Genomic DNA, 70,989 nt, shown 5'->3' with positions numbered 1-70,989 from the left:
GATCGATTTCATTTTTGTTGTTATTTTTTTTACGCAGCGTCGCGTTTTTTTTAAGGCAACATTTTTATTTTCCTTTCCTTTACGCGGCCCCATCCATCATTGTTAATTTTTCTCCAACTCGTTTCATTTGCCAATGCAACGGTCAAAACCAACAAATAAGGAATCAAAATCCAATTTGCTTATTGCAATTTTCTTTCCATTTAATTTGGTCTTTCACTATTTTAAATTCAAATTAATCCACCATATTTTGTATTCAGGATAAATTAATCTATTTTTTATAATGATTTAAAAGCTAATTTATTTCAGTATAATTATGTCAGAGACTAATATACATTTATTTTTTATCAAAACTAAAAATTGAGTTAAAAGAAAATTATGAGGGTCAAATTATATTTTAGTCTAAAATAAAAATTGACACTACAATGATAGTATATAATATATGAAAAAACGAAGAAAATGAAAAATTTCTTGTGCCGCTCTTGCTAGTGTTTTCACCCTAATAAAGTTGTTGGCTTATAGAGCTTTCCATTTGCTATTTTGGTGCTTTTATCCCCTTCAAGCAGTTGTTTGTTACTCTTTTTTATCTTGTGTGCTTCTCTCCCCTTCAAGCGTTTGTTGGTTACTCGTTTTTCTCTTATGTGCTTCTTTCTTTCTTCTTAACTTTACGAGTACACATCTATTCAAAACCTTAGCCTCCTTGCCTCACCATCGTCATTTGCGTTCTCCCTCTAGACGGGATCACTTCTCTCTATTCGATGGGGCTTAGTGCCTTGATATCCCTCAACGATGGTAATGAAAATTACTTCACCTCAACCGTTATCTAGATCCATATTCACTGCTCCCTTTCAATCTACAACTGTCAATCGTTGTGACTCCTTACCCACTTGCCACTTGTTTTTGCTACCTTGTCAAGACGGATTGTCCACAAGATCTAATGTTTATTCGGCCTCCGTCAAAACCACTAGATGTATTCGTACAAATGGTGAAGGATGCTCTTGCGTTGTTCATAAAAATGCTCATAATAACAATACAGGACAAAAAAAAAATTTTGTTTACTCTCCTGTAATTGGTTTCTGATTAAAGGTTTAAGTTGGACCTCTGTGAGGAGATTCAAAATTGAATCCTGTATGCAGCGATCGTAATTTCAAAACTTGCATCAGTAAATGTAGGAGCTCCTTCACTAGATCAAATCGATTGTCTACATTAGAGGGTTGCAATTTAAGAATGTAAAGAGCCTAGTGTTAAGTTTGTAAGGCTTTAGGCTATCCTTGTTTTGTTAGAGCTTAGCGTGAGATTCCTTATTGCATGCTCCTTCACTAGATCAAATCGATTGTCTACATTAGAGGGTTATAATCTAAGAATGTAAAGAACTCAGTGTTAAGTTTGTAAGGCTTTAGGCTATCCTTGTTTTGTTAGAGCTTAGCGTGAGATTCCTTATTGATCAGTCAATGTAGGAGCTCATTCACTAGATCAAATCGATTGTCTACATTAGAGGATTGCAATCTAAGAATGTAAAGAGCCTAGTGTTAAGTTTGTAAGGCTTTAGGCTTTCCTTATTTTGTTAGAGCTTGGCGTGAGATTCCTTATTGCATCAGTCAATGTAGGAGCTCCTTCACTAGATCAAATTGATTGTCTACGTTAGAGGGTTGTGTAACAGCCCGATTTTCGCTAGATTTATTTTTAATTGTTTTAATATGTGTTTATATGTGCTTGTGTGTGAATATTTATCATTGAGTGCATTTTCATGGGTTTTCGTGTTAGAAGGGTAATTTGGTCATTTAGTGAGTAAGGGTAATTTAGTAAATTCATGTGAGGATTATTTTTAGTGTTTTAGTGAGAACCATTATTTTACTAAGTTACTAGTGTGGTAATTAGTTGTGAGTCGGTAAGTGATGGTTGTTAGTATTTTACCATTAGGTGAGTAGAAACATTTTAGAATTGGGAATGAGTGAGTTAAGCCCACTAAGACATTAGAGTTAAGTCCATTGCAGAGGAGCCTATATACACTCTTGTCTTAGGAGAAAATAGGTCTTCTTTTCATTTCATTAGAATTTTGAGAGAGGTGGAGAGAGAAAGTTCAAGAGAAGAGGAAAAGGGTTAGAAGGGAGAAAAGCTTGAAGACCCAAGAGGTGATAGAGATTCTAGGAGCTAAATTGAAGCTTTGGCTAGGGTTATTGCTAATTGAGGTAAGGGGGTTAGATTTCAATCATAATTAATTAGTTGTAATTTTTCATTAATTGCATGCTTAAGTGCTTAATTGAATAAGTGATTATTTTGTTCATAGCTGTTGAAATTCGTCCTCTTGCTATGATGATATGTTAAAATACATGAAATTGGTGATAATTGAATTGTTGTTGGTGAAATTGCATGTTCATAGTATGAGAAAATGATATATTGTGAATTGGGCTCTAAATGTTGAATTGTGTTATGTTGTTGTTGATTTGTGATGAGAATCATGTTTAATTGATGTTGTTGTTGTTAAGAGATATTGAAGATTTTTGGCTTGTGTGTTCATAAATCATGAATTTGTGATGTGAAAGAAACTATTGTTGTTGGTTTTGTAAAAATGAGTTGATTTGGTGAATTATGTTTAAATGACATTTGTTTCCTTGTTTGATGTGTTCTTGGGAGCCCTTTTAAGTGTCTTGACCTGTAAACAAACTTTGGGCATTGGGAGATCAAAATTGGGAGTTTTGGGTGAAAAAGGATTGAAACTCGTAAGTTTTTCTGCAGAACTGATCACTGTTCGCTTAAGCGAACGCTAAGCGAAGCTGTAAGCGAGCAATCACAGTAGGTTCTGGAACTCGGTCGCTTAAGCGAACCGGTAAGTGAACAGTAAGCGAACTTTTCTGTAAGCTACTGGAACTTGTTCGCTTAAGCGAACAAGCCCAGTTTCAGCAATCTTTAATTTTCGTTCCAGGCTTTAGGGGACCAATCCGAGCTTTCTAAAATACTTCTTTCAACTTGTTTAATCTTTGTTTGTACTCCTAAACCTACTGGAACATGATTTACTCATTCAAATTTGAGATTTTCTATTTTGGTTGAAACTTGAACTTTTGATAAATTCGGATGTTGTCAGAAATGAACTTTTGTGAACTAAGATAAATTACAAGTTGGGTCTACAGTTCATATGGACTTAGGCAAAACTTGTAAAGTTGGTTTAATATCTTAATCATATCAAACTTGATTTTCGGGTGGGATTACGAAATTTGTGAACTTGGGGTTTTCTCATACGAACTCAGGCTAATCTTCGAACTAATGTTTGATAGTTCGTAAGTGGCTTAAGCTCATGACTACATGATTGATTAAAATTGATTTGTGAGTTTTCAAACTTGAATAAGTTACTTTGTTTTGAAACTATCAATGTTAGCCGTTTGCCACTTGATACAGACTTTGTCGAAAACGATTTCTTTAAAGCCAATTACCTTATAATCCATTGTGATTAGTTTTATATGATTGAATGAAGATATGTGAGTAGATGGTAGGTGTTGAATGTGAGGTTTATCACAAGATGTTGTATTTTCCTCTTTTACTTGGAGGGTGACAAAATGTGCAAAATGGTTGAACTATATAATATAGTTGAAGTTGATTAATGAATACTTGTTGTTGAATTGTGATATTTTGGTGATGACTCTTAATTGAATAACGACATATTGATTGTGTGGATGTAAATACTTGATAATGCAATTGTTGTTGAAGTTGATCAATGTAATTGGAGGTGTACTTTTACATTGTGTTCGTGTATGTTGAGTAGTTTGCATTATTGAGTCTTTGCTTATACGTCCATGCATCGTGGTCATATTGAGTCATATGAGAAATGTAAAAGGAGGTGTACTTTTACACAGTTGTTTGTAAGAGAAGGTGTACTCTTACATGAGATGTGCGGTTGACATCTTGTTGTTGTTGATTGGTACCACATGCATGTATGTGTCGGAATTAGGCGCATTGCATAATTAATATGAGTTGTAATTGTTGCATGTGAATGATGATTGTTGATGATAAGTGTGCTTGATGAGTACTTAATCGTGATAATTGGGACTATGATATGAATGTGTATATTGAATTAACTGTTTATGTTAAGTACTTAGAACTTGATTTAATTCATATATGTTCAAATTTATTTTATTGATTATGATTGACGTAAAGCTTATCCCTAGTGATTTATTTTTGTTGTGGAGATTTACCCAAATGTCGGGATTTGGAGAATTTTTATGTTGATATATTTTGATCTCATGGTGTAACACCCCGTTTTCCCAACATATAAATAATATAAAATAAATCAGAGTTCATCGCAAACAGGATGTCACATTTCGTTCTTCAAAATATCATTTAACACAAATAGAGTTAAATTCACTATTTATTTAAACAATTGCTTTCAATAATTAAAACAATGTCGCAACGGAAAATAATCAACGTTTAAACAATACTTGGCACTAAAGGCCTCAACGTCATTGACATAATTAATTTCATCTAAAAATGGTTCAACAATAAATTCATAAAAAGAATATGTAACAGTGGAAAATAAAATACAATTAATCCCCATGCCGTTACGTATCAGAGCGACTCCTAAGACGACACGAGGAATCAACTCACATTAACGGTTACTCCTGGTTATCTGCACGTTACCCACGTAGAGGCAACATTCAAACAGAAGGGGTGAGATTTCACATTCAATAATAATAATAAGCATATAATTCTATAAAAGAATTTAACAACGCAAAATAGCATCAATTCATCATTAACAATACTAATAAATAATAATTTATGGGAGAGAATTTAATAACTCGAAACAACGGCAATTCATCATCAGCAATGCTTCACATAATTCCAAATACCAATCATCAATTAATTTTGCTCAACAATGTATCAACAATGACAATTCAACGATGCAACAACAACGACAACTCAACGATGTAACAACAACTACTCAACAAAAGCAATATGCATGTGGTATCATCAGAGCATCAAGTCCTCTTCGCTTAAAATTAAAAGAGCATCAAGCCCTCTTCGCTTATAATAACAGAGCATCAAGCTCCCTTCGATTAAATAACAGAGCATCAAGCTCACTTCGCTTAAAATGATTATGCATTGACTCAATCCAATGCAACAACAACTTCGCATAATGATTTCATAATTTCACAATTCATCAAAAGGAATAACATCATATAGGCATCATATTAATCAACATATACATTCATATAATAATTCATCAATCATGAACAACACATATAACATCATATTCATCAACATATACATTCATATAATAATTCATCAATCATGAACAACATCATATAATATCATATACAACACCTAGCAATTATTCAAATATCTCCATATAATCATATCAAATTATCCACAAAAGATTTTCATGTCAAACCAAGGCTACTGGAAAGATAACACAATTATCAATAACTTTCATATTTACACTAAAGGCCAACTCAAAACAGAAACGTGTGAAATAGACGCAAGAACGCGAAACAGGGCAGACTGCCACCGAACAACTCGCGAGGCGAGCCAATCTACTCGCTATGGCGAGTTCAACATTCGGACTACTCGCTGTGACGACCTAAAACTGATAGCTCTCGGGAACTTGACATTTTTTCACCCAAAAATCTCATTTTTAACTTCCCTATGCCCAAATTTGATTCCAAAATTTGTCTAAACATTTCCAAACATGAAAAGGCACTCAAAACCATACAAAACATGACTCAAAACATTATTTTAGAAAATCATCAATTTTACTACTAATCAGCCGCGAGGCGAGTAAAACACTCGCCGTTGCGAGTTGACATCGAGGTCACTCGCGAGCGATGACAGACAATTCTACGGGAAGAAACCTGTTTTCAGCCAAAAACCCAATTTTGAACCACCCAAATTCAAAAGGAAACTCAACCTATGTTTATCCCATCTGAACCTCATTCCTTACGTTAATTCAATGGATTTACCTACTCTTTCAACAATCAATTTTTCAATTAACCCTAATTTCTATAACATCAAACTAACAAAACAACAACATGTTAAACCCCTTTTTAGAATCATACAACCCATTATTAGAGAAAGCTAGTCCCACCCTTATCTTAGATTGGTTAAACTCTGAATTCGACAAACTTTCCCTTCTTCTCACAAAGCTCTTCTCTTCTTTGACTTCTCACTTTCTCCCTAAACTGTTTTACGTGTTCTGACTCTCTATTCTGTTGTAACTCTAATTCTCTAATGGTCTCATCTATTTATAATCACTAACTGAGTTTATTTCTCACTTAATCTCTCCTAACATATTCTCCTTTATTTCAATTCTGCCCTTATGCCTCATTAATTTATTTTAATTATATTTCCTCACTAAAATGTTCAGTAATACTAATAACTACCAACACATAATATATCACAATTATTCAAATAAATTATATTAAAAGACACTAAACTCGATAAAATAAATAAATAATAAAATAGGGCGTTACGCATGGCATGTATACTTTTGAGGTGTATGGTTTATACCCGCTGCGACTGTTGAGAGTTTTTATATATGCCTGTTGTTTTGATTTTGAATCGATGACGTGGTGTCTATTTCTTGAATATTTATATTATTCGCGTTTTTTATCGCTTAATAGAAATAAGGCGTTACAGGTTGCAATCTAAGAATGTAAAGAGCCGAGTGTTAAGTTTGTAAGGCTTTAAGCTATCCTTGTTTTGTTAGAGTTTGGCGTGAGATTCCTTATTTTTTTGGTTTCATGTTGCCATGAAGTTTGTAATATCGAGTTTGGTTAATGTGATGTATCTCTCTCTATTTACCTAAAAAAAGCCTATCAAATACTATTCAAATTAAACATCAAACTTGAACACTCCTAAACGAGAATTTAATTTTAACACAATCTAAAATTGAAAATTTAGTTTTAATTTAAAATAAAATCTCAAGATTTACTAATTTTAATTAAATAAAGGATAAAAGCAAAATTAAGATTGAATTATTTTAAATTAAAATAAATATTGAATATTAGTTTTTGGTCAGAAAGTCTAGTGGCTAGAATTCAGCTTATAAGATGAATAAGTGGAGTGTCCGGGGTTCGAACCCTGACCCTTGCATATATAATAAAATATTGAAGTATTAGTTAAATAATAGTCTTATCACGAATTATGGCTTTTGGTTGGAGGTCATTCAAGGCTTTTTGATTGCCACACGTTCTATTTTCTTGTAATGTCCAACTCTACTCTGAAGACAAAAAACATATGTTGTTAATACGACTAAAATGATCTGTCCTTCGTGACGGCCAAAATATTACTGACATTGATTTTTGTCTACTCTGTTCACCATCGTGTATGTGTATGTTCATCGTACGTCTAAACTTCATGAAAGGAAAGAGCGACGATGAAAGAGATTGTTATGATGAATACTGCAAATTTGTTGGACCACATTTCCAAGGTGAAGACCGACTCAATTCAATTATGAAACAATCCGAAGAATTAATTGATGCAATGATCTAGTCGTGATGAGAATTGCTGAATGATATCACAAAACCTATTTGTTTTCTTAGTTTTGTTTTGAGTTGTGTGCAAATTGTTTTTTTTTTTTTTTTAGGATTTTGTCATTCTTTCTATGTGGTTTTATGTTATTTCAATGAATTTAAGTATTGGTATAAATTGTAGCATCATTATTACTACTTCTGTGATCTAAGAGGCGCTAAAACGAACATACATGCCTTGTTTAATTCATTATTGCATGTCATGAACATAAAAGTGAGAGAGAAGATGAGTGGTGCACAACCAGTCATCGTGAAAAGTAGCATCGTCAGCTGCAACCTGAGTGAGAATCAAGTAAGCATGAGATTGTCGCAGATATTAACAATTTTCTGTACGATTTTGATTCGAATGTGGTGATCACTACTGATAAATCAGTTATATGTATGCCCTTCCCTCTCCTCAGATATTTTTTTTGTTGTTGTTGTAGGTAGACGATGACAATAACCATTGAAAACTCAAAAATAAGTGGAAGAGTCGGGTTCAAACCCTAATCACGGATTTTGTCATCTTACTATTTAAATTAAATGTCTGATTGGATTTGCGGTAGTTTGGCTTTTCTCACTTCCCAAAACACATTTGGCTGTTATTTATTGAAGCTATATAGTAGAGCTTTTGGCCAAATGTGCGACAATATTTAACAAACCGTTTGACGAAACACGTGCTAAGACTTGTGGATTCGAATAAAACATTTCAAAATAGTTTATGTATGAATCACACACAATTCAAATATAATATTGTTTATGTTCCAAAATATACGTCATCTTAATAAAATATGTTTGTCTTAAATTATATGTCTTATACAATGTTTTTTTCTTTCTATTATACCCTTACTATTTATCACATAATATTTTTTTTACTTTCTATTTTTGTAAAATCGCTCATATTTTTTCATTCTTCATACAATATTAATTATATTTTTTAAATTTTGATCATTTAACTATAAGAATGAAGAGAGTATATATATTTAAAGAGTTTGAAGATTGATTAATTTTTGAGAGAAGGATTGCTTAAAATATCCAAAGTCTAAAAAAGTAAAGAAAAAAATCCGTTTGGTTTTGGTATTGTCGTATTTGGTTCATACATATCCCAAACAACCAACCAACCAACAGAAGCTGAGAAGAGTGTGTCTGTGTGGAGTTCGTGTTCCATTCCCGTGTTATGGTGTCAAACCCATCCCACTGAAACGCACCGTCGTTTTATTCCTTTCATCTTCTTTATTTCTCCGGTGTAGAAAAATGGGAACTTTAACAAATTGCACTTTACTCCCTCTAAACTCAGAGTTCCGGTTCAAACCGGTTCACTGTTCCTTCAGGAACAAAATCCACTACAACCACCGTTTCAATTCACATGCATCCAAATGGGGAAAGTTGAAGCACGTTCATTTCGATAGGTTTAAGTGTTTTTCAATCAATAACAAAGACGGTGTTGATGATGAAGGGGAAAATGGTAACAAGAATGATTCTAAATCCAATGTAACTACAGTGTTGCCTGATGAAGATAGAGGGTTTAATCCTGATAAATCAACAACACCTTCCACTTCTCAAAGGGTACATTTTTGCTTAATTCATTGAATTCTTGTGTTCTTTTCTTGCTTGGTGGCTTCAGTTGTATTAACTTGTTACTATTTACTCATGCTAATATTGACTCTTTGATATATGTCCCTTATTGGATAAACAACTTATTTGCAGCTTATTGCACAAGCACTTACCATGATAAGCGCTTATGTATAAGCTATTTCTATAATGAAGTATAAAATGATTGTTTTCATAAGCTATCTTAGAGAACTTATGAAAATAAGCATAAAACAATTTCTGATTTGTCATAAGCTGTTTTCGTAAGTTCTCCCAAACAGTCTTTGAAAGCTTATGACAGTAGATAAGATAAAAAAAAGCCAATCCAAACATGCCTATCCTATAGTTAGAAACTGTTACAGATTTGGTTAGTTATATGTGTTAGTTATTAGTCTACCTAGTGTTTAGTGGCTGAAGTGTACAGAAATTTAACAAACTGCTATTGTTCCGCAATACAAAATTTCTTAAACTGTTGTCGAATAGCGGCTATTGTAGTGTAGTGAGAGAAATTTGAATGAAGAAGGAGGAGAGAGGAATCCTCTTTGTTTGGTGATATTTGGCCTAAATATTAAAAAGATTCAATACTTGGCCACAAGTTTCTTGAAGAAGGAGGAGATTCAATACTCTTTTTAATACTTGTTCCCCCCTCCTCTCCATTGTTCCCAACCAAAAACTATGTAAGTGTTTTGATGACTTTAAACTAATACCACCACCCTTCTACTACGAAGAAGCTTAGCAGATATTTGTCGATGTTGTTGTCTATCGTTCTATTTTGGTTTTTATGGTAACTTCTTTTTTGGCAACTAAATTTTAATGGTGTACATATGCTTGAAACCCATGGATCAACAACTTCTAATGATCCTCATGTGTTAAAAACCCACAGATCAATGTTTCTGTTGCATTTTTAAGCGTGAGGATTTTCTGTTGTCATTAATGATGCTGTTTCTATCGTTTACTTTTTCAGTCATCTTTGTCCTCACTTGGATCTGTGTACAACAATTTTCAAGTTGATTCTTTCAAACTCATGGAACTCCTTGGACCTGAGAAGGTTGATCCTGCTGATGTAAAGAAAATTAAGGATAAGCTTTTTGGTTATTCAACCTTTTGGGTGACCAAAGAGGAGCCTTTTGGGGAACTGGGAGAAGGCATTCTTTTCATCGGAAATTTAAGGGGAAAGAGAGAAGACATTTTTTCCATACTCCAAAATCGGCTAGTTGAGGCCACTGGCGATAAATACAACCTTTTTATGGTGGAGGAACCTGATTCAGACAGTCCTGATCCACGGGGTGGGCCACGTGTTAGCTTTGGTTTGCTGCGTAAGGAGGTTTCCGAGCCAGAAGAAACAACACTTTGGCAATATGTCGTTGCATCTTTGTTGTTTCTTCTCACTATTGGTACCTCAGTGGAGGTAGGAATTGCATCTCAGGTATGTTGGCTATCAATACTATTTGAACATCAGGTCGTGATTGGTGAATGTTTGTGAAGAACACTCTTTCTGTAGTCTATCTAAATTTCATTGATTGCATCAATGCCTTACCGTTTTCTTCTGTCGAGTCTATATATTTTATTGTTGCCATGTTTTTGATTCATCAGATCAACAGACTCCCCCCAGAACTAGTGAAATTCTTGACAGATCCTAACTATACTGAAGCCCCAGATATGGAGATGCTATATCCATTTGTTGAGTCAGCGTTACCTCTAGCATATGGTGTCTTGGGGGTTCTTCTATTTCATGTAAGAATTCATGTTTACCGTTCTTTTTTGTGTACGTTTGTTTATATAGTTGCAACAAAATTCAAATTTATTTATTTTTCCTGTATTACAAAAAACTGGATTGAGTTTTCAAAACATAGTCCATGACTCCGGTGTTTAGATTTTATTGCATACTTTCTTATAGAAATGTGAGATCTGAGAGCTCTAAACATCCTACTTTTTACCCGGCTTAAAACAATTAAGTTTGTATTAGTGCAAATAAGTTGTGTACTATGTAGTGCTGTGATAACGACAATGATAGCTATTATCATAAGATATAAGAGAATGTATCTTCTATTGTTCCGAGTCTATATCCTCTTCTTTTTCTCTTTTACGCAACTTCTATAATTTCAAAAATACCATACTATCATACAATGTCTCATTAGGTTATATCAATCCGATATTCTTGTCACTTTGTTGATTGACTCACTATTGGCAATGTATGTCAGTAGTCAAAAGTTTCAGTTAGTTTGGATTCAAGCAATCCACTTTTATACATATGAAATTAGTGTTTACGCTAAAAGGCTGTACAAGTAGAAATACCTGCCATATGTGCTGGATTGCAGATTTACTTATTTATTTTATGCAAAATGAAAATTTCCTATCTTATTTGTGTAGTTTTCTCTACAGTTTTTTTACACAATTCCATGGTTCCATCAACTTCCCCTTTTGCTTCTTGAAATTTTGCCTACATTATATTTATACCTGATGGATATGGCTATGTGCAGGAGGTTGGACACTTTTTAGCTGCATTTCCCAAACAAGTAAAATTAAGCATTCCTTTCTTCATTCCCCACATCACTCTTGGCAGCTTTGGTGCTATTACTCAGGTGAGTTTATATAATTTCTCCAGCCAGTCACTTTTCCATTGAGTCTGAAACTACTATCTGAACGCTTGATCAATTACAATCATGTGCGTGTATTATTAATGTCCAAATTGAACCATCGGCAGTAACTTTTAACCGTCTGTTTTTTGCTATTATACATGACACGTGCTAAAACGTGTCAGTTAGACTGAAGTCTGTTTATGTATTTTGGTATGCATCTAAATGATGATCCATGGCTGTGTGTTGTTTAGTTTAAATCTATCCTTCCTGATAGAAGTACACAAGTAGACATATCACTTGCGGGTCCCTTTGCTGGTGCTGTGCTATCATTTTCGATGTTTGCTGTTGGCCTTCTTCTTTCATCAAATCCAGATGTAGCTGGAGATTTGGTGCAAGTTCCTAGCATGTTGTTTCAAGGTTCTTTGCTACTTGGTTTAATCAGTAGAGCAACTCTTGGTTATGCGTATGTCCCTTCCTTCCTTTCTAGAATATAACTTTACCTAAATATAGATCTAGTGCTTGCGACTTTATTTTATTAATTTAGGTAAAATACAATACTCTAGTGGATCATTATGTGTGGGAAAGTTTCTAAACCAAGCTGTTTCCAAGTGATATGATATGATTGCAGTTGCAGCACATCTTTTTGGGTGCATAAACTAGAATTAATCAGCATGCATACTTTATGTTTTGGCCGCAGTTAACTTTGACACACTGCTATTGTATGTGCAGAGCGGTTCATGCTGCAACAGTTCCAATTCACCCTCTTGTGATTGCAGGATGGTATATAACTTTTCCTTCTTAAACTTAATTTACTTCATAAATCAAATCAATCCCCAAATCTGTGGTTCTTAACACACTTGATTATTCATTATTCAATATTAGGCTCACAATTTTATTTTTATTGTTTTACAGGTGTGGGTTAACCATACAAGCTTTTAACATGCTTCCAGTGGGGTGCCTTGACGGTGGCAGGTCTGTGCAGGTAAATACATCGCTTACGGTAGATTTAATATTTACTTGTCATACAGAAGGCTTGATGTGATATTATCTCGATAAAGTATCAACTAATTTTGACTGTATGAAATGGGCAGATATATATACATATATATATATATATATAGCTTTTTATTGGAAGTGTGAATTTAATGAATTACTTCCTTAATTGTGAAATTCAAAGCACAGAGTAGTTACTGTTGAAAAGAGAGCATTTAGTATTTACTAATATAGAGTTGTCTGATTTGTCTGTATGATAAGTAGAAACAATTGATCGGTAGGTTTTTGTTTTTCCACATAAATATTCTCATTCATGAGTTGGTATATTTTGTTTTTCACAATTGAAATTTGCAATTTTTGTTTCAAATTATCCTAATTTTTGTTTCAAATTATCCTAATTTTTGTTTCATTACATGTTCTTGCAGGGTGCTTTTGGAAAAGGTGCAACAATGGTCTTTGGTTTGACCACTTATACATTGCTAGGGCTGGGAGTGGTAAGTCTAATATTTGCTTAGGTTAAACAATGATACATATTTTTTTTATTCAACTACATTGTTCATGTTAAAGTTTAACCATAACATGAATTGGTTAGAGCTGTGAGCCTGTGACTAATGGGGTTGAGGAGAGGGCTCATGCAACTATTACCAGTCTTTTGGTCATTTTTCAGTTATTTTATTGATTTAATACAAAAATTTGTTGCTTGTTTTAAATTTTCATCGAAAAGTAACTTAACTTTTTTAACCCCTTTTCTCTTTTCAACAGCTAGGTGGACCTCTTTCACTTGCTTGGGGATTTTTTGTTATATTTTCGCAGGTATGCAGATTCTTGTCTTGAATTTTCATGATACTTGTGCAGTTGTTTTTGCAATTATTTATGAATAATTGATGTTTTGTCAGAGATCACCGGAGAAACCATGCTTAAATGACGTGACAGAAGTTGGAACATGGAGACAGACATTTGTGGGGGTCGCTATTTTTCTTGCTGTCTTGACTCTTCTTCCTGTTTGGGATGAGCTTGCAGAGGAACTAGGCATAGGTCTTGTAACCACATTTTAGTTTTAATGGTTATTTGTAGTCTAAAGCCATATTTATAATGAGCAGTGGAATGGAATATATAGGAAAATCATTACCAAAGGAAAGGTTAATTCAATTTTATACGACCCTTGTGATAAAACCATTGTTAACACGAATATTATGTTGTAAAGAAAAAGAATACTATGGACCATTTATTTAGAAAGGTTGTAGTTTCTTTAGATATATATTTTTCACCTGTGGATAAAAACTTTGAAATATCTTTGCAAATACTGATAGAAAATTAACACGTTTTTTCTTCCAAAAAAAGACACATTTGCAATATTGTAGCTTCCGTTGCTGAATTACATGAGCATTTGAAATTGACTGGATTAGTTGCAAATTGCAATAGGGATATATTGTTATTCTAGGTAATTATTTTCTACTTGGCCTTTCTCAAATTTAGTTAAATATTGATTAATTTTCCACGATTGTTTTGCCAATGCTGCTGGCACTTGCATTTTCAACCCAAAAACTTTCTACAAGTGCTTGCGCATGCTCGTGCGCACACCTGTGTTTTTGAAAAAGTAACTTCATTTGGAACTTTCCAAAAGCAAAATTAAACTTTGATATATTTTTCATTATAAAGCTCAGCAGTTTTTGAGCAAGTTACAACATAAAGAACTTGTACTAATCTGAGCCTGTAAACTATAAACCTTAATTCTGTAGGCACTGATCTTTTAACCTTATAATGAAATATACAAAATAGAAAAGAAAAAAGTGAAAACCTTCTGGATTAACATTAATGGAAGGCTGTTCTTTGAGGCCCTAAAGGAGAACCTGGTGACCCCTCACTACTTTGAGAATCCCCTCTCCAAGCATCCTGTACTTGAGCTGCAAACTGCAAATTCCACAAAACATCCTCTATGGAGGGTCTTTCTGCAGGTTCTTTAATCATACACCTCACACATATCTCCGTCATTGTCTTCAGTGATTGTTCCAAGCATGCCTTGCGGATTGCTGGATCAACAATGCTCCTCCGAGCGTCCTCATCAGCTCCTAAGCTTGTTTGCAACTGCACTCATGATACAATTACACAAGTAAGGTCATATAATTGCAAATGATTTGAACTGATTTACTATAAATTGATAAAACCTCAGTTTTAAATCGTCATCACATTGCGGTCAAGTACCAGATATATCCTATGATTACTAAATCGTCATCACAAGTAAGAAAATTTTCTTTTGATTTAATGATTACTAAATTTGAAAGATTAAGAAATCAATGGAAATGAAAATGGCGTGTGGAGTTCCTGTTATTACCAGATCCTTAAAAGCTTCTGCGTCATTTGTTGTTTTTATTGTCCTTCCTAGAATGATTTCCAGTAGTATTACTCCAAAGTCATATATATCACACTTATCTTCATGTTTTCCCCTACAAAACAACATAATTTATTAAACTTAGAAACAAACACACAAGCACTGAACCCACTCCGAAGCCATATGTATCTCAAGTATTTCTCTACATGTGTCATTTCCATTCATATCCTATGGTATGTAAAATTACAATATGATTGAGTTTGTATTTAAATTTCTATAACCACACCTTTTATTGATACTAGAATGTTTGGATCCATCGGAAGAATTTCCACGCCGAACCTGCAAGGATTGACCAAGATTAATTGATATTTGATACCAACAAAAGCCTTTTTTTATCATAAAACAAAATACAATAGTTGATGTTTTTTCCATACCTTTCCTATGTTAGATAACAAAGGTAGATTATAACTGCTAATTTTTGCAACAAGATTGTGATCCAATAAAATATCTTCTATTTTGATATTGTTGGAATATACACCAGGGACAATTCCTGTATGCAAAAATTGGATTCCCTTTGCTACTCCAATTGCAGCTCCAATGCGTTGGGTCCAATTCAGAGATCTTCCAGTGTGGCCATCTGTCGAAAAAATGTGACAGAATGACTGTCAGGATAAAGGATGACAGAAAGGACAATGTTGTCTGAAGTTTTTTATTACATGATGCTGTAAATAATGGTTTAAGAGAGGATATTAATGGTATTTCCTCCTCAAAAACAAATTTTGAACTTCATGTAAGGTACCGGTATGGTTCACTAGAGGTAGGAGAGAAATGAATTTTTTACTACTACCAATGAAACGCATAGCTTAAAAAAAAGGTCCATATGTGCCGCAACATCAAGGTTTTTGATATCTCTACAGCTGTGATTGAGGTTGCATCAGTCGCATGTGACAGCGATTTTCGTACATTATTAAGGATTGCAATCATGTCCGCAATATAAAATCTTGATGGAATCCCCGCTAGTGAGATCATTTTCTATCATTTATTGTTAAAATACCAATTTTACAAATTTCAACCTCAGGTCCGAAGTACGTAACTCGGTTTGTGAGTTGAGGGACGTCGAAAGAGCTCTAACCAGGAGGTTCAAGGTTGGTATTATGCACAGAGAGATCAATCTTTTTGATATCTCTACAGCCGTGGTTGAGGCCGGATCAACCACATTTGATTGCGGTCTCTACATTTTTAAGGATCACGACCACGAATGTGACCACAATTTAAAACCTTGATGAAATCCTCTCTAGTGAGCATTTTCTATCATTTCTTTTTATTTCTTGGTCTAATAGCAGCTTTACAAACTTCAACCCTAGCTCCTAAGTAGATAGCTCGATTGGTGAGTTGAGCATGTTGAAGGTGTTCTAACCAGAAGATCCAAGGTTGAAACCAAGGAAACTAATGTAACCACAACTTAGCATTCGCTTATTAAAAAAACTTCAATGTCAAAAAGCAGTAGCTGTTTTTCAGTGAATTACCAGATGTCCAGCTCCTGAGTGTACCATTTGGTACATATTCAAAGACAAGAAATATTTTGCTGACACTTGAATCTTCTAAAGAACATTTGAAGCAGTGACCAAGAGCGCTGACTAAATGGCGATGCCTAAGTTTCGATATAAGCTCCATGTGGTGCATGAAATTTTGAGTGCTGTATCTTTTTTTCATTTTGATACATCTAATAACAACAATTGAACCATTCTTCAACTGACCTCTGTACATCTGATACATATAAGAACACATTCATCACACATATGCTATAAAAGTTATAATTTCTAGCAACAGATTCATGCTCAAAAGGAAAGAAATTAAATCATGACTGCATGATCAAATTAGTTTTGTGATGCCATTACCTTATATTTTGTATGAATGCATGATCAAAAATTGATTATGATGAAGTCAATAGAAAGTTATAGGTTTAAATATGTAGTGATTATTACAATGGCTTAGCTGCCTCAATTTCTCTGTATTTTTTGAAAAGACAAATCTCTTTGTATATTATAGAATAATCCATGTAACAGTACCTTATATTTTCATGTAACAGCATGCAAACATTAAAACTAGGAAGTCTGAAAAACACATTCACTAATGCACATGATACAAAGATATATTCCTTATATACATCATAATTTGTGATAATATGGCAGGGTCATACCTCTCCATAAGAATCTTCACCCATTAAAGAAGCTGTGTCAAAGTTGTTTGTAGCTGCCTCAATCTCTTCCAATGAAAAACTCCTATAGGTCGGCAGGCCAAGTGCTCCAAACTTCTTTGTTTGAGATATATATCCTTTATGTGCATAGAAATTAAATGTTTGTCAATATAGTTTCAGTGATCATATAACTTCAACATTTAATTCTTCTTTAGCTACAAATAATTATATTCTTAAGAGAGGGAGAGAGATTGATTACTTGCATCAGAAAGCAACTTAGAGGTGTATCCAGAAGCTGCATTCTCTGATATTAATCTTGTTGGAGGGTTCTTCATTTTGCTTCTAGCATTTCCTCTTCTAACAATAAACAAAATCAGCAAAACAAGTGCTACTCCTCCAAGAGTTCCACCTACTATACCAAGGGCAAGAACTACCTTTGATACTTGTTTTTTCTTCTTTCTATCAGGTAATATTCCCACAGCTAAGGCTTCCGTGTGGCAAGAAGGCGGCGGCTGCTGATTTTGTTTCGTCGTCTCGAGACAATTTCTAGCATACAAAACAGTCCTATCAATAGAATTTGAAACTAAACATTTAGGTAAGCTCCCAGTCAAAAGATTCGATGATAAATCAACAACTTCAAGCTCAGAATTACAAGACAGATTCCCAAAGAGCATTCCGGTTAATTTGTTCCGAGAAATGTTGAGGTAAGCAATAGAAGGAAGCGATAACAATGCTGGTTGGAATGGCCCTACAAACGTATTTGATGAGATGTCAAATCGCTCGAGCTGATAATACGAGCTTACATCAGCAGGAATACCAGACCTAAACATGTTATTTCTTAGCACTATAGTAACCAACTTGTTACCAAGCTTAGGAAACTGAGGTCCAAAAGCATTATCATCCAATTCAAGTACTTGAAGATTTCGCAAGTGACTCAAATCAGGTACTACACCATATAACTTGTTATGAGAAAGTGAAATAATTCTCAAATTCTCCAAGTTACTAACCGAATTCGGCAACGAACCATTGAACAAATTGTTTTTCAAACTCAACACAGTTAAGGCTGAAACCGTAGGAACCTGACCAGAAAACATGTTATCGTCAAGAATGAGTGTCTGAAGATTCAAGAGTGATGAAAGTTCGACAGGGATCGAACCGTAGAGATGATTTGAACTCATGTTAACGATTTCCAACGACGAAAGGCGTGCGATTTTACCCGGTAATGGACCCCATATACCAAGAGAAACCAATGTGAGGACTTTCAAACTTGGAAGCTTTACTAGTGTTGTGACAAATGAATCTATCGAGAAATTTTTAGGGAGGGGTGGAGTTTTTCCTTCACCTATTATGTGAAGTTGAGTTATTGTGTCTTCATAGCATACTACAGTGAGCGAAGAGTTTGAATCTGTGTTGCAAAAATCTGTGGAGTTATTCCAATTGCTTAAAGCTGAAGGAAAATTCAATTGTTGTTGAATTCTTAGGAGGGTTTGAGTGTGTGAGGATTGAAGCTGTTCTGAATGATTTATAGAAAGTAAAATAGTAACCAAAACAAAAAACACAGATACCATAGTGTTTTTGTTTTGTTTTGTTATTATATTCTAAAGAAGCATTGGAGTTCTCTCAAAATTGAAGCCTTGAAACACAAGCAGAAACCCTGCAATTACAAGAAGTTATGTTACCTTAAACAAACATAATTTTTTCGCAAGAATCAACTGAATTCAAGCATTATAACTCAACACTATGAAATTCATTATTTCACAGGAAACCAACAAAAAGTACAAGAAAAGTTCAATCATAACAAAATACCATGAAAACTGAAGAACTTCCCCAACAGATTGGATGATAAATCAGTGAGTGCTATTAATATGAGTTAAGTAGTGTTTATACTAAAGTGTTTTTCTTTCTGCTTCAACCAAAGCCAAGTAAATTTGATTGTTTTAGACTTTTAGTAGCAGATATTTTTCACTTGCTTCCAAGATCACCAAACAACTCACAATGAATCTTCCACAAATAAACCAATTTATTTTTTGGAAAAATGAAAGGAAAGAAGACAAAAAATTAACTAGAAATAAATAAAGGGAAGAAAACAAAAACTTCTATACCTCACACCATAATGGAAAAAATCCAAAAGATATTCAGAAAGTGGACAACTACAAGTCTCCAAATCCTACAGAAGCGCATAGAAACTATTTTCCTATGTGTCAGCTTTTCTCTTCCCTTCTAAACACAAGTTAGCTTGTGATAAGGGTTGAAGTGAAGCATGAAAGTGAAGAAAAAACCAAAACTCACACTGTTTTCTTCTCTCTCACAAACTGACATTTCATCATTCTCCCTCATAAATGACTTGCCAAATTCCTTAAAAAAAAATGATTATTTAATCTACCTTTCATATTCCTTATATTTAATTTCTCTGTCTGGATGGTCCTTAAAGAGAAGATGCAGTTTTCTTATGCAAGGAAAAAGCAAAAGAAAGATTCTTGTAATGAAGGTGGCCCTTTATTCTTAACCTTTCAAGTTTAACTTGAGAAGATTTGGTTTAAGGATCAAGTTTTGTAGTTTTGTCATAATTTTGAGGTGGAAAATTTGCTAAAGTAAGCTTTACTTTAGCCATTCATAAATATCAGCTCCTATTGCAATTTCTGCTCTTATTACAAAAAGTTGCTAATGTATTTAATGTATCTATTTTATAAAGGAATGTTCTTAAACCCTTTGAATTATATAGTTAAATACTATTTCATATTCCAAAACATTTAGTAATATTGATTAGGGGTTTATTTAAAAAAGAAACATTAAATATATCTTGTAATTTGAAAATGAAAATATTTTCAGAGACAATTTTTTTGTCAAAGAGGCTAGATCTCATAAAGTGATTAATCAAATACTCATATTTAATGTCTGACACGCATCAAATAAAATTACTTTCAATTGAGAGAATTAGTGAAATTTTTTCTTCATTTTTATGTTATTATCTCTAAACACACTTAAAATATCTCTATTTAAATTTCGCTTTAGACTAAAAATACATCGGACCGGCCCTGCAATCAAACACATGCACTTAATAATGTAAAATTTCACTTTCAGGACTGGTAAGCCTATGCTTTCTCAAACTAGTACCACTTGTTGGCTTGGTCCCTCATTTCATATCTTACTTTATGTTGCTTTTATGGCCTCTCCTGTTCTTTCTATAAACAGTAGTAACTACTACTAGTAACCAAACTATAGTTGATATTTCATTTCTATGTCAATGGTAAGGTGAAATCAATCAATGAAACGTTGAAAGGAAGGTGGGAGTTTTGGTAACATTATGGCTTTGTTTTTGGCTCAGTTTCATCTGAAAAGTTGAGAAATCCACGTCAGAAAACAGTGTATGCTGTTAAAGGAAAAAGGTGCCAAACATACTTAAAAATAATGCATGTTCTACATTAAACAAGTGCACGTGTGTGAAAGCATGTTACTAGTTTTTTTTTATTAATTGTTTCACAATTTTATTTTTTTTTTGAAATAATTAATTGTTTCATGATATAACCTGCTTTTAGAGCCAAGAGTATTTTGTGAATAATGATAATAGGAAGCTTCTGTGATACCTAAAATAAATTAACTATCATTTTTATAAAATAAAGTGTTATTAGTCGATTTTTTACTTAATAAATATCAATTCAGATGAAAAAATACCATTTTATTGTTTATATGAATCTTACTAAATTATCAACTAAATCAATTGAACTATCCAACTTCTTGCGATATTCATTCTCATAAAACCTACGTCCAATTAGTATTAATTACACCTTTCTTTCATGAAATTATTATTAATCCTAATCTTATGATCTCAACCAAATGACCTCTTAAGAGAAAGGTAAGAAATATGAAGTTTAATCATAATAATATGATTCCGAAATACATTTTAAGTGTGAGGCACAAAAATGAAAAGAAAGAACAAAAAAAATGGACTTTTTTCCTTGATATTATATTTTTTTGTCGGTGTGTTGTAAGTGTGACAACGCATAAACACATGCCAAGTAGCCATCAATAAATCAATATATAAAAGTAGAGAAAGCATTTAGGTGAAATAAAACTTGAAAACTAAAATAGTATGGTTTTATTCAACTTTCAAGGGCTTACCTTTCTTTTATGATGATGATGACAGTACATACCACATAAAGCGACGAAATCAAGCAACAAAGCTACCCAAAATCTAATTGATAGCTTAATAATGAGACATAAAGATGAAGGATTATTTAAAAGGTGGGAATATTTGCAAACCCACTTACACCCTCAATCGTTTTCTACTATTTCTTTGGCTTTTGCTTGCAAAAGAGAATATAATTATTTTCCTAGGAATTTTCACAAGCTCAAAGTTAAATTCAGACATTTAATAATTGAGCGGTCAGTGCTAAGTGATTCAGAGTAAAATTAAAGTGAACACAATAATTACGACTTTAATTTAAATTTTGGATGTACTTTTAAAATTTGGATCGAATTTAAGTTCAATCTCACAAAACCGATTTATATGGCGAAGACGGCCTCTGTTTATAAACATATATTTTGATTATTTCTTATCCAATGTTAGACATTTTGGAGATTGTTCTATATACCAAGAGACGATTTAAATATATGTTTATAAGGAGGGCCGTTTTTTGGGGAGTGCAAAGAGCTCAACTGAGTTGGGCATCCCAAAGTGATGGGCCTCAAGAAAAAAAAATATTGCTCAATATCCCCACCCCCACTCAGAAAAGAAAAATAAATATGTTTCATGTTTCAATTTCTAAGTAAAAAAATCATGTTCCATGTTTCAATTTCTAAGTTAAAAAACAGGTCTTTAGTAAAAATAATTGCTAATTTTGATTTCAGTGGTTAATCATCATTATACGAGTGTTATTTTCAATTTAAATAGAAGATTAATCTTTTAAAAAAAATTGTGCGTTTTTTTATTAGGGGCTTATTTTTACTATGAGAGCCGAGCCTCCAATTTTATACGGACGACACTGTTTATAAGTGTAAGACATTTTTCATCTTATAAGCCGATTTTGTAGAGTTGAGTTAGACTTAATCCAAATTTTAATATGGTATCAGAGTTTATGCTATCGTGTCATTTGATGTTTAATCTTAGACATGAAAGGATGTGTTAAAGAATCCCTAATCTCTATTAGCCCCTAGTTGCTCAATCCATGAAATAAGTTGGTCGAAAGATAGCTTTCGATAAAATAAAAAAAGTCAATCAGAACTTATCTACTGATATGTTTGTGTCATCGAAAGATATATATTTCGATAAATTAAAAAGCTTTTGAGCAAATAAGAGTGTCGAATGTGAGACTTTTTATCATTAATTTTACCGAATACTGATATTGCACAAAACTATGTGATATCAAATAATTATACTAAATTATGGAAGCTAGCAGCACCGAAATTAAGCACTACACATTGGTATTCTTTTATGAAGCCAAAAGATGGACGTGCCATGCATATCCAAGAACACTTTTCTTTGAGGTGGGTCTAAAATATCAATAAAATATGCACTGATGACAGGAACTATGTTGAAGATTGGTTCCTCACAATTTTTAACTTTCCTATTACTCATTTCAGAGAGTTCAAGAAGTTCATTGCTGAACATTGACTGTAATAGCTCCACTGACATTTTAAGGCTTACTGAGATGTAGAACCTCAAACTTAGCATGACATGAGAAGAGAACTCAGAAATGTTAAATTGTAAGAGAAAGAATAGAGCCATAAAAATCAAAAAGAAGGGGGAGCAGACTAAAGTTGATCACTGGCCTTTTAACCGGTGATGTTAAATAGTAGCTATATGAACGTGTTATCTTTTAGTACTGCAATAATCAACTTGAATATGGTTTTCGATGATGTGTTTTCTCTTTTGGTCCACTCTTTCTACCATGAAAGTTTTCAAATCATGGACATATCTTTGAATATGGTGGGTGTAAGAATGTTTTCTCTCTAATGCATGCATATTGAAAGTGATGCTTAGAGGGGGATTCAAATATATTAGTCCTTTCAACATAATAACGTTCACACCAAGCTTAAAGTGATGCTTACATGATCGATATATATTGACTCTACATGGTGGGAGGAGATCGACTTCCCTCCTATCATAGTTGACTTTTAAATTCAATCAGTAAATTGTTATTGAAGCTTTTTAACGCACTTTTGAGATCCTCACCTTAGTAAGAGTTTTTGTAATTGAGGTAACCTTTATATGTAAAAGAGTGAAGATCAACAGAGAAAACACATCATCAAAACCTTACTAATTTTCTTCACCTATTATGTCGTTATTTGTCTACATAACAGTATAATGAGCGAAGAGTTTGAACTAATCTTTGTTGCAAAAGATCAATCGAGAAAAAACACATAATATAAACAAAGTACTACAAAAAGTTCAGTCATAACTTGAAACCATGAAAACTAGAGAGCTCCCACCAACAATATATTAGATGTAAGCGTCAAAACAAAGAAAACAAAGCTTGAGTTATAACAACAACAAAAATACATAGCGAAAGACCTATCTCTTTATTGTAAATTTGTAATGTTGCAAGTGTTTGTACTTTTACTACATTGGCGAATTAAAATGGTATTATACAATTTTTTTTTTCTGATTACACTCATAATATATTCCTATGACTCTTCTAGCGATCATAAAACCCTCATTTTGTAAAAATATTAACATGATGAAGGTATATATACTAGAGTCTGAGTGGACAAAGACTGGAGAATGGTGCTAAGATTACAAGGCTGAAGAGGCACTCCAAGAGGATACTAACATTGTAGATATTGGAGAAGGTAGTGGTTGAAGCACATGCGGTGCTTATAGCAAAAATGGAAAATGGAAAAAAGTAACGGGGAAAGTAAACATAGGATGAAGCTTAAAGTGGAAAAACAATCATTGGGGGGATTTCTCCCTCTTATCTATGTATATATTTTTCAAGAGAAATATTTCTATAGATACAACACATTAAATCAAATTCATTTAGACATTGACATAACAATACTTTTTCTTTCTGAAAAATTGACATAATAATACATACTAACTATATAGAAGAGTATACATTTTTTTTTACCTCTTTCAATTTGTGTTATTGTGTCCAAATAATTTATATTTGAGGTTATGACTATGGAAGTGTTACTAATTTTTTAAACTATTTTTGTTATGAAGTTTTTTATGTTCGAGAAACATATTGTTGTTGTTGTTTTTTTTTTTTTTTTTAATTTAGTTCTTTCTTTCCATTTTATAGTTTTTATATTTGTTGTAATTAAATTAACAACGAAAATGCAATCTATACATCCCCATGAGTATATGGTCACTTGATTTACTTCGGTCAACAATTCATACAGTCACTTCGGTCAATCAAACTAGACATAGATCAAATGTTATGACTCATATCATGAGTTTAACAAAATGAAAACTTAGGATAAACATAGATAATCATCGCCGTCAATTAGATCATTGACCATATTCACATCAAATCCATTTATACTTATTTAAAAGTTCACGAGAGAAAGATATCGAGATCTCACATTTTGATGGTTGTTGCAACAAGTTGTGAGATGCCTCACGATCAACCCAATAATAAGACTTGGGACATGTTTAATGGTCAGGATTGATATACACCCAAGTGTTAGTATGCAAATGAGCAATTAGAAATTAGAATTACATTATTAATTATATACTCCCAAGTCCCAACACTTACTGAGAAATTGTCACACTTGTAGACGGTGTTGTATGTGATATTTCTTTTACATTATAAATTGGTTCATATTTTTAACGTTGAGTGCCCGTCTTTTTGCTAGTGTATATAAAGTTTGTTCCAACAGTTTAAAACATTTAAAATATGCAACGGGAGACGGTGCAAATATTGAATGATGTTTTGCTTATAAAATAAAAATTTAATTAATAGAAACACTGCATTAATGTTAATATTTTTAAAAATAGTCACGAGTTTTCAAAATTTTATCATATCTTCTATCACATATCGGTACATAATTTTTTTTCTTCTCCATATATAAGCATATAAAATCCTTAACGAGCTTGGTTTAAATATTTAACAATGTTTTAAATATAAAATAAAAAATTATTTAATAGACACAATACATTCATGTTGATATTTTGAAAATAGTCACGTGTTTTCAAAATTTTATCATATTGACTTTCTCATATATGTATATAAATATTTGTTTATGCATATATATAAATTTAAAATATGCAACGGGAGACGGTGCAAACATTGAATTGTGTTTTGCATATAAAATAAAAATTTAATTAATAGAAACACTATATTAATGTTGATATTTTGAAAATAGTCACGAGTTTTCAAAATTTTATCATATCAACTATCACATATTAATACATGAAAATTTTCTTTTGCGTATATAACCATATAAATTTCTCAACTAGTGCGGTTTAAATATTTAATGATGTTTTAAATATAAAATGAAAATTTATTTAACAGACACACTACATTAATGTTGATGTTTAAAAATTGTCGTGAGTTTTCAAACTTTTATCATAACAAATATTTATGACTGAAGAGTATAAAAACCACAAGAAAAATATTTGTAATTGATTCATTAAAAAAACACGAGACTAATATCTTTCACTAATAAATATTAAAATTCATGGAAGAGTTATTTACGTTTGAAAGATAAACAAAATATGGGACACATGCATAAAAAATATGAGATAAATATTTATTAGAACATACATTTCACATGACAACTCAAACATCAATTATACAATAACCTTACATGTTACACTACAATGTTTGAATATTACATGTGACACTACAATGTTGAATAACATACATAGTAAATACAATAATAAAAAAAAATTTAATTCTAATTACCATTTATGAACAACAAAAGTGAAGGATCAATTACATAACAAATACTTATTGTGAAGAGTATAAAAAGCCACAATAAAAATATTTGTAATTGATTCATTAAAAAAAAACACGAGACAATTTTTTTTAACGTAAAGTCAACATTAAGTTAAAACAACCTAAATTATAACCTGATTCAAATAGTTGAAGTGCAAAACAAGACACACCATAAACAAGTACAACACATTACAACCTAATTCAAGTGTGTCATACCCTAAATTTGGATCAATTATTATTTTTATTCGCAACTTGGTCAGTCAACACTTTTCCTTTGTATTTTAAACAGTTAAAATCTTTTTTATTCGTATTTTGATATAGTTAAGATTTTGGTTCGTTTTTTTTAAACAATTAAAACTTTTTATTCACATTTTAAGTAGTTAAGATTCTTGTTCGCATTTTAAATAGTCAATACATTTTATTCGTTTTTAAAAGTATTTCAGACTTGTTATTCGTATTTTAAATAGTTAAAACTTTTTTTTATTTTAAACAGTTAAAATTTGTGTGCGTTGTCTCATTTGTATTTTAAAAAGCCGTTTAATTTTGTCGTCTCAGACAAATTTTCGGCGGAGAGGTATTTTAAAATACCTCATTTGATTACCGAAAGGGATAATTTTAATTTTGTTTGTTTTATTATTTTATATTAAAGTATTCTATTTTATTATTTGTCACGTGAGTGACATCTTCTTCCCCTTTTAACTTGTTTTTTTTTATATTAAAGTCTTAAGTCCAGTATACTTGGCAGTCATTCATTGATCCTTGCAATCTTTTTCTCTAAGTTTCGTCAGAAATTTCAGCCACTTTTATTACAAACACTTCTCAACTTTCTCTCTCTTCTTTTGTAGATCAAACCACAAAAAAACTTCACGAAAATTATGAACAATCTCAAGAACACATGAACCTTAACCCTTTTCAGAAATACAAATCAACACCATAAACCTTCACAAATCACACAAATCCGAAGATCATAAACAACCACAATACTAACACTAATTTTTTTTTTTCGGGATCAAACTCATCATCTACCATACCCAACACAAATCCAAACCAGATTCACCGAACATATTCACGGCCCACAAAGCAGAATCAATCAGCAATAATATTCTCGGATCGGAAACGGCAGAGAAAGGAAGAAGTTAAAATTGGTGCGGTTTTAGATCGAGCTTTGTTGAAGTTTCCGTCGCGTTAGTGTTGATTTCTCCGATTCAAACAGAGGTAACGCTTCCTTTGTTCTTCGTGTTCATCGTTTCTTTGAAAAAAATTCGAAACTAAAAAGCTAGATCTAGGACTTTTGGTTTTGTTTTGTGAAAATCTAAGGTGATATATGAAATCAACACAAAAAAGGATGTTAGAAACTTGTTGTTTTTTTTTTTAATCTGAGGAGTTTGGGAGGTTGCCGGCGGCGGCGCCACCACCCTAGGGTGGCCAGCCACCGCGCCGGAGTGTTCACTTCTCGCCGGAGAAGATGAAGGAGGCGGTGGTGTTCATAAGGAGAAAGGAGGCGGTGTCGAGGAATTTGCTTATATATTATATTTTGTATGGTCAAATTCCATGTGTGTACGTTTTCCTGTTTACCATGCTCCTTAAGGTCTCTAGCCATCATATCTGGATTGTTCCAAGATCTGATGGCTACTGTATGTTCCATCTTTGTTCGTGTGTTTGCTGCTTACGGTGTATCTGTGCAACTCCAGAACTAGGCCGTTGGATTACAGATCCAACGCCCTAGGATGCTCCTGTTTGAGATACAGTACACTGTCTCTATGTGTGTTTATTTGTTTATAACCTCTTGATTAATCTTATGGCTGTAATGAGCCTATGTAGTGATTGAATTGGGACCTCTTGATTCATCTCAGCTGAGCCAATTATTGTTTTTTTATTATTTCTCCACTATTTTTCATATATTTTTCACCATTTTTGTTATTTTAATGTCTCTTTTTATGTTAAAAATTTATTTTCCTCTTTTTAAAACTTTCTAGCTTTAAAAGTTGTTTTTAATTGCTTATCTTCACTACTTTCTCTTGGTATTTGTTTGTTTATCATTAATTGTGGTTTATTTCATGCTCAATCTATTTTGTGCTTACTTATAGTATAATTTTACTTAGAATTATTGCATGCATATTTAATTCTTGCCATCATTAATTTAGTGTGTATAATTAGAAAATTGATGTAATTTATTTTGCGCATTTTATTTCTCGCTATTATATTTATATTGAGACCATAGAATGTATCTAGGAATTGATGTAATAACACAACGCACCGACACTTCATATTTATTTCTTGTTACGTTACGCCGTTACGCTAGCTTTTACCGTTAGTTTAGAAAAAATCATTTTCCCAAAAAAAATCAAATATGCAAAACTTCAAAAAATATTTTCTTAGTAAACCTTGGATTTTAACCCAAGTGCTTTTTCCTTTTATTTTCTTAATCAAATGTTTAATCAATTTAATATCCATATTAGACTTGAATTTCTTGTAATTAAAATTTGACCAACCTCATCTTATTTTCTCTCATGCCTTGAAGCCTCTTATCTCTTCTTCAAACCATTTTCAAAACTTCTAAAATCAATCCAACCCACCAAAGAAATTCCTTAGGGGAACTACATTGGTTTTGATCCCTTTTCTTTAAGGGTATGTAGGCAAAGGAGTTAATCCTTCCAAATAAACCTTTGACCCTTGTGGAACCTTGGATTCTTTTTGACCAGCTTCCTGCATTTCACAACGAACTAGGATAACATTTGCCTGTTTGATTAAATCATTAGAATGAAAATCCCCTTTGGAGCATTCTTGATATATTAAGAATAGTTGTTCGGAAAACCCCATCCACACTCTCATAAAAAAAATCCAGCTCTCCGGCGAAACCACACATATGTTGTGGACCCATGAATTGCGGAAGTGAATCAACTGCAGAATTAAGACCGCGAGCTTCATTAGAGTCGATGAACCAAGAACAAATGTTGTCGCACATATGATCAATGGAGGTTTTGGACAAGTTGGCACTGATATGAAAATCGGTAAGGTTCTAAATCTCCCACCATGAGTTGAGAACCATGTGAATTCCTTCCTTAATGCTACCCTCCGTTCATTGGAAAGTGTCATCTTCAACCAATGATAATGATCACATTCGAAGAGAAAACGATTGCAATCTCTCACATTTTGTTATAACTTGCTTCACTCTGTTCTTCTTCAAATATTTTTCACTGATAAATATTAAAAATCACGGAATACATATTTACGTTTGAATGATAAACAAAATACGGGACATGTGCATAAATAAAACATGAGACAAATATCCATCACAACATACATTTCACATAGAAATACACATGACAACTCAAACATCGAATATACAATAACCTTACATGTTGCACTACAATGTTTGAATATTACATGTGACACTACAATGTTGAATAACGTACATAATAAATACAATAATAACAAAAATTCAAATTCTAATTAGCATTTATGAACAATTAAAGTGAAGAATCAATTACACAACAAATACTTATGAGTGAAGAATATAACAAGCCACAAGGAAAATATTTGTAGTTGATTCATTAATAAAACACGAGACAAATATTTTTCACTAATAAATATTAAAAATTATGGAACACATATTTACGTTTGAAAGATAAACAAAATATGGAACACATGCATAAAAAAAAACATGAGACACACATTCATCACAACATACATTTCACATAGAAATACACATGGCAACTCAAACATCAATTATACAATAACCTTACATATTGCACTACAATATTTGAATATACACGTGACATTACAATGTTGAATAACATACATAATAAGTACCGGTGGTGGAGCTAGAAAAAATATTTGGGGTGGGCCAACAAAACATACTCTAATATATAAACATAAATTTTTCTCTTGTAATAAACGCTAAGCACAAAGTTTCATCAAAAAAGTAAACTACATACCTTAGAAAATTAAAATAAGTCGTTACGCAATCCAAACTTGAAATAATTAATAACTAACTCAGAACTAATACTTGCACTAATTTCCCTTTCGATATAAACCGTCATGCTATCATTTAGAAACCCACTTCCCATCTTGTTTCTCAGTTGTGGCTGTAGAAACTGGAAGAGTCATGATAAGGCGAAGTAGTCTATCAATCAAGAAGTAAATTTTATTCCTCTCAGTTGCAACCAAACACGAGCATAAATCTTGAATAGTTGATAAATTCTTCAAACATGGTTCTTTGTGGGTATCAACAAAGAATTGCTCGAGTTGATAACATAATTGAATATTCTCTTGATAATTGAAATTCATGGATAGTATTTTTCAACAAGAGTGCAAATAGTGTCAACATCAAAAGCTTTATAATTATCCTTAGGAGTCAAAGCACAACTTAGAGTTAACAAATCCATTGCCTGCTCACTAAATCTACTATTCAACTCTTGTAATTGTTTATCAATGGTAGTATTTAATAGTTATAGATACATGTATTGTTTTGTTTTGAGAATATGCTGTCATTTTTTTTAGGGGATTATGATGTTGTTTGTTGTTTTTAGGATGCCAAATCATTTTGTAAAACTAGATTAATATGGTATCTGTGCTGGTTTTAGATTGACTTTCACTTTGGTTTTAGATTGACCGTTTATGCGTGTACCGTGTACTTGTGGGATTAGTGCTACACTTCAACATTTCTATATATATATATTTTTTTTTCTATTTCTTCTACATAAGTGGAAAAAATCTCACTCCTTGCAATATTTGGCTAAATTCACAATTAAAAACTCAAAATCATACTAAAAGACTCTACAAACATGACTAAACTTGAATTGTTGCATGTCTTAACAAATCTCCTTGATCAACATCAACCCCAATTTAAACAATATTTTCCACATGTTTACTTTAGTGATAAAGCTTATATATCACTTTCATTCTTGAAACTTCAATTCAGGCAAGTTCAAGGAATTTTTCAAAATAATTTAATCATACATAATAAACTTCCTTTTCACACCCTCCCACCAATTCTCTAATGTGTTTGATTTGGTATGTCACCCAATCATTACACCTATACCATTTTACCATAGGATTGAAAATATTCTAAGCAATTTAATCAACATGATACACAACTACACACTTATGGGGTCTTTAGGGTTATAATGGGGCATTTGAAAAAAAAGAAAAAAATGAAAAACCATAGTGAATAAACTTAATCATAGCGTAGCAATTGTCTTTGTCGTCGCCAACAATTACAATCAACTTCATCTTTGCAAGCAACTTCCACATCTATTGGTTGGCTTTGACAATGTAGTTGTGTATTGAGGCTCCTATTCTTAATGTGTACTTAGAAGCAAGGAACGAAAACACCGAAACATAACATGTTAGTTATCTATTGTGATTTGGAACTTGAGAGCAATGTTTTAAAATCAACATTAATGGTATTTTGGATATAGAATTATTCAAGTTGTTTCTTTCAAGTTTATCAAATTTATCTCTCTCTTCTCCTTCTCTCTTGTGAGCCATCACCAAAACCATAGTTTCTTTTACTTCATCTATCAAAGAGGGGTGATTTAGGGTCAATTTGACCCAAAACCACCCCTCTAACCCGTTTTTCTTTTTCTTTTTTATTGAAATAAGTGATTTTTACATCTATTTCGTTTTCTCTTTCGTGATTTTGTCGTCTTAGTACGACGTTGTGTTGTTCGTCGTCTTTGTGCGAAGTTTGTTTTGTTTTGTTCATGTATTTGTTCGGTTCAGATTGTCAAATCAGCTTAGATCCAGTGCAAATCCAATCAATGAATTTGGCGTCATCAACGTTGCAGATCCTGAGACATGAGTATTTCGGAGACTTGAATATAGTCATAAGTGTAGGTTTTTGTATTTTGCCGTGTTATGTTATTAACATGGATGCTGTGAGTTTGTTCACAGATTCATCTCTTTTGTTTTTAGCGAATTTACATTGTATCAATGTACTCTATCAATTTGAATGAATGCATATCATATATTTTTATCAAAAAAAAAAGTTTACCAAATTTATTTTTAGAAACAACATTCATCTAATCCAAGTTTACCAAATCAAAAAGGTGAAAGATATGTCTATTTTTTTCATCTAATCCAATCTGTTTTTTTCTTTCTAAATTTTTCCTTATCAAAAAAGAAAAAGGAAATGAAATTGATTGTGTGAACGATGGCGAGTGTAATTGAAAAAGAGTTGAAGGGTGTGGATAGCAAAAACTTAGAGTGGGCTGTACATGCCTCCAAATTACCCTTTCAATCTTTCAAACCCGCATTTTTTCTTTAATTGCTCTTCTCCCATGTTTTTATTCATTCCCTTCAAATAGCCGTGCGTGTATTTTTAGCGTGTAGGGTGGGAATGTGAAATAAATGAGAGAAGAGCAATTTTCTTTTACTTCAGTCTCATTTCAAGTGCTTCAATGTTCTGATTTCAACTAAAGAAATTGTGACAGCCTTTACCAATCACGTAAAGGAAAAGACCAAATTAAACTATTTTAAAGTTAAGGGACCGAACATAATTTTTAAAATAAGTTAAAGGATCAAAGTGATATTTAAGAAAGAAAAAAAAAACGAACAATTACACTATGATCTAAATATACTTTTCAACTTAAAATTTACCACTAAAGAACAAAAACCACACATTAATTCTTAGTGTATACACAAAGGGAAGAAAAAAAAAGGTTGGAACAATTTGTATAAGATGCTAATGGAATCAATACATGTTGAAACTAAAACATAGTGTCATCAATGGGAGGGCCTAGATATTCAATTCCATCCATTTGACAATTTTCTGGCATATCAATTTCTTCTAACAACCCATAACTATCATCTTTGTCTTTCACCTCACCAATCTTTTCCTCATCTGCAGGATAAAATAAATCATTGATGGTCAGAGACATAGCAGTAAGAATGTCAAATGTACATTGCTATAGGAGTTTGAATGATTTAAATATATAATATGCAATAGAAATATTTTTGAACCTCATGTGTATTTATTTTTAGACAAAGTTTCCATTTATGTGCAATGAGAAATTGTAGTGACTCACTTGGAAAAGCATTATAAGGGTAATCTTTATAGTATGAACAGTCTCTGCCATCTTCTTTGGAATAAGGTGGACCTATGACATCAAGCACAGCACATGGAGTTATAGCTGTGAATTCATGAATGTTGCCTCCAGTTGTTGGATACAATACTGAAGTATCACATGGTGCTGTGAACGTTTTATTTGCTTTTAACTTTGCCAATCTCACTGCAAATAGAAAATTAACCATGTTAGTCACATTTTAAAAACCAACACAGGGTTAGGACCTAGATTGTCTACATTTGACAATCCATGCAGTCACATGGTTAGTCAAATCAATACTATTTATGTGATTGCGCGGATTGACAGCAACAGACAACTTAGGTCTCCATGAGTACATTGTCACTAGGTTTACTTCACTCAATAATAATTTCTTACAATCACTATGGTCAATCGATCTAAATTCTTGAATTTAGGTCGAATAATTCATATCACAATTTACCAAAACGAAAACTTAGAATTTTAAAAAGTGATGAGAGATATAAACTATAAAGAATACTCACATTTTGATGATGGTTGCAACAAGTTGTGAGAGGCCTCATGATCAACCCAATCATAAGACTTAATGTGCATTTGCCCTAATAGAAGTTTGCTGAAAACAGTCATGCCTGGGTGGTTATGGAGGGGAATGACTCCTCTTTCAGGTAGGAAAAAGATACATAGCTGCACAAACAAAATGCAATAATAGCAAATTGAATGAGTAATTATAATATGACATTATGGTTTATTAGGGAGCAATGTTGGATTTCAAACACTTACAGAGAAATTGTCACATTTGTAGACTGTGGTGTATGTGACCCTTTGATTCTCTTTAATAATATTTCCAGGCTTGAAGAATTGCAGATCTCTACTTAGTCCAACATCCTCTGGCTTCATGTTATCTAATTATTGATAATGAATTATATGATCATCATATTAAATTAGACATTTAGTATTAAAAATACATATTATAGAAAATAAATTGCAAATCCATATTACATGTTCTAGAATATGTGTTAATGTGAATGTTAACAATAAAAGGGAATGAACCCTTCAACTCTACCACTTATAGGACCACATATCCTAATAGAAGATCCAAGCATAAACTAAACATAACAAATTTTAATAAATGAATCTATATAAAAATTGATTGATCTATTCATAGTAGTTTTTTTTAACATTAATTTGAAATCACCTAAAAATATCCAAGCATAAACTAAAATTTCTGGCCCTAAAGCATTGCAATATTTGACAAAATTAATCCAAATAAATAAATCAATAATTTTAAAACATACCAAGGATGTGACAAAGTTTGTGAACATCTCGTGGTGAAGGAACTGTGCCAGGGCCTTTGAATGTTTGCTTGCATGAATCAAATAGCTCTTGAAGTGCCTTTGGAACATGTTTCTTAACCCTACGGTGGTTATAAGGCTTATTCCTTTTCTTTGCAATGACTCTTTTCACATAACAAACCTTGTTAACATGTCCAACTCTTTCTCTACCTTGCTCAACCATACCAACCTCCATTACTCTTCAAATGTGTACCAAATTTACTTAACTCCTATGTGAATAAACTCAATAAGACTCAATCCTAATCACTTGAACACTTTTATAGTGAATGAGATTGTTAAATAGCCCACTGGATTATTTGTTCTTGAATTTTCAAGTATAGATTTGTTTCCAATTTTGGATTGTGAGAAAGGTGAAAAGAAAAAGAGAACTCAAATACCAAGTATTAAGAAACTAGAAAAAATTAATTAAAAATTATGCAATGAAATAGTAGTTGTTGACTCAAATGAGGTTATATTAGTATGAAAGTGGAAAATTATATAAGGGGATTGTTAGTTAAAAGTTTTTAACTGTATTAAAGGATAAGATAATGTTTTGGAGTTATATAGGATTAAAAATGCAGATTATATATATAGTTTATAAATAAATAAATAAATATATGCATGAAGAGATAGGAAGAGAGAAAAAATATCTAAGAGTAGAAAAGAAAACAATGGGCAGTTTAGATGGTATTGCTTCATGTTGTGCCACTTAATAGTAAAGTTAGACTAAGAAAAAGGAAAAAGGAAAAATGAGAAAAAAACAATGTTTAGTGCAGTTGAGTTCCCGCCCCCATAGATTGTTTGCAAACTAGCGGTTAATGCGACCACTGTTTTGTGATTTGCAGTCGGTTAGTCAAATACAAACTTACCAAAAATACCCCACTCTAGTATGAATAGGATCAAGTTAGTATATTAATTTTCTACCCTTGCTTAATACAATTTTTTTATTTTTTTAACAAGAAATATATTATCAACGATAAACATTCTAATATTTAACAAAAAAAAATAAATCAGAGTAAAACACAAAGCTTTTATAAAAAGTTATAGGTCAAAATCTAAATAAATTAAAGGATTGACTCATCGGTTACGATACTTAAAAGTAAAATAACATTTATTTCTATATCTCTCTTTCTATAACATTATCGGTATACTATCCTATCACATTTTCTTTTCTTTTTATCTCAAAGTTTTTTTGTGCGAGCACAAATATTTTCCTAATTTTTTAAAGTCAGTTGTATTTTAATTTGGTTGTATTGTGTTTGTTTAATAGAGTCGTTTTACTGTAAAAAAATAAAAATAAAATAAAACTAAACTTTTTAGATAGGATTGAATTTGTTTTACTTACTTCTATCAAAGCTGCTGGTTATCTCAAAATCAAACAGCTAACATAGATACATTTCTTAATTTCTTATGTGAATTAATCAATCAATTTGTTGTGTGAAAATGTGATATAGCCAAATGACTATGGTACATTGCAATCTAGAAAAATTGAGAAGGGGATGTGTGATGTCATGTGCATGGCCACAAAAAACCACGGTGATTGGCATTTATAAAATTTGGAAAAAGTTAAAAGAAATCACAAATGTCACATAATTGTTTCACACCTCATAGTCTAAACATGTGCCAAGTGGCCCCTAATCACCTGGGTGTAGTAAGATTTTTTTACATACTAGAGGTTATGGTCAGGACAGCTTGATATTCCTTACCACAAATTTTATTTGTCAACTTTTTTTTTTTTTTTTACAAATATTCTTGAATACATCCAAAAGTGATTTTATTTGTCAACATACTAAATGACTTAATTTTCCTCAACATATAGTTCAAGTGGTTCAATTGTGACATCCAAAAGAGTGTGAGAAGGATGTCTTGAATTCAAGTTGATCACTAATATATAACATACTAATAGTTAACATATTTTTTCTTCTCATGTGGCTAGAAAACACACTTTTTAAAGTGTGGAGAATTTGAAAATTCGAAGTTCAAACTCTAACTTTTATAAATAATATCTCTAATAGTTACCAACTCAACTACACTTATAAGACACTAATAGTTAACATAATTTTTTTGGACCAAACTAATAGTTAACATTTATCAATTAAGAAAAGTGATTTACATATCCGCCAACCTTGTCACGCTAGGTTGATTTTTTTTTAATTATATCACACATTTTATATGTATGATTTTTCAATAGACTTTTGGTAATACTTTGAAGTAGAAGAACAATAATTGCAAATGATGATTCAATAGAAATTATGATAAAGGTGTTATATATAGTAGGAGTGGGACAATTTTTCAGAAAACTTTTATATCCACTAAAATACACAGTTATGTGCTACTATTCAAATAACACATTCTCTCAATCTCTATAGTAGTAGGATATGTGCAATGTGCATTGTAGGGCCAGTAGGCTCTTGTAGTCTCACTTTTTTACACCTGGCATGTTATATTTGTAATATTTGAAATTGTAAATTTGTTAAAGATAGAAGCTTGAAGAGACAAATATCACATGGAGTCAAAATCAGAGGAAACATCGAAATTGCTTTCATGTGACTACTTTGCAAGTAAGCTTAATGTAATTGTCAAACCTGGATGCTCTTACCTAATGTTGCATTAATTCATTGCTGGAACCGTTTTGAGAAATCCAATTTGTTTAACAAGTATGGAAAATTATTTAAGTTTTCTTCGAATCTAAGTTATGAAGTTAACGACGGGTTTGGCCTAGACTTGAGATATCAGATTGTATTCATTTCTAGGTCTCCGGTTTTAATGTGTTAACAAATTGTAATGATCAAAGTTAGGCTTATAAGAATATAATAGACCTAAGTTGCATTAAGTAATGATTCATGCATTCTAGAAGGATCTAGAGGGATCTATTAGGATGAATCATAGGTTAAATTGTTACAATACAAATGCTATAAATCAGGGAATGATCATTGTAATCATTATCAAATGAATGAATGAAGAATTTAGAGTAATTCTCCTCCATTAATGAACAAATCCAAAAGTTGATCATAACACAACTCCTATGTTGAGTCAGTCTTTAATAGATTTTGTTCAGTCTTCAATTTAATTATATGTTAGTAGATGGAGAGATTATCCTCCAAATTAATTGATTGGACTGGATACCAAATATCTAAAGTATGTGATAAAACTAATCAAAATTGTTGTGTTAACAACTCCAATGTTAGGTTAGTCTATAATATTTAATATATATTATTTTCTTCCAAAAACTAATCAAAATTGCTATTCCATTTTATTATAAAACTTATTTCTCAAGAAAATGATTTTTTTTTTTTTGCTATTCCATTTTAATATAAAACTTATTTCTCAAGAAAATGATTTTTGATAATAACTTACAGATTCTTTAAAAAAAAAAACGATAACCTACAGATAAACAACTTTATGAAAATTTGAAGATAAAAGTTGTTGAGGTGAGGATTTGGTTATATTAAGAGACATCAACAAATGAAAAGATCATATCACATTCACAAATATAATAAATCAAACTTCTTTTGCCGTATATAAACAAATCAAACTTTCTTTTATAATAGTATACCCTAATAATGTAAAACAAATAAAAATTATACGAACGTTCGAATTATAATAGGACGTTTGTGTAAAAAAGCTTACACCATGCATAAGTATTCTCCCTTTTTCCTCTAAAAAACACCTTTCCTACAACATAACCCACCTTTTTTTCCCATTTTAAAAGTTGCTTTTATAGTTTTATCACAGCCATAAGCTGTATCTCAGCTGATCATCAGGCCAAATAAAATGTTGCTGGTTAAGCAAAATTTTGATCAAAAGATTTGACGAGCTAAAGGAGCAGCGGATCCTCATTTCGCCCAACTTGGATTCAAGGACAGTACTACATATAGCATATAATCTAATAATATATTTGTACATTTGTACATACTACATAGCATATAATCTTACATATTTTCAGTCAACTAATAGAAGGTTCCACTTCAATTTCCAAAAGCTGCAAATGCCTGTCATCATCTAGCTTGCTGCAATTATTGTGAAATCACTGATGTTCCCCACGTTTAGAGTTGAGCTTCTCTTACCGAGTCATGTAGCTGCAGAAAACAACCCTGGGAAGAAGCATTTTCTACATCTTCTCCAAAGCTACCGTCACTTCAAAATCAAACATCTTCGATAGCCTAATATATCTGTCGGTTTTGTTGTTCTGATTGTTTGACTGAAAGCATCTTTCAACTCTTGATGACGATTCTGAAAGGCATGGGCTAAACTTCATTTTCCTTTTACTGAAGTGGACAAAAAATCATTTTTCCTAACAGATGGTTGCAGATTCATAGGTTACTCTGCATCATATCCTCCGAGTCTGAATCCAAGTCTACTGTCATGTTTGCATCCAGGGTAGATGTGGAAACTGAAGCTACACTTACAGCTAGTTTTGACTTCTCATTATTGCCCAAAAATGAATGGCTTGGAAGATTGATTGATGATACATTCTGTTCTACCTTGATCTTTTTCTTTCCCTAAGAACCAACCCCGCAAAGCAGTTTAATATAAGGGGACAAATAGTGGTTGGAATATAAAGATTTACAAGGTAATGTAATTGTACATTTCTCAATAGATAATTTGGATTAAAGAACCAGAAAAACTTGTATGTGCGAAGGTTTAGCAATATAATTTTAAATTGTTTTACTTTAGGGGAAAAAACACTTTTTATTAGCTCTGCAAGAGAGATTTTGATGAAAAACTAATTGTTTTTCCAAAATAAGCTATTACTGAGAGCTAGAATAAAAATGATAGCAAAAAAACAAAACCAATCAGTTTAAATCCTGAACTCAACAAATAGGCATCATTAAAAATATTTGACAAACTCACCTTTTTGTCAGGATAACCATTCCCTTCTGAAGTTGAATTTCCCAGCAGCGTTGCATCGCAAGCAACAGTAGGCATTTTTAGCGCCTGAACATTTGTTCCATTTTCCTGTCGACCAATTAGCTATAATCAGATTGATGCTCCTTGTCAGAAAGTCAAAACATTGAAAAAGTTTATTTTTCATTCTTTTATTTTGTTGAGGCTACGTAGGAAGGAACACAATTGAAACAATTGGAAGGTTTAATTATGCAACCTTCACTGCAGAGGAATTAGGGTCAGAAGAAAACAACGACTTCTCAGAGATATTAACACAGGTGGCATTTTCAATTCCAATGCTTCCATTTGCTGCACATTCATCCTTTAAGCTCAAGGAAGGAGATTGGGGAGCTTCAGTTCCATCCTCAACAGATGCTACATTTGACACCTATATCATGATTATATTTATATACCATTTATCAACAAGCATCTTAACATGTCTACATATTCTACATATAAAGCAGGTTGAGCTAAAAACAGTTAGAGAAGCATTAACTGTGTTACATTTGAAGCAACTATGTGTTAGGATGTACAATAAACACCCAGGATATAAAAACAAAGAATAGTTAACAGCGATTCAAAACGATTCAAATCCCTGTAAAATACCAATTAGACATGTCAACTAAAACATCCTGCCCAGTAATAATTCTAGAAACTGACAACTATTAGATATATTACTTACACTCGCAGCATGTTCTTCTTTCAAACGAAGTGCAGCAGCTTCTACAAAGGCAGCATGCTCTTCTTTCAAACGAAGTGCAGCTTCTTCAAACGCAGCAGCCTTTCCCATAGAATGTCTGACAATGTTAACAACGATATCATGATTGCGCTCAACATATGGTAGTCTTGACCTCTCTGCTATTAATCGCCGTAGATTGCTTGCAGTGACGGGCATATGCTTAGCTTTTCAAAAGAGTAAACACAAATTAAGTTGGCATGTGCTATAGAAATGGGCTACCTTCTAGATAAAATATGAAACGGAAGTCTGCATTTCATTTACCAATTAAAAGAATAACTTTATTTGGCAATATATACCCAGTACTCTCATCCTCTGCCCGCGCAAGAACATCACGCCATTCATAAAGCCCCTGCCAGTAACATACATAGTAGAGTAAATGAAATAAAATATGTATGGACCGTACAGAAACCCAAAGCAGAAGCAATGCATGCAACTATTTTGTTTTTTTGGTCGGAAACCACCATAATTAGAACCTTCGGCACTCCATTAGCTTGGGTCTCTTTACCTCTCCTTAAGAGTGTGTTTTGCGGTTGTAGGGATCCAACCATGGTCTTCCCCTACATTAGCTGCTTAATCAAATACACCACACCCATCGAGTAATGCATGCAATTATCTTATCAATTTGAAGTTGGGCTATTTTATTAATAACTTCAGAGTCCTGACCTATTATTGGTTCATGCAGTGTTGAATGCTACACTGAGTTATGTTACTAATTCTTGCATTATGTTGTTTGCTTTGAATGCCAATAGTTTATGGATGTCCATTCAAAACTACTTATCATAATTGAAACCAACATATTTACAAAAGATGGTATTCGAATTCCAGTATTATAAAGTCATTGAACTAATAGCATAGTAGTGAAAATATTATGCAGTATGAAGATACTGCTGCAAATGTAAAAAAGACAGTAACAACATGATGAGCATTGACAAAATTGTAGCAATGGTGTAGATTTTGGCAGGGGAGTAATATGTGGTTGAAGTAAAATAGAGATGAACCAGCATAACTCAAAATGTTGGACGTACCGGTATCGTACCAATACCAATACCTGTACACCAAAATGGAGGAAATTGTTATATATTATTTTGTATCTCCATATCAATATGGAATGGTATTCTATATAATGATGTGAAGATTAACAAAATTCAAAATCTTGTACCAAACTATATATCTGAGGGCTACTAATGCACAGCAGAAATGCAAAAAAATCAGAAACATTTTCATTCCTCATGGAAGTAATCAAAAGTATGTGCTACAAAAAAGATATGAATTATCAACTTACTGAAACAACAGCAAGCTGCTGACCGTTAAAACCAGCCCCTCGCAATCTGTATATAAAGTGGTAATTGGTTTTATGCTTACATCTCTTGGCAAGTATTAATAGCAAAGCATAACTTCAAAAATAAAAACACATGCAAAAACACTCTACATAGAAGAGGTAGAAAACTAACAAGAAAATACAAGCTGTTGGAAAAAGTTACTACTTAAAATAGAATGTTAAGTAATGAAACAACCAACCCCTTTATATTAAGGAAGGAGTTTTCTGTCAAAAGATCTTTCTCATACAGCTGCATGCAGACATTATAACTCCGCTGGTAAACCTGTGGTTGACAGGAAATTAAAAAACAAAAAGGTGTAAAAAAGGATTCGCCAAGCCAACTACTCAGCTATGTCATGCTATTTGATTCGCAAGGAAATGTCAAACGAACTTTGATCAATCATGGCATGTTTGCACATAGCTTAATCATTAAAATGGTTGCCGACAGTACAAGGGACCAAGGAGGATCCAATGGCCCGAGGAAATGATACATTACTTATTCATTTAGCTAGTTCTATCTCATATTACCTCCAACAGAGGATCATCTGGACTTTCAGACTCCTTAGACAGTTCAAATAGCTTGATCCTCATCAAATCATATATATAAAGCAGATAGTGTGTATCTTCTCTTCCATACCTATCATCAGAACAACAGTTTGTTAGATTATAGTAATTAAAATCACTGGGACAGTATACAAGTCAACATTGAAGATAAAGGAGAAAAGGAGGGGAAATAAACCAATAGGGAAAAAGGTCAAGGAAAAACTAAAGATAGAGGAGAACAGTCAGAGATACCTAATTATTAATCTCACAGTCAACGAATTATTAACCTCACTTTCAAAACATGGGCAGAGAATCTACGTAGATAGCAACTTATAACAGTGAAACCATACTAACACTAAGAAATACCCAACTTGACATCCAAGTCGTCACAATTTCAAATACAAACTCATTTAATACAAATCTTAAATTGCTACAAAATCATAAAAGTCACCAAGCTACCAATGAATACTTACGCCTTAGTTTCAATACATACAAATGATGTGACATAATTCTAATATTCCTTTCTCACACACCATTATTTTAATACCAAATCCATTATGATTATGATACCTTCGTATTTAGTAAGCAGCCCAGTAGCTATAAGAAAAATAGAGTAACTTAGTAGAAAATGAATCACGTATTATGACACCTATAATCATTACTTTTCAGAAAATAAACCCCCAAATGAATTGACCCCTACATGCAGCTCAAGGAAAATTCTACTTAACATGTGTGCTGAAGTCTTGGGGTATGTTAGGATGGAGGGGAGGGCTAACTTTTCTTCTTTAATTACGGACACTAAAATGTTTTAAAATTAATTAAGTGTGATTGAAGTATTATATGCAAATTTATCATGTTGTTCCTTTAATTTTTTTTAAAACATCAAACATACTTTAAAATATAGACCTAACCCTCCAAAGCCCTCCCCCCTCCAAAATCCTAAAAAAACCTCCCAACAAACCCTTAGGGTGTGTTTGGATGGAGGGTTTAGGAGGGGAAGGGAGGGGAGGGATTACTTTTCTTCTTTAAATTACAGACATTATAAAATGATTTTTAGAAAATTGAATTAACAACATGATAAATGATCATATAATACTTCAAAAACACTTAATTTATTTCAAAAAAACATTTTATATTGTTCGTAATTTAAAAAATAAAAGTGAGCCCTCCCCTCCCTTCCCCTCCTAAAACCTCCATCCAAACACTCCCTTAGTCTAAGTCAACTGAAGTCCCACCCACCTGAGTAAAAGACACAAGGTAACTGATAGAACTTGTCCCTAAAAACACGGATTGCTTATTGGATACTAAAATGAGCATCCAACGTATCAGATAGAATAACGACACCATTTCTATTAGTATATTGGTTAGATGGAGGGGGGATCGGTTATATATATCAGTTAGATCCATTCCGAGGGAAATCAGATCAGAGAGATCCATTCAGTACATTTGATGTCTGTAAAGTGAAAAGGAAAGATCCTTTGCGAAGAGCCTTTGGGGTAAATTCATCCCCATTTTCTGTTCGGATTTCAATGACACAACTCTAAACTTTTGGGTTCTTTCTATCTGGTTTTCCATCTCTTTTAAGAATTATTAACATAAATCCAGCACTATGGAAAGAATAGAAGACTATCAGAAAAGAAAATCAAGAACAGATCAATTGTAGCAAGGCAAGCTCAAAACACAGACGCACTTTATCATCACATCAGGAAGAGGGCGTGCTCTCCAGTCTGCATTCTGGTACCTGCAAGGATTTGACTTGTAAACCTTCGCGTGTAAGGAAAGATCTTCTATCTTTAGTGGAAAGACAACAGGGGTAAATAAAAATAAATAAATAAAGACTGCATACTCTTTGTTTGCAGTAACCCCACAAAAGTGTTGCAAAAGATGTTGCAAACTATATCTCTCCATTTTTAACACTCTTGAAGCCTGAGCAGTGCAATCAAAATACATATTAGTCGCATGTGATAAAAAGAAGAGAAGATTGTAGCATGAATTCCTAATATAGAATCACGGAACTTTAGAGCTTGTTTCACCATTGCTTAATGTCGCAAGTCAGATCAACACATTATGAATGCATCGAAACTGACAATTTTATGCCAAAACACAAAAGTTATTTCTTATTCAATTTTGTAAATATGAGAGGGTCGCACAGGGTTGCAACAAAATCCTGGAAACATATTTCAAAACTTTTTACCAGAAATTCATACAACAATTAGACCAGATAAGCAAGCAAAAGGCTCAAAAGCAAAATTGAAATAAATTTTGTGATGGAGCTAGTTTCCAGCATTTTATTTAAGCTGCGGCAAAACAATCAAATCTAATATTCTCCAAGAATATCAAAACCATCCAAGTGATCCAACATTAAAGTAGAATGCTCAAGAATTATTTTCTGAAGCCTATTTTTTCTAGGAATTGTTTAAAAAACAAATTGCAAAAACCATTGATAAATATTGGGTATAAAACCAATAATATGATTTCAAAGAACTGATTCATATTTCGGGATAGTTCAATCATGATGAATAATTTACAGGCCAAATATAGAGTAATACAGAAATTAGTTCGGCAAATTTTTTGGTGAGCCCTCTGCATTCAGTGTTCAAAGAAACTATTTTAAGTAGGACACTTTAATAACAACAATGTTAATCATTATTAAATTTTGTTTCTCCGAATTTAATGATGTTCATAAGGGGAATATTTCCATCCAGAGTTTTCAAAACACCAACCTGGCCAGTGTCAAACATATTACAGATGTAAATGCCAAAGTCCCGTTGCAACCACACAATGTCTCGATCTGCACCATGCAAGACCTAACTAACCATGAATACAGTCAACAGAAAGAACAAGTCTAATGAATAAAAGAAACTTCAATTGTAGGAATCTAACCTTTTTCTTGGTAGGGTCCATGAAAACATCCCGCAGGTGTTTCCCGACATGATCACGGAGTTTCAGAGTATCGACGATAAAATCTTCAGTCCGAGTTGATATTTGCATCAAGCAAGTCAAACCTTGAAAAGACCGATATTGATTATGTTCCAAATCCACCTAAATATTTGGTGTCAAGATGAAAATGTCAATAATGACTAGACACATCAAAAGCAACCAACATACAGAGGACAATAAAAAGTTAAAATGCCACAGTACAAAACAAGATCACAACTTTTTATATTGAAAAACCCACAATCAGCGGGAGAGAAAAAAGATTAACCAACTGAGATTATGATCACAGCAAGAGAAACACAAATTCAAACAAGAAAAATGGAGCAATCATATATGTGATATAAGATGAGCATCTCCCTATATTAATTTCAATAAATCATCTACAATGAGAAAAACATCAAGAAACATTAAATAACATTTATGAACATGCCAATACGCTTGAAAGGCTAAATCTTAAGATTTGCAGAATATAATATGTACACCTTTCAAATGAAATGAATAGCTTAATACAATTAATGTGTGCAACTTAAAACGATGTCTACTTCTGTAGAGGATATCAAACATTTATAAGGATACAAATTTATTTTTAAAATTATCCTTAATCAGCTTCCTACCTCTGTTGTCAATAGCGGCCGAATGCGGCGCGGAGCGGCCAAAAACAACAAAGCGCGACACAGTGCTTCAACGCGGAGCGTTTGGAGAAAGCGGATGAAGCAGGCGCAATTGCGGGCAAAAGCGGGTCAAAGCGGGCGCTTTTAGCAACCCTGTGTAAAATACTAGATTTCCCTTCATTTAAAACCGTTTTAAGGGTCATTTTGGTAATTTTCAAAACCCTAACTATTACTCTTCTCCACCAGAACCAAATACACAGCCACAAACTCAACTTCTTCATCGTACCAACAAAAAAAATCCATCTCCTCGTCTCATCATCTCAGAACCCATCTCCTTGATTTCAGAATTTGTTAATTTTTCAATTTGTTAGTTGTTAATTGTTAATTTGTCAATTTGTTAATTGGGAGGATGAACTTGTTAATTGTTATTGTTTTGCAGTTTTGTTACTTTTAGCTTTAGAGGCTTAAAGTGTCGGTTTCCTTGAATTCTATTAGTATTTTTTGCAAATATGTTTTATGTTTTGCTTAAGACTTGTGACTTTTATTTCAAATTAGGAATACTTCATGAATTTTGAGTGATGTTTAAGGTATTTTAGTAATTTTTTTAACAGTATAGTATTTTAAAATTAAATATATTAGTGTCTGCGTCACCGAAATAGCGCCCGCACCCCGCGCCGCATCAATTTTTGGGGTGGCCGCGCCGCATTTCCGCTTTGACAACAGAGCTTCCAACATCTTAGAATTTTGGGTTAGGCCTAACTCAACCCTACAAAACCGGCTTATAAACACATTGCCGTTATCTCATCCGATGTGGGATTCTTAACACACACCCGCACGCCCAGGACCGGACTTCTGGAGTGTAACCCTAATGGCCTAATAACGGTGACCTGATGACCCAACGGAGCTTGGATATGCTCTGCTACCCTTTTAGAATTTTGGGTTGAGCCTAACTCAACACTAGAAAAACGGCTTGTTCGGCGAGGACTGCCCCCACTTATAAACACATTATCAGGCCTTATCTCATCCAATGTGGGACTCTTAACACTACATTATAATGAAGGGAAAATGCAAAATGTAAACAATTAATCAAATTATTATATTAAGGGTTGCAGTACAAGGAACAAAAGGACAACTTAGTATCAAATTTACATTAGCTCTCCAAAACATGAGGTTTCTAGTAGAAATTGAGTTTGTTGTCGCCTGTCAAGAACTGTTCAATAGGAAACAAAACTGAAATTCTATTCATTGGATTTATTTTCTTCAGCATGAACAAAAACAACAGCCAAATAGATGTCTGAACACTGAAAAAAAATGTACCAGGTTCTGCGCTAGTTAGGAACAATATGTTAACTGGGTGTGGGAAATTTTATTTTGTGTCATGAACCATCGCAGTTGAACAAATCAGAGACAACAATGTAGTGTACAAAAACTGTTCTGCTTATGATTAAAGGGATAACAAGCTCTAAATGTATAGAACAACCAGGCCACAGAAATAAGAATTCAGAGGCATAACAACTAACAAGTAATGAAGGATAACTAGAAGTCATAAGGGAAACTTTTTCGTAAAAAATTATTGGATAAGCATTCATGTTATACCGCAAATTCATCAACCAAGCTCAGCTTAGCAGCCAACTCCTTCAACCCTTTGACATCCTCCACAAGCTTGAAAGGTGTGAATTCTAGCGGGGGAGGCTTTACTGGTACAAGACTCTCGATACTATTTTTATCAACAAAATCTAAAACAGAGTAATACTCCTGAAATATAAAACAATTTTTGGCACAATAAAATAAGAGACAATAGAATTAATAATAATAGTTAAAATAAATCATAAATCAGTATCAGCATCATGTTAGACAGTTTGAAGTTTGTGTCACAAGAACTGAGTATGAACTTAGTTGGACTAAAACCAGTAGCAAAAACATAAAACACAGATGGATTTAAAAGTGAAAGAGGTGGAGATGGCAGAAAACACTCCAATACCTTTCACGCAATGAATCGTTTTTCATGCAAAAGAATCTTACTCTAGAATGAAAAGTTGAAAACAACCCAAATGAATACTAACAAAGCAACCAAATACATTAGCTAAAATATTGAAGTCTGGAGATATTTCTCAGCACACATATAAGAGGTGTAGGATTGCATGCAAAACAAGTTCCAACCACGCACAAAAAAATCTTCTGGTACTAGGATTTAATCTCCACCGCACCCAAAAAAATACATATAATAATCTTTTGAAAGCACTTAGTATTTTATTGATTAGAAAGACAATTTAGTTAAGGCTTTTTAAATCCACAAGGACAACACTAGACACATTCAATATTACAATTTACATCTACAAAAGGGCTCCAAAGAAATATATCCTAAGGCACTTCTTCAAACGATGTCAGGTCAACAAATAAACGATGCCACATATAGAACATAAAAAACCTACACATCTCTAAAAATTGAGTCTTTTTAACTTAACCAACATATGAGCATAACACATTTCAATTTTAATACTAAATAATCACACATGCAAAGCATACAAAAATAGTTTTGAAGAAATTGAGTAAAGTGAACGAACCAAAGGATGTATAAACCTTTCACCATCTTCAGTCTTCTCCTTCTCCAACCAAACATGTTCAAAAGGCTGATTGGAATTATCAACAGCAAGATTATAATGATACTGAGGTTTCCTAAGAGTATGAACATGAAACGAAACTTTCTTCTTGGTTTCATTCCCATGATCATCACCCCAAAGAATCAACCCTTTCCTCTCTTTCTTAATCTTAAAAAACCCATCTTCCCCTTTTTCCATATCTTGCTCCATAAGAACCCTATGAAACTCGTCGACTACTTCGTCGACGAGTTCCAGAACGTCGTCGTTTGCATTAACCATCCATTCGTAACCGTCGTCGACGTCGACGGGGAAGGAGGAGTTATGGCCCCAAATGTGGTCGGAAGAGCCGATTTGGTTGAGCATGGATTGGGATTTTTGGGTGAGTTGGTCGATGAGGTGACGGAATTCGGGGAGGTTGTAGTGGAAACGGAAGGAGTCGGAGGTGGGGATGGATTGGAGGGAGGCGGAGAGGGCGGAGAGGTGGTGGTTGAAATCTTCCATTGAAAGGGGTTTAGGGTTAGGGTTTTTGGGGATTTGGTGAAGGGGATGAAATGGACTCACTATCACTGACTGATGATGCTACTCTTCGACCATTTGAGGAAAGGGTCTATTACGACAGCATATATGTACTTTCATGTGACGTGGCGACTTAGATTCTTTTAGGATTTGACCATCAAATTGAAGTGAAGTTAGTTGGTGCTTTGACTTTGAGTGTACAAATTACAAAAGATAAGTAAGAAGAGGTTTAATGTGATTTGAATCTCATCTTAATTAACATCAGCACATGTGAATTTTAAGATTTTAATTTGCTCTTAGATTTGATTAACCTATTCAGGTTTGGATTCAATAAAGATCCAATAATACTAAGATAAAATTGATCTTAGATCTAATTAAACTTAATGAGATTTGAATTCAATAAAGATAAGATAAAATTGAGTTGATCCTAAGACAAAACATCAATATATAAACTTTTCTTTAATGAGAGTTAGTCCAACACTTGTTTTTAATCATAGCACAAAATCAATATTAATCTATTCGATGCAAATTTACCTTCATGAATCAGACGTGTGAATTTGTGTGTTAGTAGAGCGTAAAAACATTCTAAAATAATATGTCAAACTCGGACTTCTTGCTTTCAAGTCAAAATGGATTGCAAGACCGAACTAAATTTTTTTTTTTTTTTGGTAGATAGACGAAATGACAAAGCCATTATAAACTCACACACACAAGTGGAGGTACCGGGGTTCAAACCCCGATTATAGCATCCGGCCTAACAATTTCGGCATTTTGCCAGTTGAGCTAGGACTTATAGACCGAACTGAATTTTATACACCCTAACTATTTATTTATGAAGTAACATTTTATCCATTTGAAATAAATATATTAAAGAAACAACTTTCTTTAAACAAAAAAATAAAAAACAATTTCTCAATATGTGTTTTTCTCTAGCCCTTAGTTCTCTCACCATTTTTTTTTGTTTTGACAGCGTTACGCCTTACCCTTTCTATGTATGGTTCAAACCTCCCTCCTTCCTCTCACTTCTGACGGTTTATTCTTTTAATTTTTATATATGATACTGCAATTTTATAAATATTAAAACAAGTGTTCTATCGTTGCAGATACCCTACAAGATTTGTGATATAACGTACATAAAACTATAATATCTTTATCCCCGACTTTTTTATCATGGCCATTAACCGATCCCTAAAAACGTTAAATCCCAACCTCATGCATAAAGACCTATAAAACTGGTGGTGCGAAATAAGTCATTTTTATTTTTGGTAACAGGTTATTTTCAACCAAAGAGGAGTATTTATCAACTAGAATTACAAGATCAAATCCAAAAGGCACGTCAAGCTTAGTCTGAAGCAGTGGACAATGTAAATTCCGAAAAACATTAATTAGCAACAAAAGTAGGTGACAAACGTTTCCGCCAGAATATTACAGTGTAGGAATCCACATTCTCCAATTTAAAGTATTTTAAGAAGGGAAGAGCTTGGCCTAGAATGAGCAAGGGATATAGTTGATGTTATGAATGCATTCATGAACAGAAGTTTTCTTAGGTCTACACTCCCTAATGATTGTGAAAAGTACCAACATGCTATTACATTTTGCTAGTTTCTAAATGCCGTGCTTCATATCTCCCCAAGATAAATCTGCTTGTCACTGCTACAAGATCCAACAATAGGTTCATTGGGATGGAAAACACACTCATTAACAGATCCATTGTGCCCAGGTAGCTTATACAATATTCTTCGAGAAGTGGTATCCCAGATGTAAACCATTCGATCAGAACTCCCAGCTGTGACCTTGCTTCCATCAGGTGACCAGCCACATTTCAACAAATTCTTCTCAAAGTTGTGTTGATGCCCTTCCAAAATCTTCACACATCGATTTTGTGGAGCATATGGGCGCATATCCCAAATGCAAAGCTTGCAATCCATGCCGTTGGTAAGAAGGTAGGAACCATCAGGACTCAATTGCATACTTGTAATCATATCTTGATGACCTTGAAGTGTCATGGTAACCTCACCTTTACGCAAATCCCATATCTTGACATCATTATCAATACCACCAGTGTAGATCTTATCTGAGGCATCAGAGAAGCTGACAGCAGTAATCTGGTATTTATCAGGAAATGTTTGGATGGAGCCCCTTTGACGCATATCCCATAATTTTGCTGTTCCATCATCAGAGCCACTGACAACAAGAGGTGGCCCCCTCCGGGTTGGACAGCAACTGTTGACATACGAAAGATGCTCTACCATCTTTTTGATTTGTTTTCCTGTTTCTGTATCCCATAACCTGAGTGTTTTATCCGGGCTGGCAGAGATAATCTGTGTCCCATCTGAAGTCCAGTGAAGATCTAAAACAGCATTCTTGTGACCTTTTAGAACCATAAAATTCTTGCAATCCCCATGCACATTCCAAAGGAAAATTTCTTTGTCATGCGATCCAGATGCAACAACTGATCCTGTTGGATTGAACTTCATGGTGTATACAGCACTCTGGTGCCCGGTCAGCAACATGATTGGAGATTCCAAACTTGAGGTCCGCTGCTTTCCATTTGGCCCAGGAGCACGAGGAGCATTGTATGGCACAGTAGACCATTCCATTGGCTTTGAACCAACAACTGACAGAGCATGTTCATTTTCACCAGGAAAACCTTGCATGACGACCTTTGCTTAAAATTGAATTAAACAAACTTCAATTTGTACAGGCTTGGGTGTCAACACTGAAATAGAATCAAAAGAATTATCAGCAGTAAGATCTCCCAAAGGCTACAGACACTAAAAAACATAGGTAGATGCATATTCAGTCTAGAACATTTAACTTAATGCCAAAAGTCTTCATCTACATATTCATCAATAATGAGATTAGAAAATAAAACAGGAAAAAAATGAGAAGGACAAATTATGAATTTGGGGACTGATAAAGCACCCAACCCCACAAAAAGAAATTCTCCAAAACAGAAACAAATGAAAATAAATAAAATTATAGATCAAAATCAACTAAAGCAAAAAACATTAAATATCATAAAGTGAAGGAACTATCTGCTAACTGTAGCATGAATATTCAACCCATAACCATTGTGGGACACACCAACTTATATAATGCAGAAAGGAAGCAACAAATATAAAGGTCTAGCTCTGTAGCACTCTTCATCTTTTGATTTCTCAACCATACTAGCCACTCAAAGCATGGAAGGTGGAACCTATCTTATACTTGATCCTATGTATGTTTTTTCATTTTACCAAAACTAGAATCTCCTCTGCTTAACGTGTGTGTGTGTGTGTGTGTAGCTAGGATCAGTCGACACCGGGTGTCAAAGATAGCATAGTCACACCTTCAACAATTTTCTATACAAAGCAAATTTAACAAAATTTCAAAGATCTGGGCTACAAATTTCATACAACTCAAACTATTTGATACTCCATCACGTTACTTAATTTTACATATGTAAATATCAACAGATCCTAACCCTCTCTCTCCCCCTCTCTCCCTCTCTATCTCTACACATACACACACAAACATAAAGCTCAAGTAAGCAACGTAGTCAGAAATCGGGATCCTAGGTACGATCAGGGAAGGGTCACAAGATCGTAAATCATAGCATCGTAACATGGATCGTAAGAACCTACCAAATTTAGAAATTTATATAACAGCTTAAATCAAAGCAAATCGGAAGAAAAAAAAAAAAAAAAAAAAAAATCACACCTAATAACAACTAAAACCAGAGAATACATGAGAAAACCACCCAGAATTTTATAAAAACAACAAAACTTTAAGTGCTAGCAGGAAAACCCAGAAATAGCAGAACACGTAGAATCCACCGTTTGCTAGCAATTTAGGATTCCAATCGGCACGGAACACAGTGATAGAGAGCAACATCGTAAAATCGTAAGATTTAAAGTGCTAACAATAGATTTTGACTACCATGCAAGTAAGAAAGTTTTCAATTTAGAAGTACAGGTAATGATTAAATTGAGAACATAAATCGAGATATAAACATCAGTGGGGTTCATATCAAATACAAGTTCAACTAGCAATTTAGCCAACAAAATTACTGAACTCGGTGCTGGCAGCAACTAGCTAGAGACTATAAACAAAACTATATTCTAGCAATAAACGAACAAAAGCTTTTAATGAACAAAACTACAAGCATATACCAGCAAACACAGTTCTAGGAGTTTTTCCGTGAGTGAAATTAAGTGAATCGTATATCATTAGATTTTTTACTAAAATCCCTAGATTAAGTTGAAATAATCTAGTTTATAAGAACGCATTAACGAATAAGTTGAAGCTACAACACTCAATTAGGTATGTTAGTGAGTGAACGAAAAAAGGATGCAAATTAATCTGATTCTGAACAGATAGAGATATAGAACTTACGGAGATTTCGTCAGATTGAAGATGAAACAGAAATGGGAGACTCCCAAAACCCTAACTCCCTCCCTCAATCGATCGATCTCCAGTAGTGGTAGTACTGATAAAAATAAAAATAAAATGGGAATTTTTTTTAAATAAAAACCCGACCCGCGTCTTAATGGGTAGTATTACATGTCAAATGAGTCATTCATTCGAGTAGGTCTTATTTTTAATTAATTAAAGGGTTTTTCTTTGGTAAAAATAATCACATAATTTTTCGTGCAAATTTGCACATGTTAATAAGTTTATAATATAAATTTTTAATTGAAAGTTAACGATATTTGATTTTTTTTAAAGATGATATTCTTTTATTTAAGTTGAAATACAATACAATTTTTTTGGGTAAATAGACGAAATAGCAAAGTCATCATAAACTCCTCACAAAATGGAGATAGCGGGATTCGAATACAATACAAATTTATTAGAAAAAGATAATGAATTTGGATAAACTTAAATATTTATGTATTTGGATATATAATGTTGAGACACATAAGTCATTGATTGAATTTTTACTACATCGAATTTGATACAAGTTAAATCTAAGACCATTTACAATGGTTCAAAAGTTTCAACAACCCTCAACACCCATTTTTTTCAATTCCCAACACTCTACGTCATTTTCTCTCTCTTAATTCAACACTCATTCAATTTTTACCTCTCCAATAATTTTTTCATTTAACACTCTACCCCCACCACTTTTTATTTCTTATTCTTATTTAATTTTATATTTTTGTTTTTATAATTACATAAATGGATGATCAGAAGAATTTTGGGTGTTGAATTGATTGTTATTGGGATCCATTTCACTAAATAAAGACTAAAACTTCAAAAGAAAAGTTAATGGAAAGTTAATAATAAGATTAGAAAGTGAAAAACTTGATTTTTTTCTGTGTCCAAATCAAATGATCCAAGTCTCTATTTATAGAGAAAAAAATCACGAATTTTGATAAAAATAAAATAAAATTATTTGCAATGAAATAATTGAGTCCAAATTATTAAGAAAATAAAAATCCAAGCAGCCAATCAAAACATGTCAAGTGTCACATTATCCACCAATTTCTCTTTCTCTCTCCGCGCCTCCAGTCTCACACATGCCCTGTCGGCGCGTGCATTTCACTCACCCGTTTGAAGCAATCACGTCGCGCCACGTGTCTGTGCGGGCCATGCTTTCAACATGTTGAACTGGTTCATCATCTCTTTCCTCCAATTCAGTTTTTCTTCATTTTCAACACCCCCAACTCCAATGATTCAACATGTTGAATGACACTTTCAACAAGCCATTGCACTTGGTCTAACAAACACATTAACAAGATAGAAAGTGAAAAAACATTGTACGACGACAAACAAAACAATATCGCACTGAGAAAACGAAATCACAAAAGATTGAATGTAATGTAACAAACACCGATAGAAAAGAAAAAAAATGTTGCACAACGACGACAGACAAAACAATGTCGCACTAAAACGATGAAATCACGAAAGAAAATATTAGTATGTCTGAAAATCATTTATTTAAAGGTTAAATATGTTTTTGGTCCCTATAAATATGTCAACTTTTCATTTTAGTCCCTCTAAAATTTTCCTTCAACTTTTAGTCCCTATAAAGTTTTCAATCTTCACTTTTGGTCCCTCTTTTAAAGTAAACTCATATGTAGAATTTATATTATTTAATAAAATTTTCCAGAAAAATTCAAAATATTATAAGAATTACTCCAAAAAAAATTAAGAATTTTTTAACAAAACATGAATTTAATATGAATTTTTATATTGTTTATGGTTAAAAATTCATATTTAATTTGTGTTTCGTTAAAAAAATCTAATTTTTTTTAGGAATTGTTTTTAAAATATTTGACACATTTCTGCACAATTTCATTAAAAAATACAAAAATTAAATTAAAAATAGGGACCAAAAGTAGTGATTGAAAATTTTATAGGGACTAAAAGTTGAAGGAAAATTTTAGAGGAACTAAAATGAATAGTTGACATATTTATAAGGACCAAAAACATATTTAACCCTTTATTTAAATAAAAGATGTTTGACGGGTTTTGATCCCCTTCATTCAAAATTTGACACTTTGAGCCATTATCATTGTTGAATTAAAAGTTAAAAACTAAAATTTAGATTGAAATTTGAACGGTTCGATCTCAACCCAGCAACTACAAATGTCTTGAATGTTGTTAATCTGATTCGATGTGTAAATGATAGTAGACAGAGGTGATTGAACACTTTTTCTTCTTTTTTTCATTGATTTTCTCCACTTGTGTCATTCATATTTAAAGGTGTCAAACATTAAATATTGTTATCTCTTTTAGTCGGGTTTCAAAATCTACTTCACCTTGTAATGAGAGTTGAACCCCTTCTACTTGTCCCAAACTCAATCCTATTTATTTATCGGTTATTTTTTAGTCTTTAACTCGTCTCTAGATTCAAACAAATTTGCTACTTTATGTGTCAAATTAAAACAAGTCTATTTTGTGATGAGACCAGATTGGTAAACAAAAAAAAAAATTGAAACAAAATTATAATATAATATTCAATTATGACTAAAAATTGAAAGTGAAATGTTGCAATAGTTTAGTATTTTGCCATGCATTCAAAACTCAAAACATGACTTATACAACAGTATGTTTACTACAATATTTCTACATAACCAACATAAATTTCACATTGATTATTTTGTTTACAAAAGTCTCACTAAATTTTGGCCACTCAATTCTTTGACCCTAACTTGTTTCTAGATTCGAACAAACTCGGTGCTTTGTGGATCAAAAATAGACCAGAAACGGGATGAATCTTAGAACTGGTTTGAGTGATAATGTGTGGTCTTTAGCAAATGAACTTTCTTCACTACAATGAGATTTTAGATGTACACAGCTAAAAATACCATCTTATGTTTTTCAAAAACTATATTAATATTTTTTTTTTTTAAATATAGTTGTAAATTGTACACATCTGAAAATATGTATGGTTTTTAGAAATTTGGTTGGAAAAAGAGGAGCCTCTTTGTCTGGCGTAAAGTTTCTTATTTTTTAACAAATATTGGGCCCAAAAGCTTTATATTAAAATTTAAATTTAAATTTGAGTCCAATCTTAAATTAGAGTAAGCTAGATAATATGTACATGTCTAAAATTAAGATCAATCTAAGGGTGGGATATCATTGGGTTGACTAAAGGACCAAATAAAATAAATCATGTACATATAAGATATATACCATAGTTTCTCAAACCATTTGTACCACATTATATTAATTTTAGTATATTAATAGAAGAGAATAGCAATAATACCTATATCCTCTCGAAAGAAAAACGATGATAAGTCTATCATCAATACATTTTCCAATAAAGGAAAAATATGTACTGATCCAAAAGATTGAAAGATATCCATATCTAAATACCTACAATAAGGGATACATCAATTTTAATGTAATTTTTCAATAAATCTAACATTCTATACAATCAAATAGTTGTACTTAAATATAAATTAAATCTAACCACAAAATGTTGGATTCATCGGTGACAAAAGCTAATCTAGAATTCAGAGTAAAAACAGTTAATTAACAGAAATAGAATTCAAATTTGATACTTTATAATATAAATCATCTAGCGACCGCTATAAAAGAATAGAGAGAGATATTAGATATATATGTGATGAATTAATAAACAGGAAATATTATTGTTCTATTCCTTTTACCGAAAAGAAAAAAAAAAAGTTAAGCAGGAGGCAAATAACCATGTACGTGTTGCATGCTTGCATTGCATGGCTATTAACACGTGGCACCTACTAATCCCTCCCACGTATCACCCTTTCGGTGTCTCATATATATTACTTAGCATCAAAGAGATCAAGAGAGGAAATAAGAAATTAACTGCAAACAAACGGTTATGGCGATGAAGCTCAAGTATCTATCCTCCATTGCTGAGGATGTTGTTGCTAGATGTGCACAGTACGTAATATTAATACTCTCCTATTCATTTCATCTCCCACATTATAATTTCAAAAAGTGTTTGTTATACAACTTCATCTCCAATTATTATTGACGTAGTGTCTGGTGTCCGTGTTTGAGTCTATGCTTTATAGATTGTATATTTTTCTTATTACTATGCATGTTAACTATATATGCAAATATTAATTAATATTTTGGTTACTAAATTATTAGGAAACTGGAAATCTCGGTAGAGAAATTGGTGGAAGATTTTGAACAAGGATGGACTCCAGATGCAGGAAACTATTGCAAAAATTTAGTTGAATTTGGTAGTGGGAAGGCTCTAACTCAAATGTGCCGTAACATAGAGGAAGAGATCAATAATGGTTCATTTAGTAGGTTATCCTATGATATTATGCTTGCTTGGGAGAGACCTACCTACTATGATGATGACGAGCACATGGTAAAAATACACATTCTCTATTTAGATCATATAACGATTTGTATGTCGTGGTGTGGTAGAGGATCCAAATCCCTAAAAAATTCAATTCTTAACTCTATTTTGGTTGACCTTACCCTACAATGCCTCATGTGATTTTAGAACGATGCTAAGTTACCAAATTTGAGTTATTAACTTACCTTTGGTGTGTCCTACTTAATTAGTGTATGTTTGATTTCACTTTTGGAGGAGGCAAATTGATTTTGTTCTCGAGTAGAAGTGATTATAACTTAAAGCTAGAATTTGTAGCTTTTGAAGAGACAATTGATTTTTAATTCTTCAACCCACTTTTACATGAATGAATCCAAACTCTGTCAATTTACCTTCAACTCGCTTTCAACAATCAATTTTACAAAATTATTTTTTGTGGCCACAAAACCTAACACATGTTTAACCTTAGTGTTACAAAAAAAAAAAACCAGGTTCTTATAGAAGAATGGTTCTTATGCTTGCACACCATTGGTTGTTTGCAGCATCTAATGGTGTAATGTGTAAGAACTCTTCTTACAACAAGAACCCACATTACAACTTGCATTGGAGATTGTCTTACAATGTACCTCAAAGGAAACATTTATCTGATGTTAATCAGATTTATATGGTAATTTATTTGAGGAAAGGATTCTCACATTTCTCAAAATATATGGAGAGATCCATCACTATGATTTTGGTTATATACGCCTATTTATGTCTCAATTTTAGAAATTTGTGTCTTTATATATCCTAAATTATGGTTATGGAGTTTTTGAAAAAGTAATATGTCTAATTAAAATTGAATGTTTTTTACACCATTCCGAAAATATATAAGTTTAATTATGAGCTTATCTAACAGGGTCCTGATTATCTTCTAGTCATCGACTCCATGGTCTTGTTTAAGAATGAGATTAAATCTAGAAATTGAAATTGACCCTGCTAGGGCCTAAAGTGCATATGATATCAACTTCAGCAATCAGCACTATGACTTTTCATATCTAAATAAGATTTCGCACCTAAAATTTTGTTTTGTTTCTTCTCCTGCAATTAATCAAGTTATTTGGTATTATATCATGAAGCATCTTAGGTTTTTGCAGGAAGCTGAAGCAAAGGAGAAAGAAGAAAAGAAGTTAACTGCAAAAACCACTCAAGAACAGGATGATATCCCTCTTTTTTATTCAGACATCATGCCCCTCCTTGTAAGAACATTTTCTTCTTCATTTTTAAAAATTTGAAACCAAGCCAGATTGATACAAGTACATTGAATATTTATGATTTTAGGTCCAAAGTGTAACTGGTTACTTACTCTTACTTTGTACAACTTGCTTTCTAATCATATTGCATAAATTATCTCACCAGGTTACTAATGAGCCAACTGTTGGAGAGGATGCATTTGTATGGTTGGGATCATTAGTTCCATTAGTAGCAGATGTAGCGAATGGAAGGTTCACTTTTGAATCTTTAACAGCACCAACAGGCCTCCGACTACATTTTCCAGCATACGACATGTTCCTGAAAGAAATGGACAAGTAATGCTTTGATCTGATTAAAGATAATTTTCTGGAGTTCAAAAAGTTAATACATTGATATGTATTGATATATAACTTCGGGTTGAGGCCAATCTTCCTGCAGGAAGATATATATGGCTTTACTCCCTTCCCTACCTAGCTAGGCTAACTGCATGATACATGCCTCCATAATAATTTTGTAATGTTCAATCGTTGATAATAAGTTTTTATATTTCTTTGATATTCATTCATAATTCTAGCATCAAGAGGCAAAATGATTTTGTAGCGGGATGAGACATTTGCAAAATCAATAGATTCGAGTTAGAATCAACTATAGAGGCAAAATAATTTTGTAGCGGCATAAGAATCAATTTGAGGCAAAATGATTGTGTAACTACATGATACATGCCGTTATAACGATTTTGTAATGATTCTATAGGTGCATAAGGCATTTGCAGAAACAGGCAACACCATCTGGTGTGGAACTGGAAGAAGACGAATATATATTACATGTAGAAGGAACAGCCAGCTCTCAAAGAGTAGTTCGCCACATTGGAACGACAAGTTGGCCTGGTCTGCGGTTTGGTTTATCTGATCATTAATTTCCTCATTACATTACAATCTACCGGGTTAATTTATTCATATAGAAATGTGAATGTTGCTTTTTCAATTGACAGGTAGGCTCACACTGACGAATTATTCTCTTTACTTTGAGGCTTCGGGAGTAATAAAGTATGATGATGCTGTCAAAATAGACCTCTCTAAGGATGTTGAGCAGACTGTTAAACCAACTGCAACAGGTCCATGGGGAGCCCAGCTTTTTGACAAGGCCATAGTCATTGAGTCAACTGATCTGTAAGTACACTACACTATAGCATAGAAGTTTCTATATATCTATATCTTTTCTAGAGTTATATATGTTAAACATGCCTACTAAATTATCATCAGGTTAAGGATAAAATATACACAAAATATATTACATATTGTTGTTTGGCTTTTAAAATTCAGGAATTTAACCAAAGCTTAAAAACAAACTTGTACAACATTATTTCTCAAAATATATCTAATAGTCAATTTTGTCACGAGAATGAATAAATTTGTCTTCGGGATTTTCCAGATCAGAGGGCTTTGTGCTGGAGTTCCCAGAGCTTACAAGTTCAACAAGACGTGACCATTGGCTTGCATTGATAAGGGAAATAATGTTTCTCCATCAATTTCTATCAAAGTACAACATAAACTGCCCAATACAGACATGGGAGATGCATGCTAGGACAATGTTGGGAATCATAAGGCTACATGCAGCAAGAGAAATGCTAAGAATATCTCCTCCTGTCCCAACAAAATTCTTAATATTTTCCTTATATAATGAAATACCAAAGGGTGATTATGTGCTTGAAGAGCTTCCAGATAGCCTCAGAAAGGTTGATTGTGGACAGCCATGTAGTGCAAGTTCTATCCTCAAGAGTATGAACCTTGCCGGACCAGTAGTTTCCAATTCGATGGTAGAAGAGGTTAGTCAAGTAGACAAAAGTGTCGATGTTAAAGATGATAGTCCCTCGTTGGAGTCTGCTATTAAACAATCTAGAGAGGAAGAAAAGAAATTTCTCGTTGCTAAAGCTACCACCGAAGAATTAAAGGAGGAAGGAGTCACCGACAGTGTTCTGGTTTTAACGGTAAAGCTTTAACTCGAAAAAGCTCATACATACCCTTAATTTGATAATATCCTCAATTTAAGTCAACACCAAGGTTTTCAGTCACCACGATTTATGATATTGCCGAAAATTGTTGTTAAATATTAGCGATTACAGAGCAGTTGGAAACATATAGAACCCTGACGTTGCGACCGCAATTGTGGTCACAGAATTTTTTTTCTTTCGAACACCGACAAATTAGTGTTTAATGTTATGGTTTGCCTAAAAAAGTGTCTAGATTAGGATGTATTATAATTCGCTGTTCTTTTGCGAATAAGATACCATGCCGTGTTTGGAATTGCGACTTGACCATTGGTTGCTGATTTTATTGTACAGGAACTACTAACGCCACTCAAAAATGTGGTCCCTTGGTTACAAGAAATCTTCAAATGGGAAAAACCAATGGTTACTATTGCTGTTCTTGCTGCATCCCTAATAATCACCTATATGTAAGTTCTTATTCTCTTACTCTCTATATAATTTTTTATTTTGCTTATATGTATCTATCAAATTGCGTATTACACCGTCAATGAGTGAGTTTTGTTAGACATGCATGTACGTACATAATTAACATGAGGTAGACATGCAGGGAATGGGTTGGAAAGACAGCTGCAGCTTTCTTGGTTTGGGTGATAATAAAGATGCTTAAGGCAAGAGAGAAAAGGCTTAATGAGAAATGCAATGAGATAGTAATCAATAGATCTAATATGGCTTCTGATAAATCTACAATGGATAGCATTGTCTCAGCCCAACATGGATTGTACACTGTACATGAGATGATGCAGATAGCAAACATAGCAATGTTAAAGATATGGTCTATACTTATTTCCAAGGCTGACAAGGTATAATTTCTTGTTAAAATTTTCTTTTCCTTGTAAATGATGATTACAAAACTATTGTTTTAAGATAGAATTAATAGTAACATGCTATTCTCAGCACTAAGGGGGCAACCCGGCACTGAAGATCCCGCATACGCAGGGTCCGGGAAGGGGTCCCACCATTTTTTGTGTATAGTACGCAGTCTTACCCTGTTTGTTTTTATGGCAGCATGCAAATGCAGTGATGGTGGCAATGGGTGGATTAGCATTCTTATTGGCAGTAATTCCATTCAAATTCTTCCTGATGGGTCTGATTGTGCAAAGTTTCACCATGACATTGAAGACAGGCAAGTCATCAGGAACTGGGAATAGAAGGTTGAAGGAATGGTGGGACTCGATACCAATTGTCCCTATCCGTGTAGTAGACAATGTTCCTAACACTCAACATGCTGAATAGTTCTTTTTCCATTATATTGTCTAGAATGAGTGAGTTCATCATTGCAGCCCCTCTGCCCTACAAAAGAAGCTTTGCTTGTGTATAAAGGAAAGTGATAGTGTATATGACAACAAAAGACTTTAAGGATGGACGTAAAAAAGTCATCTGCATGATATACAGCATGTCGGTTGTTTATTGCATTTCTTTCTTCAAATGCTTCAATAAGTTACATAGCATGTGAGAAATAAATTATAGAAGTGTTAATTTCAAAGCTATTTACTCTTGGATTTTTTTTTTTGATAGGATAATAATTGGTGGTTTTGATTAATTTTGCTGAATCAATAAAGAAGTTTGTTTTGTATTATCAATATGTGAAGCAACAGATTGAATTAGTTAGATGTGTACAAGTTAGATGTTTAGTCTTGATTTTTAGGCATGAGATGAATTATGTTAAGGGGTGTGGTTGATTACTGTAGATAGGATTTATTCAAGTGTCCCAACAGAGTGAGACGTGGGGAATGTACAATGCTGAAATGAGTTCATATATATATATATATATATATGATATTAAAAAAATGATATTCATCTTCTTTTTTTATTTTTATTGGAAACTCATAATAGTAGACACTTAAATACAAGGAGGTCCCTCTTCGACGGAGTTGAGAGCAAAATTAACTAAGCTAGAGCGCCAAAACATTGACATGACATCTCATTTGAATTGATTGATTTTTTCTAACAAGTTAAAATAGAATATATCAACAAAAAAAACATTCTATCTTGTATAAAATATACTAGAGTAGAACATCAATGTCTTTTAAAAGTAACAACCGAAGCAAAATAAAAAAGCAGAAATTACCACATGTCTAAACAAACAAAAGGGTTAGGACATCAACTATTATCAAAAGTAATATGAGCATATTTTATCTTTAGCCAACAATAAAAACACACCTTAATTTTGTCCAAGAGGTGATAATTAAAGTTTTTTTTTATTATTACTAAAAATCTTGTTATGATTTTTTTTTCAAAAAATCAAACTAAGTGCATTATAGACACGTCCTTATTATTGTTCTTCACTCGTTCCCCTTCTAGTCTGTAACGAGATGACAACACTCAAAACAACAAACCCATTCTATCCATCAACATCTACCAACACCATTTTTTTTAGAAAAATAATATTGTATTCCCTCATTCGTCTTACCTTAAACTTCCATACTTCTTTCCCAAACAAAAAGACAACCAAAGAAACTTTCCTACGATCCTCACCCCTACCCCCTCCCAAATTTTTATTAAAATAAAAATTCATTAGAGAAAATGATACTTGAGGGAGCCTTGAAGAAGGAAAAAATGTAGACTGGTGGATAAGACATGAGAGACTTAAGGAGAACCAGAACCAACCGCCCATCCAAAGATAAATTATTACTTTTCCACCTTGACATTATGACCCTAATTCAGTTAAGCAACAATTCCTAAAAGTTCAATCGTCATGCATCTCCCTGTAGGGAGATCCAAATACAAGGGCAGCCGCCTAACTCGACAGTTCATAACCGAGGCAGCCTCGTGCAACAAAAATCATTGGCATTCACTCCAATAAACATATTTTTATGAAAATTAACCTTTAAACCCGAAATTACCCAAAAAAATAAAGTGCCGTATGCTTTTGAAAGTTTGGCCTTATTCAATCTATTATTTTAAAGATTTTTGAGTTATTCCATATTTTTTTCCCTTCTCATCCTTAGGAGACTAAACGTGTATTTCATTTCCTAGAGATTTTTAGTTTATTTTGAGTACACTCCTTTTGTTAATAAAAAAAGAGTAAACGCAAAGTTAGTTTAATTTTTTCTAAAATTTAATCTATAAATTATTGAATTTTTTTTTTTTTTTTTTTATAATCCATATAACAAACGATCTTTAATCCACATGCATAATAGTATATAAACTTTTTATATTGGTAATCAATCATAAATGTGAGTTATGATGGTATTGAAATTAATCTCAAAAATCTATTTTGGTTCATGTTTTTTCTTTTTTAAAAAGTTTCTTTGTTAAAAAAAGTATATATAAATTAGAATATATAGCTCCACATTGATCCTCTTAAAAAAGCTCCATATTGATTTTTTTTTATTTTTTTGAGAAAACTCCATATTGATATTGTCACTGTCGGTGTTGCTTCTTACATGTCGGCAAGTTTATATCCATCCACGTGTCTTAGACAAGAATAATTATTTCCACAAAATAACATTTTTTTTGTAATTCAACATTTGTTTAAAATGAAATCTTGTACTAGTCCATTGAATTAAAATTAGGAAGTGGTGTTTTTTATTGTTACAATTAAGAAGTGCCATTAAATACATTTGTTAACTATTTTTTTAGAGAATTTATCAATAGAAAACATTATGTCGGTAACAAAAAAAAAAAAAAAAAAAATAATGTATATTGGGGAATAATGTGATTTGATTTTTTCCACTTTATTTTTTCCTTAAAGATATGGAAAGTGGGTCCTATCAGAGCCTTTAATGGCCCCTACTTATCCATCTTTGCATTTGTGGTCCATAATAATGGTCGGTGTCTTCCCGCTACACTCTTTCATTCACCTGCTCTCTAATTTATTCACGTAAAAAATTGCCCACGTACCGACATACTGCGTACATTTTTTTCTTGGTATATGATATTTCTATTTTTCTGAAGAGTAGTTTTTTTTTTTTTTTTGAGAGCAATTGTAGATCTGGATCAATCTTATAATTTTAGGGACCATATTAAAATATTGATCATAATATGGAGGACGACTAAGTTGAAATAGTTGATATTATCCTACAATTTCATGGACCAATTAATTTGAGTATTAATTTACTCATTGTTTTAATGCAAAAATGGTTATATTGTACATCTTATTCTCTATATTTTGGTTTATTTTCTTTAAAATATAAAAGGAACTAAAATCAAATGAGAAAGTATATTATGCTTTTTGACAAAGTTATGTCCCCCTATACCTTCCCGGATGCCCTTCCCCTTCTTTTTTCACTTTAGTTAGAAACAATAGTGTTTCTTCTTTTTCCTTGCCTTACGAAATTATTAGAGAATTTCCCCAAAAATATAAATACTACAAGTACTCATTGTTCCATAAATCGAGTGTTAATTCATCGAGTTTACATTTTTAAGTATCAAAATCGTGTCAACTCGGAGGTAAACTCGATTTCTGATAAAATTGGAATGTTTGACGAGTTTGACTTGAGTTAACTCAATCAAAATCAGGTAAACTCGAGTAAAATCGGAATGTAAGTCTAAACTATTTTTATAGTTTTATTAACAACTTTAGGAACTTGTGAAACTTGCCATTTTGGATGGTTAAGACTCAAGAGACTTATGACTTTGCAACTTTATTTTGTATTTTGATGTTTAGTTGAACATAATAAGTGGTTGAAAACCTTTATAATTTAGTCATATTTTGCACTATTATACTATTTACAATATTATATTAGTTTACATATGTCATGTAAATAATAAATTTTATTTAATTTTAATTTTAGATAAACTCGTACGAGTTTATGAGTCGAATTTACTTAGGCAAAACGAATTGAGGTAAATTCTCAAATTATAAAATCTGCTAGTTCTAAAAAAAAAATATGATAAACCAATCCTCTTAATAAAAAATAGGATAATGTTTCATGTACACACTTTTTTCCATACACACATTATACCACTCCATGTGAGAGTGTGTGAGAGACAATACATATGAGTTTTTTTGTGTGTGGGGGGATCACAAAGACACTTGTCAAAATTATATGTGGGTGTACAAGTGGTACATGTCACCTAAGGTGGTCTATGTATCCCTACTCAAAAAATATGACAAATAAATGGACTACTCCCAAAGGAGAGTCTAGAATACAGAACAATTATTTTGCACAATCAATGCATTTCTTATCCGAATAATGAACCTAACAATTTGGACATATTCTTTGATGATTTGTTTAATGCATGTCGATATCCCGATTTAGAAACTTTATCTTAACACTTCATACGCGTCATATCTTCTTTGAATAGCTTCTCTATTACACAAAAACTACTACACTTTAGGCTCCAAATGTGCCAAGTTTTAACTACTCAACTGTCTAATCCTAACCTCTTGACACCTGTTTGGTTCCAAAAACATCTTATAGATCATTGTCCAATTTAGTTATATCGAATTTGAATTGTACCATCACGAGCCTTCATGTTGCATAGAAACCACTTTGTTTTGTTACTTTTAGTTTAAGAAAATAAAACAAACTATGTGAAATTGTTACTAATTTAACCAAACACAAGACTAAAATCTGAAATCTTCCTTAGCAAAATTACTATTTTTTTTAATCATTCTAAGACTAAATGCCAATTAAAATATACCTTTTTTTGTTAATAGCCAATTAAAATATACTTATCATATAAAATCTTTAACAAAAATATTAATACATAAATGATGCCTATTTTTAATCAGACAATCTTTTTCAAAAAAGAAAAATAATTAATACAATTACACACGTATAGAGGACACGTCCATGGTTATTTTAGTCATTTCCACATAAATGGTGTGGATTGTTTTTGTTTTTGTCCTTCACTTATAAGCCTATAAATACCATTGATCATCTCCTTAGTATAACATCAAATCAAAAACAAAACAAAGAAGAAACACATTCATAAATTCATAGAAAGAAACAAATAGATATACAATATGGCTGGAATCATGAACAAGATTGGTGATGCCCTTCACATAGGAGGAGACAAGAAAGAGGGAGAACACAAAGGAGAACAACATGGACATGTAGGAGGAGAACACCACGGTGAGTACAAAGGAGAACAACATGGATTTGTAGGAGGACATGGTGGTGAGCACAAAGGAGAGCAACATGGATTTGGTCATGGAGACCACAAGGAAGGACACCATGGGGAAGAGCACAAGGAGGGATTTGTTGACAAGATCAAGGACAAGATTCATGGTGAAGGTGCAGATGGTGAAAAGAAAAAGAAGAAGGAGAAGAAGAAACATGGAGAGGGTCATGAACATGGTCATGATAGCAGCAGCAGTGACAGTGATTAGATCTTAATTTCACTGCTTCATCATGTTGAGAGGTAATTAAAATTTTGTTTTGCTTTATGACCCTTTTATCAGAATTTTACGTGATTACTATATATAATTTCGTTACTAACATGAATGTCTATCCGCTTTTTTGTATCAAAATTAATAATACAAGTTTCAAAATTTTATCTTTGATTGTTAAAAAAATCAATTATTTGATTGGAAATGAATGAAAAATAGTTGCACACAATATGGACTACTATTCTTTGTACATGGATGATCATAAGTTATGACATTCACATTAGTGATTTTGTTTTATCTGTATTTTGAGCTTATGATGGGAAAGCAACTTTTGACGCTATATGGTGCTCATATAAAAATTTAAATGATTTTTTATCCAAGCATAAACTTAGTTGAATTGCTAAAACTAGTTTTATTTTCTTGTGACTTTTGAGCTAAAGATTTGGTATAGACTTTGACCATGCTAATTTGGGTGTTGATGACTTGTTGAGATCTCATTTTTAGCCTACAAAAACTCCCAGGTCTTTTGATCTTGAATTGACACAATGAGAGAGAGTAAACCACATTACTATCAATTTTAATCCTTGATATGATAGAATCATAGAAATACATTCCTTAACAAATTAACTGAATTTTCATATTATTTTAAACTTCATAATAATTTAATGGCTATCCAGTTATAATTTGTTTCAAAATTTTGCTAGTATATTCTAATTTCTTTTTCTTCTAATTTCAGGTGAATGGAGTCATATGTGACGGCTATCTCCTATGTTTTAATTTCTTGTTTTAATATCTATGTATGTGTGTGGAAACAAATACGTGTTCGTAGTTGGTAATTCGAGTGCTTGTAAAAATAATATGCGGTTAGATTGGTTTGTAAAACCCCCACTGCTTTGTTAATGTTTGGCTGTATATTATCGTAAAGAAATTATAAGGATTTCTATTATTAGTAAGTATGAGTTATTAGTGTTGAGCTGCTTATTCAAAATACACTTTCATTAAACATAAAACCCAGAAAGTTAACAAGCAAAAATAATACAAGCAATAGACACTAACATTAAATAACATCAGCAGAAAAATTAATAGAGTCGGAAGATTTGAGTAAGTAATTCGAAAATGGATTTGGATCATCTTCTTCACTATTTCTTACAAATGCTACATTTTGCTATGCATTTTTATGTTAGCTGCCCCACTTCTTGACAAATTCATCCCTTCATCCACCTAAAAGCATCATCAACGCCGGTTCTACGTATTGTTCTTAAAACACAAGAACATAGAATTTTGTTCTAGGTATTGGAGGAGAATGACACCAAGTTGAAGAAGAGTTCTTGCCGAGGAACACATTCTTGCAGTAAAACAAACAACAAATAGAGAGAAAAGAGAAAACGAAAACGACACAAACGAAAAATCAGTGAAACTCAGCAAATCAAACGAAAACAAATCAAGCATGAACATATGAAAGTGATAACGAATCAAGAAATTGAAATTAAAAATAAATCAAAAATTGAAACTTTTCACATGAAGGAAACGAATCTCAACAACATCTGAATCTTAAACAAATCATAATCAAAGCTAAGAAATCCAAAAAACAAAAATAAGAACTCGATTAATTAATTAACCTAATTTTTTTTTTTAAAATCATTATAGCTACAATTGAATCCCCAGTCTACAAGTTCTTCAGCATAAAAATCGGATGAATCAGAAGTACGTAAATGTATTGTAGTGAAAATGATGGATTGTTCTTCAATCCTAAGTGGCAATTAATGGCCCACAAAAATTAACTTGAGAACATCAACATTGAAGATGCTCTAATCATATCAAAATAAAATTCTAGGAAAAAGTAAAATGTTTCACTTTGCTTCTTAACTACTTTCATGTAATAATTTTTATGTTCTCTAATAATGTAACCACTTCCACGTAAAAATCTTTATGTTATCTGATTATGTACTTCATTCAATCCTTTTATAAGATATATTCGAAGTGAAAACAACTTGTTAATATGAATGAAAACTAGTTTCACATCTAAAGACGCTTAATTTAATTATTTATTTACCATGTTGAAACATCGTAAGCTTAATCGGAATCCTAATGGAATTGAAAGTGCATTTTTTATAAAGTGACGTTTAATACACATATCTATAACAAATAGTAATTAAATTTGATTGAAGTTAAATAGTAATTTGTTGTGCGGGGGAGTATTGATCGAATGATTGTATAAACTAGGGAGGGTTAACGAAGCTCGATGTTGTTGGATTCATGCTCAATAAAGCCTCTATTATAGTATGTAATATATAACTTATTAATAAAAAATATTTAGATTATTGAGTATTCAAATAGAAGAATCTTTCGCAATGGAGATTTGTTTCTAAACTGTCCATGAAGTTGCTCCTTTGATAAATTTAGATTATTGAGACCAACATGGTACTCGTGCATTTTCACAAGTGTCATTTATTTTTGTGCATATGGATAAAAAGAAAAACGGAAGAAAAGGAAGAAAAAATACAAAAGAATAGAGGAAGAGAAACGAGAGATAGAAGAAATAATTTTTATTGATGATGTTTATCGTCTAAGTTTAAAGTGGCAAATTATTAAATTTATAACTTGTCCAACGAACGCTACAAAATTTATGCGATTAGTTTATAATTTTTGTTAAGAACCTGTTACTTTAGATGAAAAAATAATTATTTGATAGATAATAAAATATAATACATAAATGTAGAATTTACAATCACTTGTATCTCTTATGTAATTATAATGAGTAAATCCTAAAATTATAAATTAAAACTAATTATCGATTTTATATTGCATTTAAATTTTAGATGGTGGTGCTCTTGGTGATAGATATACATGATTTCAATAATCATGTTTAAAACATGAGTCATGAAGAATCAATCGTGTGTGATTTAATAATATGCAATATCTAGATTATTGAGAATTCAAGTAGAAGAATCTTTCGCAAGAGAGTTGTTGGTGTAGGTGCAGCAGGTAGTAAAAATGGATGAAATTCATATGAGAGTTTATTGTACCATATGCAATTGCTCGAGCTAAAGTTCCGGCTTCAGTTGACAGTAATTCTCCATTATTAAAGGTTTGAGAGAGCCTTGATGAAACCCAACTGACATACCAAAATGACATCATAGACAAAATGAATACATGGTATCTTGCTAACATACCAGTTTCTGATTCATGTCATACTAGTTTCTAATTTTTAACCTATCTCAGTTTCTGCTTCATGTCAAAATGACATCATATTCAGCGTCATCGGATCAACAATGACATGCTAATTGTAACCTAGTTGTAAAGTTCAAAAATGGAATTTGTTGCAAAGTAATTTAAAAACACATTCCTGAGTATGTGCGTACATACCAGGAATGTTTTACTGAGAAGATAAGAGCAAAAACATTATAGTCATGTCATAAATTTTTATGGAAAGTATGAAACTTGTGAGTATTAAGTGTATATTTACTAGGTTCAATGAGTAGTTGTCGGTCCTAGGTACAATGTTGTAAATAGTGACCATATACAAAAATGTGCTTGTCAGGTTCAAAAGAAGTGGCATGAAATGATATCTTTCATCAACAATGTTTTCTTCAGATGGAGATGGTGATATCTCCTCCAGTAATAAAACCATGTCTTCCCAAAAAACTGAAGGAAATTCAAGAATTGGATCCTTCTTGTAAAAGATAAAGAAGATCCTCATCAAGTGTTGGAAGAAAACCTTAGGTTTGTCTTGTAAGTAAACCAAAAGTAAAAAAAAAATAAAGCTAAACTACAATTATGGTTAATAGTGCCAAAATTGTAGTTAATTACGTGCAATGGATGATAAACAGAGTTGCGACAACTTTTTATATTCATAACCATTCACTTAATGTAATATTAACAACACCACATGTTTTAATTGTGTTAACCATTCAATTTTTTGTCGAATTTTGTGTGTCAGCCATTAAAAGGCTTCAAGCAAAAACTCTTAAATTAGTATTATTAGATCAAACACAAGAAGGATTAGGGAGCTAGCGGGTAGCGCTTTGATGACATTGTGGTTGGCCAATGTCACATGACATTGGCACCCCA

The 70,989-nt window shown here is 32.6% G+C and overlaps 7 protein-coding genes across 11 annotated transcripts; 3 read left to right on the top strand and 4 right to left on the bottom strand.

The window, feature by feature from the left end:
- Window positions 1–8,537: 8,537 nt before the first annotated feature.
- On the top strand, window positions 8,538–13,907 carry LOC11435620 (probable zinc metalloprotease EGY1, chloroplastic). The gene is made up of 10 exons (XM_003624644.4): window positions 8,538–9,059; window positions 10,048–10,509; window positions 10,677–10,817; window positions 11,564–11,665; window positions 11,914–12,125; window positions 12,392–12,442; window positions 12,575–12,644; window positions 13,081–13,149; window positions 13,418–13,468; window positions 13,552–13,907. Exons 1-10 carry the CDS (start codon window positions 8,748–8,750, stop codon window positions 13,708–13,710), a joined length of 1,629 nt encoding a protein of 542 aa, XP_003624692.1. The 5' UTR covers window positions 8,538–8,747; the 3' UTR covers window positions 13,711–13,907.
- A 374-nt stretch (window positions 13,908–14,281) lies between these two features.
- LOC11442978 (probable inactive leucine-rich repeat receptor-like protein kinase At3g03770) lies at window positions 14,282–19,827 on the bottom strand. 3 transcript variants are annotated; one of them, XM_024769686.2, is made up of 8 exons: window positions 19,565–19,827; window positions 17,441–18,835; window positions 17,185–17,318; window positions 16,511–16,751; window positions 15,419–15,621; window positions 15,271–15,323; window positions 14,988–15,099; window positions 14,282–14,740 (listed from the first exon to the last, which is right to left on the bottom strand). In XM_024769686.2, exons 2-8 carry the CDS (start codon window positions 18,747–18,749, stop codon window positions 14,468–14,470), a joined length of 2,325 nt encoding a protein of 774 aa, XP_024625454.1. In that variant the 5' UTR covers window positions 18,750–18,835; window positions 19,565–19,827; the 3' UTR covers window positions 14,282–14,467. The 3 variants fall into 3 exon arrangements, with proteins under 3 accessions (XP_024625454.1, XP_003624691.1, XP_024625453.1); XM_003624643.4 differs by having other exon boundaries at window positions 19,284–19,826; XM_024769685.2 differs by lacking the exon at window positions 19,565–19,827 and adding an exon at window positions 18,988–19,263.
- Window positions 19,828–32,631: 12,804 nt separating this feature from the next.
- On the bottom strand, window positions 32,632–34,977 carry LOC11428986 (plant cysteine oxidase 2). Its single transcript, XM_003624639.4, has 5 exons — window positions 34,405–34,977; window positions 33,890–34,011; window positions 33,634–33,793; window positions 33,095–33,298; window positions 32,632–32,910 (listed from the first exon to the last, which is right to left on the bottom strand). Exons 1-5 carry the CDS (start codon window positions 34,634–34,636, stop codon window positions 32,777–32,779), a joined length of 852 nt encoding a protein of 283 aa, XP_003624687.1. The 5' UTR covers window positions 34,637–34,977; the 3' UTR covers window positions 32,632–32,776.
- Window positions 34,978–38,224: 3,247 nt separating this feature from the next.
- Window positions 38,225–48,719, bottom strand: LOC11432643 (protein RRP6-like 2). Of its 2 annotated transcripts, XM_039827546.1 has the most exons (15): window positions 48,040–48,719; window positions 47,072–47,230; window positions 44,811–44,969; window positions 44,651–44,734; window positions 43,774–43,853; window positions 43,618–43,668; window positions 41,913–42,021; window positions 41,585–41,667; window positions 41,349–41,394; window positions 41,092–41,114; window positions 40,363–40,415; window positions 40,010–40,230; window positions 39,545–39,715; window positions 39,295–39,399; window positions 38,225–38,942 (listed from the first exon to the last, which is right to left on the bottom strand). In XM_039827546.1, exons 1-15 carry the CDS (start codon window positions 48,574–48,576, stop codon window positions 38,754–38,756), a joined length of 2,070 nt encoding a protein of 689 aa, XP_039683480.1. In that variant the 5' UTR covers window positions 48,577–48,719; the 3' UTR covers window positions 38,225–38,753. The 2 variants fall into 2 exon arrangements, with proteins under 2 accessions (XP_039683480.1, XP_003624686.2); XM_003624638.4 differs by lacking the exon at window positions 41,092–41,114 and having other exon boundaries at window positions 40,328–40,415; window positions 48,040–48,710.
- A 1,227-nt stretch (window positions 48,720–49,946) lies between these two features.
- Window positions 49,947–53,078, bottom strand: LOC11428985 (U5 small nuclear ribonucleoprotein 40 kDa protein). Its single transcript, XM_003624637.4, has 2 exons — window positions 52,969–53,078; window positions 49,947–51,310 (listed from the first exon to the last, which is right to left on the bottom strand). The coding sequence occupies exon 2, from the start codon at window positions 51,246–51,248 to the stop codon at window positions 50,211–50,213; it is 1,038 nt and encodes a 345-aa protein (XP_003624685.1). The 5' UTR covers window positions 51,249–51,310; window positions 52,969–53,078; the 3' UTR covers window positions 49,947–50,210.
- Window positions 53,079–56,829: 3,751 nt separating this feature from the next.
- On the top strand, window positions 56,830–62,242 carry LOC11430151 (uncharacterized). Of its 2 annotated transcripts, XM_003624636.4 has the most exons (10): window positions 56,830–56,949; window positions 57,163–57,391; window positions 58,495–58,596; window positions 58,757–58,926; window positions 59,345–59,478; window positions 59,583–59,760; window positions 60,023–60,578; window positions 60,933–61,045; window positions 61,186–61,438; window positions 61,644–62,242. In XM_003624636.4, exons 1-10 carry the CDS (start codon window positions 56,888–56,890, stop codon window positions 61,869–61,871), a joined length of 2,025 nt encoding a protein of 674 aa, XP_003624684.4. In that variant the 5' UTR covers window positions 56,830–56,887; the 3' UTR covers window positions 61,872–62,242. The 2 variants fall into 2 exon arrangements, with proteins under 2 accessions (XP_003624684.4, XP_039684090.1); XM_039828156.1 differs by lacking the exon at window positions 56,830–56,949 and having other exon boundaries at window positions 57,244–57,391; window positions 58,485–58,596.
- Window positions 62,243–66,470: 4,228 nt separating this feature from the next.
- LOC11438901 (protein SRC1) lies at window positions 66,471–67,874 on the top strand. Its single transcript, XM_003624635.4, has 2 exons — window positions 66,471–66,950; window positions 67,655–67,874. The coding sequence occupies exon 1, from the start codon at window positions 66,553–66,555 to the stop codon at window positions 66,916–66,918; it is 366 nt and encodes a 121-aa protein (XP_003624683.1). The 5' UTR covers window positions 66,471–66,552; the 3' UTR covers window positions 66,919–66,950; window positions 67,655–67,874.
- The last annotated feature ends 3,115 nt before the right edge of the window (window positions 67,875–70,989 follow it).

Source organism: Medicago truncatula, chromosome 7 (genome assembly GCF_003473485.1).
Source record: "Medicago truncatula cultivar Jemalong A17 chromosome 7, MtrunA17r5.0-ANR, whole genome shotgun sequence".
In the NCBI taxonomy this organism is placed as follows: domain Eukaryota; kingdom Viridiplantae; phylum Streptophyta; class Magnoliopsida; order Fabales; family Fabaceae; genus Medicago; species Medicago truncatula.
The sequence above is the reverse complement of the archived record's forward strand: the minus strand, read 5'-3'. Positions and strand labels throughout refer to the sequence as shown.

What these genes read in the sequence shown, in the direction of transcription:
- LOC11428986 (XM_003624639.4), bottom strand. Translation starts at nt 34,636, where the DNA reads ATGGAGGTTGGTATGGTTGAGCAAGGTAGAGAAAGAGTTGGACATGTT. An exon ending in CAAACTTTGTCACATCCTTG is followed by an intron (nt 34,012 to 34,404) that starts GTATGTTTTAAA and finishes ATCAATAATTAG; the next exon opens with ATAACATGAAGCCAGAGGAT. An exon ending in ACAAATGTGACAATTTCTCT is followed by an intron (nt 33,794 to 33,889) that starts GTAAGTGTTTGA and finishes TTGTTTGTGCAG; the next exon opens with CTATGTATCTTTTTCCTACC.
- LOC11442978 (XM_024769686.2), bottom strand. Translation starts at nt 18,749, where the DNA reads ATGGTATCTGTGTTTTTTGTTTTGGTTACTATTTTACTTTCTATAAAT. An exon ending in TAAGTTGCTTTCTGATGCAA is followed by an intron (nt 17,319 to 17,440) that starts GTAATCAATCTC and finishes ATGCACATAAAG; the next exon opens with GATATATATCTCAAACAAAG. An exon ending in CATTCTAGTATCAATAAAAG is followed by an intron (nt 15,100 to 15,270) that starts GTGTGGTTATAG and finishes GTTGTTTTGTAG; the next exon opens with GGGAAAACATGAAGATAAGT.
- LOC11428985 (XM_003624637.4), bottom strand. Translation starts at nt 51,248, where the DNA reads ATGCAAGGTTTTCCTGGTGAAAATGAACATGCTCTGTCAGTTGTTGGT.
- LOC11438901 (XM_003624635.4), top strand. Translation starts at nt 66,553, where the DNA reads ATGGCTGGAATCATGAACAAGATTGGTGATGCCCTTCACATAGGAGGA.
- LOC11432643 (XM_003624638.4), bottom strand. Translation starts at nt 48,576, where the DNA reads ATGGAAGATTTCAACCACCACCTCTCCGCCCTCTCCGCCTCCCTCCAA. An exon ending in AAAGGTTTATACATCCTTTG is followed by an intron (nt 47,231 to 48,039) that starts GTTCGTTCACTT and finishes TTTATATTTCAG; the next exon opens with GAGTATTACTCTGTTTTAGA. An exon ending in CAGATGATCCTCTGTTGGAG is followed by an intron (nt 41,668 to 41,912) that starts GTAATATGAGAT and finishes TGTCAACCACAG; the next exon opens with GTTTACCAGCGGAGTTATAA.
- LOC11435620 (XM_003624644.4), top strand. Translation starts at nt 8,748, where the DNA reads ATGGGAACTTTAACAAATTGCACTTTACTCCCTCTAAACTCAGAGTTC. An exon ending in GCTTTGGTGCTATTACTCAG is followed by an intron (nt 11,666 to 11,913) that starts GTGAGTTTATAT and finishes TGTGTTGTTTAG; the next exon opens with TTTAAATCTATCCTTCCTGA. An exon ending in AGAGCAACTCTTGGTTATGC is followed by an intron (nt 12,126 to 12,391) that starts GTATGTCCCTTC and finishes TTGTATGTGCAG; the next exon opens with AGCGGTTCATGCTGCAACAG.
- LOC11430151 (XM_003624636.4), top strand. Translation starts at nt 56,888, where the DNA reads ATGGCGATGAAGCTCAAGTATCTATCCTCCATTGCTGAGGATGTTGTT. An exon ending in TTCCTGAAAGAAATGGACAA is followed by an intron (nt 58,927 to 59,344) that starts GTAATGCTTTGA and finishes ATGATTCTATAG; the next exon opens with GTGCATAAGGCATTTGCAGA. An exon ending in TTATTTCCAAGGCTGACAAG is followed by an intron (nt 61,439 to 61,643) that starts GTATAATTTCTT and finishes TTTTTATGGCAG; the next exon opens with CATGCAAATGCAGTGATGGT.